Source organism: Tetrao urogallus (genome assembly GCF_951394365.1).
Source record: "Tetrao urogallus genome assembly, chromosome: 1".
NCBI classification, from domain to species: Eukaryota; Metazoa; Chordata; class Aves; order Galliformes; family Phasianidae; genus Tetrao; species Tetrao urogallus.
The window spans coordinates 114,008,585-114,070,343 of NC_136813.1; the positions used below are offsets into that span (position 1 = coordinate 114,008,585).

The window sequence follows — 61,759 nt, forward strand, 5'->3', positions numbered from 1 at the left end:
GCTGTAAAAAGTGATAAGGGACTATTTCTCCTACGGCTGTTGTATGTAGTGTATTGTTCTCTGCTTATATCTGTAGCGTGCATTAGGCAGCAGTGCTGGGCTCCCTGCAGGGGTGACTACTTGGCTCCCTAAAGGCCCAGCTGTGACCACAGCAGCAGCAATGCTGTTCATGAGGGTGAGCCTGTGTGAAGGCTGCCTCTAATGCTGGCTAAGCCCAAGTGGCAGCAATGGATCGAACTGCCTAGTCCTCCTTGCACTGTGGGGATGCAGGCCTCACTGAGAGGCTTTGCGCGCTACTTGGGCCCCTCCTGTCACCATTTTGCTCAGCCAAGCAGCCCATGGAGACCGTGAGGATGACCTTCGCTTTCTCCCTCCTGTTGCCTTCCACCTCCCAGCACCCTTCTCCCAGCCCAAACCCACACAAAGGTAAAAAGGAAGGAGGCACCGATGACTTGCCTCGATCTGCCAGCTTCCCTCTCCACCTCGGACATGAATGAGGCCCTTCATGTGCTCCTCGTGAACAAACACAGATGCTTTTGTTTTATGGGCTGGTGGGATGAGATGGAATTAACAAATCAGAGCGCCAGTGCTGTGCTGCCACATTCCTGCAACTTTAAAGCAGGATCACACACACAAAAAAGCAAACTAGGCAGTCTTCTGAGAGAGGGCTCTAATGCTCTGACCGTGCCTCTTGCTTGCTGTCAGGTATGAAGTTCAGTGGCCCAACCACAAGCCCAAGAGCACCTCAGCTCTTACACCTTGGATCAAAGTGACTCCTTTTATACCCACTTCTCCCTCCTCATAAGGAGCGTGGTGCTGCCTCACAGTATCAACGAAAGACTGGAGATAAAAAGCACCAAATACTCCTCTCAAAGAAAACTTTTACCAGTGTTCCTGTGAGCTTACAGCCCCTGACCCTCTTTGCTCCTTGAAAATTTGACCAGAAAAAAAAACTTGCCAGGCTTTGCAAGCCTTGAAAGCATGCTGTAAAAGGTGATAAGGGACTATCACTAAAATTGTTTTCTTTTTGGAGCCAGATAACAAGATTTTAACACCTCTACATGGCTACTGTCAGGTGTTGAGAGGCTAGGAGAACATCTTTGTTCTCTCTGCAATTAGCTAACCACATTATGCCTCAGGAAGGAGCACTACACATACTGTGTGGTCAGTATAAGCTGCAGCCCTAAGGGCTTAAACACTTTTCATTCACTGCAAGGGGTTTTGTTTTGTGTTTGTTTTGCTTGTTTTGCTTTGTTTTGTTTTGCTTTGCTCTGTTTGTAATGACCTTTGGCACTTGAGAGCCATTTATTCCAATGTACTTAAATGTTGTTGTGCTTATCTTACCTGTGAGGAAACTGAGGCACTGAAGAAGGTGAAATGATTTGCCCAGAACCACATACATGCACATAGCTGAAGATGCTACGCAAAGAACTGAGAAATCTTGTTTCACAGTTGAGTGCTTTATCCTCTGGCCTCAGAGGAGGCCAGTAAAGACCTTCATCTTGTTTAGATGAGCGGATAGTCATTCCAAGAGGACATGGGGGCAAGGCTATCTTTCTGCACTAATACATGTCCTAATGAGTCCTGTTGCTAAGCGGCTGCAATGATAGATCATGCATCTTCTTCACTAAGCATTGAAATAATTTTTTAATCATTAAGGCTAATATAGAATCCTCGGAAACATCCAAATCTCACAGCAGGGTCTCAAATTAGCAAGCAAACAGAAAACAAATCCTGATTATCCCAGTACACCTCTACAAAGCCCATAAACAGCATCTGCTGAAGTCAAATACAAGCCTAGCCAAGCTGGATCATGGGCCCGGGCAGCATCAAAGTCAAGTTGGCAAATCCTCCTGTTCCAGGGCCCACAGCAAGTTTTCTTCCTCCTCCAGGCACGTGTGCCTGCTCCTTGTAGCAGGAGCTCTCTTTACAGCAAAAGTGACATTTCTAGCTTTTATGTTAGAATAGAATTCCTGGACCATTAAGGAAAACACAGCAAATCTCTTATTACTTGATACGCATCAACAGACCCATTACAAGAGAAGGCACAGGGCTTCATTAAGGTTGCTTCATTAAAATCTGCTCATCACTGCTGACCTCTGCACTGAGAAGACTTCTACGGGTGAATATAGGGTACCCCCAAGGATTCTTTGGGAAAAGGTAATTAAAAGTTGCTTCTAAAAGTAGACCTCAAAAAGCCCAAGGGGGTGGCACTCTCTTCTCTTGTCCCCCATTTTGATAACAAACTCCTTACTGCTCACATGTGAGAACCAGTCTCCCCAGTTGCATTCCCAGTTGCATTCCCAGTTGCAATGTTACCCTACTAGACAAGGGTAGCATCCCATCAAAAGCCTCTTCTGGGAATGCTGCAGAGGACCCCCGTAACCCTCCTGCTGATGTCTACTCAGGGGATCCCACTCAGCATTAGATAAGCTGCCATCAGCAAGTTTTGTTCACAGCCCAGCAAGCCAAGACACACTGGGATTGTATCTCTCTAGGAGCCAAACCAAGCCCTGTAGCTGTTAAGCCCTGGTGCAGAATAGTTTCTAGATGTGATTTCTGCTCTTTTGTAATCCCTTGTGCACACCACTTAGCAAACAGCTAAAATCTGATACTAGCTAGTTCTCTCCTGAGCCCAGCATGGGTCCTGACCTAAGCATCACATGACAAACACACTTGGCCTAGAAATTAGTTACAGCAGCAGAACCAGGAAGCCAGTTCCTTGGGTTGGCTCAGTTTGGGTAACACCCAGCATCCCTCTGTGGGGAGAGAGTTAGTAAAGTGGAGCGAAGTCTCTTCACTGCAGGAAGAAAAGACTGTTCTCCAGTCAAATCCAGTTGAGGAAGGCAATTGTGAAAAGCAACCAGAAATATGCTCTGGGAACATAAGTGTATAGTCCAGCAAAGACAGTTGCCACCCCTGTTTCAAGCCATTCCCGAGCTTCTGGAGATCCAGTTTCTGGTGGTGCAGTGCCATAGCTAGCAGCACAGCTCTCCACAGGGAGCCTGCTCACTGACCCGATGCTCAATAAGCTTTTAGATAACTAGAGGGCAGTTCCTCCTCCAGCACAAAGAGAGGCAGATTCACCCACAGAGAGATTCGACTCCACCTCTGAGACGTACAGCAGCAGCCCACTTCTGTCAGTGAAAGGCTGCTTTTTATCTGGCCTGATGTTTCAGGGCAGCCTGATCTGCCTTTGAAGTGAGCTCCAAGAAAGGCTCCAAAAATGCCAAGTTCACCTCTCCCTGCTGGCCAGAAGTATCTGCTCCTCAGATTTTCTGCCCAAGGCCAGCTGGTACCCCATGTGGAAGGGAGCTGGGAAGGAGGGTGTTCCACCAGCTTCCAAGTGTAGAGATGTAAGAGCTGAGGAGAGGCACTTCCTAGTGTTTTCTTGCTGGTATTTGTGCAAAGATTGAGCTCCAAGCTGAAGGGACAGGAAGAGCAAACAACTTACCATCTCAGAGGGTGGTGCTATCCCCTCATTGCATCCAGGCCTGAAGCATACAGGTACACAGATAAACTCAGAGGTACACATAGCATAGGCTGACCTCCCTCCCGAGAAGGTTTGGAGGTAGCACATGCTGACATCACCTCCAAACCAGGTTGCTTTCACTTGTCAGCGCAGAACACAACACAAAGAGAGCGCAAGCTCTATGTGCTCTAAGAGAGAGCAGAGTTTGTCTCTTGTGCTGTGAGATTGTCACTCCTCAGTTCCCTAGTAGCCTTCTTTGCCTTCCCAACCGACTAATCTCTTTCGTTTCATTGATGCACAACATGGGAAAACATAAACCAAAACCTGCACCTTTTTTTTTTTCTGGAAGGATTGGATTTCTGTCAGATGGGGTATTCAGCTTTTGCTGTTATTCAGCTCCATCTGCTCATCAGCGTGCATAGCTGCTCTGCACAAAGAAAAACTTCTTTACATCAAGACATGAGGTGACTTTCTGGCAGCTGGTGCATAATTTAGATATTTTGACTGTTGTCCTGACTGCTCCGCTGGCATTCACCAAAGTAGAAAGTATCAATCATATATGGATCCCTTGATCTCATATGTCCTGGCACGCAATTATGGACCTGTGGCAATAGCCCCCCTGTGAGGACAGTGAAGGACAGCAGAACACCTCAGCAGGATGCCAGCCATCACCTTTGTGCCACTTCTTCCCTTCATTCCCTTTCTTCCTTTTTTTTTTTCACCCACAAAAGGTAGAGGACAAACACTGCAATTTTCTCTCGATTTTTCATCCTGGTCTTTCTTTTAATCGAACCCAAGCTGTACAGATCAGCCATGACATTTAAAGTACAAAACAAGCAGTGGACCATAACGTATATCTATTGCAAAAGAATTCTCTAGGTGCCACTTTATTTCTTCATTCTCCATTTGTTTTTAAAAGCATTGGCACAACACTTGGATACCACACAGCAAGTGGCAGATCTAATGACTGTTGAAGATTTATTCGGAGGAAAATACCAAAATTAGCATTTGGGGCCATCTCCGCTAGTTATGGAGCTGGAATATTTCACGTGGCTCAGAGAGCCGCAACAGCAGAAATGTCCATCAAGAAGACCAAAGCCCTGTTCTTCTTGTTCCACCCCTAATTTCAGCAGTGCTCACATGTTCTGGTGGTAATGCAAAAGTGCTGGTTCGCATCCGTTCCGTATTATCCTGTGGGAAGGGACTTGGGGTTCTGGTGGACAAGAAGCTTGATGTGAGCCAGCACTGGCCGGGAAGGCTAACTGTATCCTGTGTTGCAACAAAAGAAGGGTGGTCAGCAGGGAGAAGGAATGGATTGTCCCTCTCTACTCTGCTCTCATGAGTCTCCATTTTGTGTACTGCATCTAGGTCTGGGGCCCCAGCGTAAGAAAGATGTGGAGCTGTTGGAGTGGGTACAGAGGGGGGTCACAAAGGTGATCAGAGGGCTGGAGCACCTCTCCTATGAAGAATGGTTGAGAGAACAGGGCTTGTTTAGCTTGGAGAATGTTCAGGGGAGACCTCATTGAAGCCTTCCAGTACTTGAAGGGAGCTTACAAATGGGAAAGAGACTGACTTTGTACATAGTCTGATGGCGATGGGGCAAAGGGGAGTGGTTTTAAGCTAAAAGAAGGGAGATTCAGATTAGATGTTAGGAAGAAATCCTTTACTCAAAGGGTGATGAGGCACTGGAACAGATTGCCCAGAGAGGTTGTAGATGCCCTATCCCTGGAAGCATTCAGCACCAAGCTGGATGGGGCCCTGGACAGCTTGCTCTGGTGGGTGGCAGCCCTGATCATGGCAGGGAGTCGGAACTGAAAGGGCTTTAAGGTCCCTTCCAACCCAAGCCATTGTGTGATTATGATTCTATGATCTACAGGGTGACCAGCACAGCAGCACACTGTTTTCATGATGATTTCACTGGTTGTGTAATCCAGCCAGCAATCCCAAATAAAAACAAGGGGATTGCTGCAGGTGCACTGCGCGCATCATCTGCCTGCAGTTGTTTCTAAGCACAAAGGAAAACTGCTGATTCTTCAGGGTGCACACATGCAAGCACTAAAATGAATCACAGAATCACACAGAATGGCTCGGGTTGGAAGGGACCTGAAGGATCATGAATCTCCAAACCCCCTGCCACAGGCAGGGCCTCCATTTAATACTAGACCAGGCTGCCCAGGCCCCATCCAACTTGGCCTTGAACACCTCCAGGGACGGGGCATCCACAACCTCTCTGGGCAGCCTGTTCCAGCACCTCACCACTCTCACAGTAAAGAACTTCCCCCTGACATCCAACCTAAATCTTTCCTCCCTCAACTTAAAACCATTTCCCTTTGTCCTGCTGTTATCTACCCTTTCAAAGAGTTGATTCCCCTCCTGTTTGTAGGCTCCCTTTAGGTACTGAAAGGCTGCAGTGAGGTCACCCCACAGCCTTCTTTTCTCCAGGCTGAACTGAAGGCTTGTTCAGCTTGGAGAAAAGAAGGCTGCAAGGGAAAGGGAAAGAAACCCCAGTCTTCAGCCCAACTCGGCACTTCCTTCCTCATGAAAATGTCAGTATTCCAACCAGTTTGAGGAAGACAGCAGACATCTCCAGCATGTTTTAAGTGGCACAAAGCCTGTTCCACTCATTTGCAGTACAACTTTAGCCAGAGCAGCTTCTCCTCTGGTTTCCTTTGCCCTACCTAGGAGCAGCTGGGAAGTCCGGCAGGGAAGAGCATTTTGACGTTACCTTTGAAAGCAGAGGGGGAAAACAAGCTGTCTAAATCAATTGAGAGCATGCATTAGTGATTGTGCGTTCCTCTGGAGGTCCACGTTTGATGTTGTATTGACACACAGCTAAGATCAAAGCCCGTCTGCATCCTGGCTGCTACCAGAGGAATTGTGCTGGCCTTTGGGCCTCCTCTCCTTACAAGGAGCTTGTGATTAAGGCGATTTTTTTTTTTTCTCTCCAAACAAACACCTGTGAAATGTAATTATCTTTCAAATATGCCCTTTTCTCTGAAAAAAATAATTCCTTTCCATCTTTGAAAAAGCTCTGAAAGCAAACACCATGGGTTTTTCCTTTCTGCTTTTGTAAGAAACCTGTAAAATGACAGCTCCCACTCCTGCCGAACAGGCATCAGTTGTTAACGCAGTAGGGAAAGCTCTGGATGAAATGCACACTTTCAAACAATTCACTACTGGTTTTACTCCCCTAGAATTATTTTGCCTCATTGGAAAAGAAAGCTTTTTTCTTTTTTTTTTTTTTTTCCTCTTGGTTTTTTTTTTTTATAATGTAGATATTGGCATAAATGATGCCAATACATTGGAAATTGTTTTTCTATGACAGTCATCAGTGTCTAAAAAAGAGGTTGGTTCTGCCAGTGCTTGGCAGCAGGGGAGAGAAGTCTCAGTGTAAATACACGAGCTCCTTTCAGGAAAGGATAACTCCATGCAGATAGGTCTCTCAGGAAGGAGCTGGCTTCCCCAGGAGACATCTGGTCTTTCTGCTTCTGTTTGAGCCCAAGCTGCCAATCTTTCCCTGGGTATTTCTAGCACCCCTGGATTATGGTTCTGCTTAGGAACAAGTGGTACAGACACAGGGAAATCAGAATTAGGTTGATTTCCCTCGCTGACACTCGGGGAAGGCAGCTGAGGGTTGTATGGGTTGGTTGTGAAGGACACTTGGGTCCAGGCTGATTAAAAATAACCTGTTTTAGACCTCCTTTCTTAGGCATTTTAAGGCTCCCTGCATAGCTGAACTTAGCAGACAAGTTCAAGGTCTAGTCTATATCAGAACTGGGTTATCTCCTTTCCTGCTGATAGCCCAGATAGTGCCTGGATACCCTTCATCTACCTGGAGACAACAGAGTGAGCTATCTCCAGTGTCTTGGCTCCCATGGGACCTCTCCAGCAGATTTAATTATCTTCCCCAGTGGTTCTTTTTTGTTGTTATTGCTTTCTGCTTTTCTTAAATTTGGAACAAAAGCCAATATGACCTCTTGACTTAGAGACAAGCCCTAGGGTAAGGGACAAGGGCAATGCTCTGTGCCCTGTGCTGTCTGCAGACCTGATGGCTCCAGGGCAGGAAGGAGATGCTTGATTTGGATTCATGCAGGCAGTGGAGGGAAAGGGGGACACACATTATGTTCCTCAAGTATGAGTCTGGCTTCTGGGCTGAATTAACAGCAGTCCCATACAGCAAGGGGATTGGAATTGGCAAGGGCAAGACAAAGCTTTGTGCTGCATCTGAGAAAGATGTGGGGGCTCGAGAAGGGCTGCTATTTCACCAGGAGTGACTCACTTTCCCTGGGAAGTTGTCCCTGCATGAGCCTGCATGCTGAGAGACGAGCTCAAGCTTCGAAATCCCACAGCTGCTGGTAGCTTTGGTCATCCTGCCTTGGGAAAGGACCTGGCCATCCTTCCCTGTGTTGTTTCTTACCCACAGTTCTCGGGGGTTTGTCTCTCCTTTGTTTTTTTTCTCTTTTTTGCTTTTCAGTCACGCAGTTCCAGTGAAGGTTAGGGGAGAAAACACCACTTCCTGAGCGGAAGCCAAACCTCCCTTCTCCCCTTGTTTCCACAAGAAATGCTGCTGGTGTGAGCCCATAGATGCTGTCCTTCAGATCTGTCCTTTCTGCCCAGCACCGATGCCGTGCCTGCAGACCTCTTTCAGGGCTGGAGTCCCACTGCTGAGAAATGTCCTTTGGTGGCTGTGCTTGTGCAGTAATTACCCCTTCTTATCCCAGAGCAATAACCTATTCACCCACCTCCGTGCTTCCCTGGATCCATCCTCACACTTTATTGAGCTCATCTGTAATGGGCAGGTGGCTGCCCGGTGCAGCATCCTTGCTTGTCGCGATTTTAAGCAGTATTGAAGTTTCAGCTGAAGGCTCTGATGGACCCGAGGGACTGCGGGAGAGGGGACAGCAGCTTCCTGTGGATTACAGCAAAGCACAGACAGAGCCATTGCTGATCACCACAAATACTGGCCCTGCCATGAATTATGCATTCCTTGTTTAAAGAGAGGTCGCTCTCATTAATAATTGAAAGCTCCCCGCTCTGCCTTCAGCATCACATCTCCCACACCGGGAGTTAGGGAACTCATGAAATCTGCATGGACTTCCTCAAGGTGGCTAGGGGCTGATGGGGAGAGGCAGCAAAATGCAGGCAAAACAAACTCAAAACCCTGTTGACAGTTTTGGCTCATGAAATGAAGAGGCATCTGTACCCTGCGGGCAGCTCTGCTCCAGTTCTGCCCCTCTCTGCTCCCCACATCCCCATCCTTTTTCGTTCATTCCTCCTGGGATAAGCAGGAAGGGCTGCAAACAGCTGCAGCTAGTTTGCTTTGGGTGCTTGCCTAAAAAAGACTCTAGGCTCGTTTGCTGGATGTTCCTACGGACAGTTGGAGCTGTGAAGTTTGTCTCTTTTGGAAAATAGTGTAGAGTGCAGAGCGTCTGACACTGCAGCCAGATAAGCCCTGGAGCTCTAGCATTCAGAGGCTGCAAACCCGGGTCATACAGACTGGCTACCCTGAACTAGAGGCTGCAGAAATCATCTTTCTTGGGCAGAGAACTCTTTGAAGGGTGTAATTCTAATGCAGAATCAGACAGGCAGGGAGCAGAACTGAAATCTCAGACTTCCCAAGCTCCATGTGATACTAACAGACATAGACACCGGTCATGTGCGATGCTTCGAGCCTCAGCCAGATCATGCTCTTCACACCAGGCTGGGGAATCTGAGCTAGGGCTGGGCTCTTCAGTGTGCTTCTCTCTTTACTCTCTCCCCAATCCTTTCAGATAATTCCACCTCCATCAGCACGTCAGCTTAAACAGAGATTGGATGCTGTTGTGTCTCAGGAATTGAGAAATCTGACAAAACAGCAGGAGCCAAGAGTAGCACCAGAAACATTTTGTCCCTATCATGCTCAGCTTTGTACTCTGTGTGTATGTGTTTATTTTTATCGGAGAATGAAAGATTGATGGATGAAATTAAGAAGAGAGATGTGTAATTGGAAAACATCTCAAGAAGGCTACAAGCAGAATATTGAAGGCATCCATCAAACATCCAGCTAACGTTATTACAGGTGTGTAACACAAACAAGGGCTGAGGGAGACACTAGTTAAAAAATAAGAGGGAAAAGAAAGGGGAATAGGCAGGACAGAGGAAATAGCAAGGGAGGAGAAGAGTGCAGTCAATAATATTTGTACTGCAGGCACATCGGAAGGCTCCTGTTGGGATCAGTGCAGGACTGTGTGATCACATTAAGAGACAGTCCCTGCCCTCTACAGCTTAAAGCCGGGAATTACGAGATGATTGCTGGAGGTTGGTTTAGGTGATCACAGATTTTTCTTGTGATCTTGAGCCTCATTTAATGGGATCTGCTCTGAATGGGTTTAAAGGCAGAAGGAAAGTAGCTAGTTGTGCCAAGAAAACACAGGGTAATGCCTGCCAGCCAGGCAGGCAATTAATCTGAGCCACTTAGGGGACTTTGTTTTTAATTATAAAATGTAGGTAAAAATATGTGCAGTAAACCTTCAGAAGCCCCACTGGGGCCATCAACAAGCTACCCAGAGGCATTGGCATGTGGCTGTGTTTTGATGCTGTGTTTTCAAGAGGATGGGCTGATGCTTTAATGGACACTTTGAGGGAAATATTCCTTGTGGGGCAAACAAATGCAAAAGATCTTTGTGTGGGGATGGAGAGAAGGCAAAGGCTAAAAGTATCAGTAGGCAGGGCATTCTTGTAGTCCTGGAAACAGGGAAGAAGAAAAACTTAAAGACTTAAAAAAGGAAGATGAAAAACATAGAAAGGAACAAAAGAGCATAAGCATGATGGATGCAGGGGGCAGCAGGAGGGGAGAGGAGATAAGATCTTTAAGAGAAAATATCATATCCCAAGGTGGATTTTCTGAAAACGCGATTAAGTCAGACTCCCCTGTGAGGTTCACAAGGGACCTGGTGCTTTGTGTGAGGCTTACCTTCTTCAGCACTGCATGCTGCAGAAAGGCAATTGAGAGATGGTGCACGTAGAAATAAATAAGAGCACCAGGGGAATTGCACACACAGGCAGCATCTCTGCTTGTTTGCAGCATTTGGGAAGCATGAAAGGGGCTGGATGTGAGGAGGAGGGGAAAGAATTAGAAAGGGAGTCTGCGCTCCTCTGTGCTTTTTGGTAATACAGCTGCCATAGCCGCTTCCTCTTCTTCCCTCCAGCAGTGACCTGAGCTGCACAGAAACTGTGCCTATTTAATTAAGGCCTTTTATCAAAGGGAAGAAGCGGTGGCTGCATGATCTAATGCAGGGCCATCTGTAATTGTAGGCATCCCGGAGGAAGTGAGGAGCCAGGGTGGACCTAACACATCTGCTGCCATTCTGAGGTAGTCCAGAGTCCTCCTTCTCTGTTAGGGCCTGGATTTCTTTGGTGGCACATTTGTGCACCCCAGTCTGCTTTCCATAGCTTGAAAATAGATGACGAGCCAGCACAGTGTTCCCTGAATGCACAGTAAGGAGCATTAAGGATTATCACCGGTAGTTGTGTTTCTTCTCACACAGTTCTTTAAGTGCAGTCCTTCCCTAGGCTGAGCCTAGATTCAGGGCAAGGAATTTCCTTTGCATTCCATGTAATTTGTCTCTTAAAAGAGTTTGGTTTTAGATAACTGGGCCTCAGTACACCTTGGAAGCCCACTACAGAACTGGAATTTAAAGCCAACCCTTTTGAACCTCCTTCCCTTGCTTTGCATGAACATGATGCCATAGCCCTTCTCCCTTGAATTGCGTTTGGCCTAGGAGAGCGAGAGGGCCTGGTGGGCTGTGCCATACAGTAGCTCTCCAGTTCACAGGGTATGTGGCTGCTGTTTCTCAAAAGAAATCTCTCTGCAGGAGACAAATGGAGGTTTTATACTCCCTTCAGCCTCTTAGTGAACATCGCTGTGACAGGGAGGAAGTCCACCAGGAGGAGTATTTGGCATTAGAAAGGAGTCCTAGAGGAAAATGATTACAGATGTTACCAAGAAGGAGAGAGGAAGAAAATCTAGCAATAGCGTATCTCAATCAAACATCAGGCAACCAGCTTAGAGAGAAAACAAAAAGTCTTCAGATGACAACACGTGACTTTGCTCTGTGCTGTTCAGTGCTTCCACTGTTTTGCAGCAGTACAAGTGGATCCCTCTTTCTGAAACACTGCTCTGGTTTCTGGTGTGTGGGAGATTTTGTACTGATAGAGAGACTAAAGCAGAAGCTAGAAGTTGGAGGAGAGTGTTCCTTCCTGGCTGTGCCAGAGTCATACAGAAGGCACCATATGCACTAAGTAAGCACATTTGATGCTGGCCTTCCAGAAATCATCTCTGGGATCTCATGCTCTTATGACTGTACACAAGCTGTTAAGGCTTTTGCAAACAGGAGAGCTAGGACTGGGTTCTCATCACCTCCTGGCTTTACACAGCACTGAGTTATGTCCCTGAACAAATAGCTTGTAGAAGTACTTCAGTCTGTATTTTTCAAACTAATCATTAATGTTATGTATTTTGTTGAAGGCATGCCTATGTCAAGCAGCCACAGATCTCATTTCCAGGCAGACTGACTTCTTACAGTGAGAGCAGAAAGTGCTCAACAACTGTGAACAATCAAGTGAACAATCAAGCACAGGGCTACTGTAGCTCAGGCCATCTATAAATAAGCCACCTCTTGTTACTTATTCCTGGTATTTTTGTCCTTAATTTCTCTTTATTTCCCTTTAGTTTTTCTCACTTTATAGAAGTAGCTTTGAAAACAAATGTTAGCCGTTTCAATTCCTCAGATCTCTTAGTCATGTGCATTACAGAAATACTAAGACAGAAATTATTCTGTCTGTAGTGGCCAAATATAGCAATCCAGGGGTAGAAAGGGATATGGAATAATTAAACTTGCAGCAAGCATCACCAGCACTGTGAAATGACTGGGGCAAAACTTAGCATGCAGTAATGTGCATCACTGATTGCAGCAATGCATCTGTATAAGGAGGACGAAATAGAACCGCAGGTCTGAAGGAGATGCTGGGCATCTTGACATTTTCTGGTTTTGCACACTTGCTTACGTAGGAATGCAAGTCTTGCATGTAGTTTTTAAAAAGCCTACAGGACAAGCATATTAAATGCTCACCTCTAAGCTCAGGAATGAATATTCCCCCTGGGAAGGGAGCAAGTGACAGTCCTTTCTGGCCTCAGATTCTGCAAGGTGAACTCTAAGTCAAGGACAGTGGGTTCATTGTGGGGTTACAGGAGGTGCTTTACAGCAACATAAACAGATAAATAACTACTGTTCAGTAGCACAGGAATTGGCCAGGGCAACTGGATGATGGTTTAGGCCTGTAACTTTAATGGGGCTCTTTATGAACCTAACCTTAGATGAATACTTTGCTGGATCAGAACCCAACATTTATCATGCTTCCCTCCAAGCAAACTGATCGTTGTTATTTGGCCTGTAGACTTAACTCTCCTACTGTTTTTTTTTATTACTGATAATTCAGAGTTCTTACTCTTTCCTCTGTTCTGAAAGGTAGAGAGATGCCTGGGTATTGGAAGCTCTCTGCAGCATGCTGAGGAGACGAAACCTTCTTACTACGCTCCTCATTGTCTTGCCATGGGCTCTTCTCCTAACCTTGTGGCACCAGTACCCAACCACCCGCTACCTCAGCCTGCTGAGAAGTAAGTGCAAGAGCTCTGCTGTCAATGTGCTTGTGGTTGTGACAATTATTGGCGTGAGCCTTCCATAGAAGACTCACTCTTGTGGGACCAAACTTGCCTGCAGTACACACCCAATTTTTTCCTAAGAATATGTTAAACATGCTCCTTAGCTTAGCTTTAGAGAGAGAAAGCTGATGTGCTCAGCACTGAGTTCAGAAAGATAAGTCCTCAGCATCCCCTGGAGAGGTGGCAGCTCTGCAGCGCTCAGTTCTCTAACGTCTTTCTTCTTCCTTCCTTCCTTTGTCTCAGAAGACACAGATGAGAACGTGACCTCTAAAGCTCTCCTCAATGGTACATCTGCACTGAGAGAAGAAGGCTTCCCGTCATGCATTCGCCAGCAGCAGAGCATAGGGGCGACACCTAAAGTCATCCAGAATTATGTGTACTCCAGGCCTCCCCCATGGTCAGACACCCTGCCGACCATATTCGTTATCACCCCTACCTACACGCGGCCAGTGCAAAAAGCTGAGCTGACCCGGCTGGCCAACACCTTCCTGCATGTACAGAACCTGCACTGGGTGGTGGTGGAGGACTCACCCCGAAGGACCAACCTAGTGTCCAATCTACTGGAGAAGGCAGGCCTCAATTTCACCCACCTCAATGTGGAGACGCCCAAGAGCCTGAAGCTGGGGCTGTCCTGGATCCCATCCCACACCCCACGGGGGACACTGCAGAGGAACCTGGGGCTTCACTGGCTGAGGGACAGCTTCAGCAACACAGCACCACCAGAAGGGGTAGTGTATTTTGCTGATGATGATAACACTTACAGCCTGGAGCTGTTTGAAGAGGTAAGAGCCATAAAGTTATATGGGACAGAAAAACAGAATACAAATGCAAAAGCCTCTTAAGGACAGAACTTAGAGGCTGTAGGCCTCTAAGACCTGTAAGACAGGGCTGCCGTGTGGACTTTAGTCATTAACTGGGAGGTATGAGCTGTGGCAAGCTGCCTGGAGCCCTTCTATCTTGGCTCTCTGTGGGAGCTGGGTATAGGGCAGATATAAGCCCTACAAACCCACAGTTATGCTGAACCAGTAGCCACCCTCTGAAGGGCTGAAAGAGCAAATGCTACCATGCTCCGCCATGGTAGAGGCTGCAGACGTGAGTAGCCGCTCACATAACATTGTTCCAACTGCAGCTTCATTTTGCCAGGTTTGTTTCCATAGAGATCAGAGTATATATACCCCAGAATATGTACCTCTCCTCAGGGGGAACTGACTTGATTTAAATAAGCACTATTGATAAACTTCTGGCAAAGCATAAATCTGTGCTCTGGTAGGAGTGTGATGAACAGGGGGTAGTAGAACCGTTTACTGACTTCCTAATAGACTTTTTGTCCTTTCCTGTCCTCCCGAGTTCCAGCCACCACAGCAGAGCTGTGCCCCTGGGATCATAGAACCTTGCCCAGACTTTTGTTGGAAATCTGGCTTTTGTGAGATGCCAAGTCTATCACAAACTTGCAAAAATGATTATTCAGTAAACTCCCTTGTCACCAAATTAAGCCAGGCTGTTATACGCCAGTCAAAATACCATGTTATGCCTCAGAACACATTTCCAGTTTTCAGAATTTTTTAGGTGGCTGCTAAGCTCATCCTTTTTTAAAAGGACTTATTTCCAAGTCCTTTTTATGACAATTTCAGTAATTTCAGTTGCTCTTCTAAGAAGTAGCTGTGGATGGAAGAGTAAGGATGAGGGAAGGCTGCAGTAAAGGAGGACAAAGGTGCATCAGTCAGGGAGGGAGATTACTTGAATGAGGGTGGAGTGAGTGGAGTTATTAACAAAAAATGATAAAAGTTCGGATGAAATCAGCAAACCACAGGTTTTCCCAGAATCATAGAGTCATTTCAGGATGGACCTTTAAAGGTCATTTGGTCCAACTCCTTGCAGTGAGCAGATCGGATTGCTCAGAGCCACTTTCAGCCTGTGCTGCCTAGAGCCATGTAATTGCAGACGAAGTCAACAAGGAAGGACGGGTGCCAATAAAAACAGAGGATGGCATACTAATGGGCTGGGAAAAGCATCGTAGAGTTACATTCTCACAGCACTGTTTCCTTCTGCCACACAGATGCGCTACACAAGGAGGGTGTCAGTCTGGCCGGTGGCGTTTGTTGGGGGGCTGCGGTATGAATCCCCAAAATTAAGCCCAGCTGGGAAGGTGGTGGGATGGAAAACCGTCTTTGACCCTAATCGGCCCTTTGCTATTGACATGGCTGGATTTGCTATCAGCATCAAGCTGATCTTGGAGAAGCCTCAAGCCAGTTTCAAGCTGGAGGGAGTTAAAGGAGGTTACCAGGAAACCAGTCTGCTGAAGGATTTAGTGACTATGGATGGGCTGGAGCCCAAAGCAGCCAACTGCACAAAGGTGAGTAGGACAAGAGACCTGGAAAATATATCTCCCTTTCTAAATCCCGGCGGCTTTCATGGCCTCCTGCCATGCCCTATTCATCTTTCCCTGTGCCTGCTTTCCGCCAGCACACCTCAGCTCCAAACCGTGCCAGACAGGCATGGCCTGCCAAATGCTATGCAGATGAGAGGCTCAGGGAGTGCTGAGGAGCATCTAGTGCCATGCACTCTAATATAAAGAGCCTCTTCCATGCAATTCATACTGAGGAGACCCAGGAGAGGGTGGAGTGGAGTTTTGGTCCAAAATGCTATCTTTTGCCTGTCATTTTTTCATACACCTGTAAAGCCTCCCCCAGACCCTGTCTTGATTCCTGTTCTCACGCATCAGAGCCCTGAACAATTTTTGGTTCTCTATAGGTGTTGGTCTGGCACACAAGAACTGAGAGGCCAACTCTGGTTAACGAAGGCAAGCGTGGATTTACAGACCCCAGGGTAGAGGTGTAAGCAGAGAGACAGCTCCCCAGTGTGAGTACCCTTGTCTTTATTGGTTTTGGCAAGGCAAATAGTCTGTGCATGTTTCTTTATTTTTGTTATTATTTCTTTCAAGAAATAATACAGCATATACGGTAGCCCTGATATCTCCCTTATTGTGTCACCCTTTGCACAAGAAGTGGATCCTCATCTTTACTGCCTGTCTGCATTCTGTGTGCATTTATGCCTCCATGCAGTCTCCACGGAAGCTTTGCTTGCATACAGGCAGAGAAAAACAACAGAAGAATCTCACGGTTTACCGCAGCAATGGTAGGCCACATTCCTTGCTCCCCAGTTTCTGACCGGTTTAAAAACTTCCTTTCATGGGAAATTATTCTGCAATGAGTGGAAAGAGATCATTGCCTCACCAGCCTCACCACCTCTGCAGTGCTCCATCTATCCACATTCAGCTTCTACCTCACATGAACTTTCATGGTGTGGGTGCTGCTGGAAGGATTGGTAGACACTGAGACCATCTCAAAACAGGAACCTATGCAGACTGTCACGACCTGAGGAACTCGTTATCTGCATTACCAGAGCTAGGAATACATCTGCTGATGAGGGAAAACAGTAAAGGCACTAAAATTGCCTACACAGTCCACAGAGCAAAGTTCAGCAGGAGGAGGGATTATAGCATCTTCTATAGGTGAGGGTATGAATATATAAGAATTCAGTGATATGTTCTTAGAAAGTGATGATGGACAGGCTTCATAGGAGCCATGACCTCCTCTGTCAGCTGTCATGCTTTCTGATCTTAATGTCTGCTGTTGGCAGATTGCTACCCCAAATGTTCCAAAAGAATGAAAGTTGCTAACTTAGGAGGACCAAGCTCTTTCTGTAATGATTTCTACTTGTGGTCAGACAGAGGATGCTGAATGATTTATTCCTACTTTGGAAGATATTCTAGGGCTGCTTTCAGTCCTGACCCCAGTATTTATCTGAGCTGTCCTGGGGAGGCAAAACTGACTGCCCAGTATGTGGACATATGCGCATGTTTCAATTTCTGCACTAATCTGGTGTGCATTGTTTGTAGCTGCATTCAGCATTTCCACATTATCCCATCGTCTTCCAAGTGACAGCCATACGAGGGGCAAAGCAATCCCAGGACTGTGCATCCAACAGCTGACAGCAGACATGGGAGACAGCTGCCTAAATGCAGAACCTGCTCCCACCCAGGGACTCTGGAGCATCCTACCTGACCTTCCTGTAGGGCACAAACTCTATCACACCTGCTAGTTTTTCATAAAAATCTCAAATATACTAGCAAATGTAAGATCATGCTAGACCTGTGCTTAGGCAGCAGCACCTCTCTTAACCTTACTTCTGTGTGATCCATTACCAGTAATGGGTTCATATTACAGATCCAGCCATGCTGGGTCTGCTCTAAACTAAAGCTGCAATTGTCCAAGTTCAGCTCATAAGGACTCCAGTTAACTCTGTAAAGGATGAGCAAGCTTAACAGCATTCAGACAGGTGAGGCTACTTTCCAGTTCTTGCCTAATCACTAGAGGAGGGGGTAACTGCTTCATAACAGGTGCAGAGAGTAGATATGATGTTTTAATGAATGCAGCATTTATGTATCTCTCTTTCATCCTCATCCCATTTCCACGGCCAAACACTCAGCCATCCTCCATAAAAAATGCCAAGCACCTACTCTAGATGCTCATGAGAATGGCTCTCTGTAGATCATTTGTTGTGGGAAAGGGAACCAACTGATCTGGGAGATGGAGACACAGCCACTTATTTACTAACACCCTTTTCCAGAGCCATTCTCTCCTATGTCTTCAAGCCAGAATCTGCATTCAGTCAACTCTGTGTATTTTAAAGGAGCTTTTCCAGTCGCGTTAGTGGAAAACATGCCCACAACCCTTCCTCCACCATCATTCGCCCTGTGGGGCAGCTGCTTCGACCCCGGTGAGCAGGAGGCATCCACTCCAGGAGGCACCTTCAAATTAGATATGCTGCCCTGAGAAGCTTAGTGGATGCAGCTGGGAGCAGTCAAGCAAAATCATCAGCTTCCACACCCACACCCCCTGTGAAGTTTTAAATTGATACCTCTGCTGATAGCTATACTGAATTTTGGAGGCTCTTACTATTGAGGCTGCTGAGCTTCAGAAGCCTGACAGACACAATCTAGATGAGCTAGTGCTGAGAAAAGAGGTATAATTCATCCCCTGAGAATGTTCTGTTGTTAGATGCAGTGGGGAGAATGTTTCTGTCTTTTTCTCTTGGGAGCTTGTCCTCACTGAGGATCAGATCAGGCTAGGTGAGTCCTAGACCTTCAGAAATCCCTTTCCCCTTCAGCACCTGCAGACGTGAGCCAGGCTTTGGTGCTTGTGGGTTTTGGTGCTCTATTAATCATCAGTTAGACCACATACATTGTTTCTTGGCATGTGTTTCTGCTCTCTGGGTTGCCACAGATGCATTGTGAAGGGATCCGCTGATTGTGTAAACTGCAAAGATCAGGCTTCAGCAGGTACTGCATAAATAGTGGTTATTTTGTCCCAGCTGGAGCCTGCTTTCTTTTTTGCCAGCATTCCCGCTGCCCTTGGCTGTGTCTAGCTGAACCACAGCAGTATTCATGAGTCATGGGGAGAATACTCCATCAGAGCAGACCTACAGAGAGGGGAAAATAAGGCATGTGGCACAGTTTGCCTTTTCATAAGAACAAAATGAAAAAGGAGCGCTCAATGTTTTTTAACAAAGATTCTTTTCCTTACACTAGAGTTCTGATTTTTCCACCCTGAGAGCCATTAGGGCTGATCTTGGATGTGTTGGGATTGAGGATCTTGGGTGAGATCTAAAACCTTTCCCAGTCTACGTCTTTGAAAACTCTTTTGAAACCACACTCCCTAGAAAGACAGACCGTGGCTCCTGAGAGCAGAGGTGGGGATTAATTTTGCTCTCTATCTTTTCTTTGCTAAAGCCCTGAAAACTGTCGTTCAAGCCTGGTGTTATAAAACTTACTTGTTCTTTTTGCTACCGTGTGTTTACAGCTATTGGAGAGAGATGAGCTCACTTAGGACTTCTGCTGCCTTGAGATTTTTGGAAATAGGAAAAGAAACTCACCTCCATTTCAGAGCTTCTAAACAGATTGAACTGGATTCTTCAAATCTTATCTTCTTTCTTTAGAAACAAACAAAAAAGGCAACAAAAAAAAAAGAGGTTGAGATAATGATTTTACTGGGGGAAAAAAATCCTTCAAAACCTTTTACTAATTAATAAATAGAACATCCCTGCTAGGACCCTGCAGTGCAAATAGAACAAACAGCATTTTGGCTGCATCCCCAGCCTGCGGCTGTAAGGTTGAGAAACCTGGTTAGTGATGCTACCTAGTGTATACCTGAGCCAGGGGACAACTCTCTTTGAATGCCTCTCCTGCCCTGATCTACTTGACATGATGTTGAGATTTCTATCTCTTTCTTACCTCACCTTGTGTTTGTTTTAACAGAGGCAGCGGGCAGTGATTGTTCTGAAGCTTGCTGGCAGCCACAGCAACTGTGCACCCTGTCTGTTCTACCACTGGAGGATGCTAAATACCCCCGAATGTAGCCACATCGATCAGCTCCTGCTCCCCAGAAGGTGGCAATGAGCAGGGACAGAGTGGATACATTCCCTGTGATCCTACAGCTCTCCACTTTGACTCCATACACTGGCTGAGAGGTGTGCCTCCCTTCCCTTGTGGGCACTGTGCTTTTAACTATTCATGAAACAGGAAACGTCTTAGATATGATCTCCATTCCCTGCTGTGCCAGCACAGAGGCTGAAATCCACCACGGGTGCGGGTGCCTCTGAAGATCCCTCTTGGCATACTGTGAAACCTGAACTTTGGGACAACAGCTGTGAGCTGCTGTGGTTCAAGGACAGGAGTTGTTGCAAAAGCACAGATGTGGATCTGTTAGTCTGAGGTATGCTCTCAGTGAGAATAGCTTAAAAGCAAAGCTAGCCTGAGAGAGGCTCCCCCTCAGATACACGCATGGATCAGCTTTTGGTACTGGGGAAACAGCTGTGCTGGAAGCCCTCATTTTGGGTTTAGGAGTTCAGAAGTGCCTCAGCTGAGAATTTGAACTGCCCTAACTGCAGGTTGTGTTGGAAAATGCTGTCCCAGTTCCCAGGCCCGGTGCCCTCTGGATGAAGTTTGTCTCCTGCTCAGGGTGACCTGGCAGGTACTGCACCTCAGAGGCCATGCCTCCATGTCTCAGTGTGGAGAGCGTCAAGCAGGGGCAGAGATGAGTGGACCTGAAAATTTTGTTCCTTCTGCAGTACCATTAGGCACTTTAGTAGCCTCAATTCATGAATACAGATTTGTTCTCTAAACCTCCAGGGAGAAAGACACCTTTCTGGAGTGGAGGTGGGTGAGAAGTGCTTAGGAAAAGAACGCTGAGCTTGCAGTCGTCTCCTATGTGAACATCGAGAAACTTCGAAAAGGGATCATCATCGGGAAACATATCTTGAGCACACAGATGTCATCATTTGCAATTTCACTTGTCAAGTTTCCAGTTGAATTCTGATAGCACGTTTGGCCCTGTGAAGAGGGAGAAAAGGCAGCGTTATCTAGAACGGTTTTCCTTTCCTTTGATAAAACATAAGGCAGCCTATGGACCAGTAGGTGGCAAATGAGGACCAAAGGAAGAATGCACTGGGTTAAAAGCACAAGTGTTTGTACCATGTGTGCATGGGGAGAAATGTCTCTCTGACTTTTTGCAGGAAGATTTCCTGACTGACCCGAAAACCTCTCTGAGCACACCTTGCCAACCATCTTCACTCAGGCTGTGAGGAACAAGGCTTCAAGCATTCAAAATGCATCAAGGATTTGATAGCCTGAGAAAAATCATGAGCAATCAAGCCACCCCCTGCCCAAGAAACTCTGGGCTGGCAGGATACGTTTATTTGTTGATTTATTTATACTGCAATCTTTTCTGCCTGTTCTTTGCTTCACTTTGTTTTTTAACTTAGGTCATCTGACATACTCATGAGGAAAGAACAATTCCTCTCTCACCCCAGACGCTCACAGAATAACAGAGCTTGGCATTCACTTCTGAATGTCTTTATGCTTCTTGCTGTCTGGGGTTTCTTTACAATGGCATCCTAAGCTGGCAAAATAATCAAAAACACAGCAAGGAGGGAAGTACAGCAAAAGGAACTGTTATTCCTTTATGCAAAAGATGTGGGTGGCACTAAGTTTCTGGCTCCTGAGCAGTCATGGTGAGGTAAAAACATGTGCGAAGGAGTGCCTCAATCAAGTAGATAGTCCCCATGGGATCTTGGGAGGCATTCGTGAAGGGGGGCTCTTGGAAGGATATCTGATTGTTGATCTGTGTTCCCTTAGTGGGGAACTAGCATGCAGACATCCTGCTGTGGGAGTGAGATTAGAGTGCATGAGAGGGCAAAGGGAGTGAGATGTCTCCCGCTGGGGAGGAAGGCATGAGGAAACAAGGAGGAGGCTGAGAGCAGAGAGAGGGTGGTTGTGCTCAGTGTGGCCTGGCCTCCCTGCAAGCTGTCTCAGCACTGAAGTAGTACTGAATGGGCCATAAAAACTGTGCCTTCTTGTGACCCCAGAAAGGTCTTTACACAGCAAGTGTAAAGTCTGGCATATATGTGACCTGGGTAGCATGGAGGAAGCCTGGCTCCTGACAAGCACTTTTCATTCTCTGTTTGTCAGAGCTTCGTGCCCTGGCCTCTTTGCATGAGGTAATGGGCCTTGTGCTCCAGTGGGTGTTGCTGACCCATCCCTGCCACTGAGCGGAAAGACTGGCTTAATGATCCCACTCACCATTAATAGAAGACTGTCCCCTTCTTTGTGGTTTTAGTCCGTGAGCAAAGAGCAAGAGAATAAAGGAGTCCATTTATGATCTTCCATTTTCTCCTCCCAGATGGGTAGGGATTCTACCCGTATGAAAAGGAGGGGATATGGTAATTAATTCCCTGGCCTTCAGTATCAAGGATATCCTACTTGGGATTTTGATGCTACAGGTGGATGTTTGTAGCGAGGGTATGCTCCCATTGCAAAGGACGTGCATATGTGCTTTTAGAGATGATGTCTCTCTGCATCCCTATATAAAAGCAAAATAATTGTTCCTATTTTTCCCCCTGGGGCCCCGGATTGCAGTGATAGGAGCACACTGTCGCTCAATGCTCTGAGCTGCTCACAAGACCAGCCCTGTCACACACCATTCTCACAGCAGCCTGACCCTATGGAGGAGGGATTCTGTGAATCAGGAAATTCTGCCAGATGCTAAATTGTATAGGACTGAGACCTTGTATGGACTGCGTGGTGCACACAGCTGTTGTTTCAGGCTAACAGATGTTCTGAACACTCCAGCACAAATACTCTTTTTACAAATACCCTGTAGAGCAGACTAAAGACAGCGAGGACTGCTGCCAGGCAGGGTGCAGCAGCAAAGGGTAGGTGAGGACAGACAGCACAAATTCAGAGGGCTCTTTGCTAGCAGAGCTCAGCAGAAGTTACAAGCTTTGAGGAAAGTGAACAAGGGATACAATAAAGGAGGGATGCTGCACATCAAGCCTGAAATGTTTAAAGAGCAGGCATCCCAGTACCTGTTTTTTTACTAGCGTATTAGTATCTGATATTCATGTTCTCTGACATCCATCCAATTCACCAACCAATAAATATTCCTAACATTTCCTGTTGCAGAAAATACTATTGAAAGAGGAAGGAGAATGTCAAGGAAGTAATTTTTAATGGTTATTTATTTATATTGAATGGTACAAGAGCGTTATTAAATATGATGTGAATATTGCACCATTTTCTGTCTTGCAACATAAGGCCTTGCTTCTTTTCCAGGAAAACACAGTGCACTCTATAATGGAAAATGTGTCTGCTGTAGTTCTTCTCATTCCAACAGTACTCCCTTCAGTCTTCACCTACCCAGGTGCTGCAAGAGAAATTCAAGCAAAACCATTTCATATCCCTGAGACTGATGTCTGCATTATGGAGGTGAAGGTGGTCCTGTGCACTGCAGCCTATTGCATCTCCTAGAGATGTGCAGGAGCAACACCAGCAGGGTGAAGAAGGGCACTACAAGGTCTGGACACCTTAACCTGAGCTATGTGCTTCCTAACTGAAGCACATTGCTTCAGTTCCTTGTGCCAGTCCCTATAGGGTGCAATTCATTGGGAAGAATGTCTTGCAGGCATTATGTGTCAGACCAGTGGGACCAGACAGGGAAACTACTCCAGTCTCCTGGTTTTCCCTTCTCTTCTCTGAAAGGCTGAGAAACAACTGCAGTGGCCAGAGGCATCTGAAATGTTCACCCTACCAGAAAAAAAACTGCCACCCCCACAAAAAGAGGAATGGCACTGCTTGTTCAGTGGTGGCTGAAATCCTCTGCAATGTCTTTACTAAATGTAATGCTGCTTTCCTCTTTCCTTGATTAAAAACCCTGGGGGTCAGGCAGAGCAGTGGGCAGGACACACTGACTCTGGCTCTACCTGAGCACCCTGCTTGGTGTCACCCCAACATGCTGTTCTCCCCCTCCTGGGGCCTTACATTTTCAAAGCTAAGCTTGCTAGGCACTCTGCTGCATTTTCAACAGGGAAGTGATGCAGGTCCCAAGGCATAACGGGCAGAAGGAGGGGAAAGAGCAAAAGAGAATGAATTGTATTAAATGGTGAAGTACTTCTCTGTCTCTCATCACATTTGGGGCTGATTGGAGGTGAAATTACACTTAAAGGGAGGGGAAGCGCCCCTCCCCTGGGACATCCGGAGCCTCCTGCACAAACTTAATTTCAAGCTCTGTTGAAGATGGTATTTGCCTTTTTTTCCCTATGCATTCATTTAATTTCTCGGGTGGACATGTGAAAATGAGAAAGGTAGACCTTTGGCTGTCAAGACAGCCCTGTTCCTGTGCCTTACTGATCCAGTCCAACATTGTTTTCCTCCATCACTGCCCTCAATACATCTGTGCACAGGGGTTGCTAAAATGCCTGCCAACTATCCTCCATGCTTCAGTGAAGACAGTTATTTTTTTCATTTAAGCAACCCAATTCATTTTTAATTCAAATCTCTCCCAGCCTTTCACGTCAGGGGAAAAAATAGGAGTGCAGTGACCTTGAAGAGACTTGGCCTTGCTGGTACCATGAAGTTCTGATCTGCATTCAGATCTCCTGCATGACGTTGTTTGCACTTTGTAGACTTGTGGTGGGTTCTGATTCACCAATTTTGGTGACCATAGGAGAAGGGGAATGAGAGGAATGATAATTCTCACATTTGGTTTTTGAAGTGCCTTGAAAGAGACATTCATGGAGATTCAGCTCCCCAGCCAGCACAGAATTAAGCTATGCATTAGTTTTCCAGTCATGAGAGCATATATATAACATAGGCTGAACTAAAGATTGGGTGAAGCTGTTGTTTTTCCAGCTGACATGCTCATTGCGCCCCAGAAAGACACAAGATGGCAATTTTTGCACCACCAGTAAAGTTATCAGAGCTGCTAGTGCAGATCTGTTCCAAAATGACCTGCTTCTCTCTGCCTCAGAAATTGATGGAGACAGACAGGCCTTGCCCAAGCTCAAAGAATCATAGAATCGTGAAGGTTAAAAAAGAGCGCTAAGATGATCTAGTCCAACCAGCAATCCCCACCATGCCCACTAAGCCATATCCCTCAGTGCCATATCTACAAGGTTCTTGAACACTTCCAGGCACAGAGACTGCACCACCTCCTTGGGCAGCTGTGCCACTGCCTCAATACCCAACCTGAACCCCCCCTTGGTGCAATTTGAGGCCATCCTATTTCATCCTATTGCTGGTACCTGGGAGAAGCGGCCAACCCCCACCTCATCACCACCACCTCCTTTTCTCAGTGTGTTTTCTTTATTTACCATCACACTAACTTCCCCAATGAATTTTAAGTAATGAAAACAAGTACTACAGCTGCTGCAGCTCCTCACAGGGAGCGGAGGGGCAGCGCTGAGCTCTGCTCTGTGTGACAGCGACAGGGCCCGAGGGAACGGCGTGGAGCTGTCAGGGGAGGGCAGCTGGGGGTGAGGGACAGGGGCTGCAGCACAGGGCGCTGGGCATGGAACGGGCGGACCAGCACCTGAGGGCGATGACTACAGCTCCCAGCATGCCCCGCGGCAGCCCCGCCCATCCCGCTGTGCTGGGAGCTGTAGTCTCTGCGGAAGGAGCGGGCGGGCCGTGAGGGACGGTTACCGCGGGGGGAGGGTGTCCGCGTTCTAATCTCGAGCTGGGACGGAGCGGGGGAAAGGTCGGGTGTCTACAAGGGCCGGCGTAGGGGAGGCGGGCGAGCCCGGGTCCCCTTGCATGCTGACGGGCGCGCGCGGCGCCGCGTCTTCCCGCCCTTTCCTCCTTTCCTCAGGGCGCTCCTTGGGTGGGCAGAGGGAGCGGGGCCGTGCCGCTGCCGGGGCGCCGAGCTGCTCCTCCTTCCCTCGGCGGAATCGGGAAGGGCGGATCTGAGCTGGCGGAGGGGAGCTCTGCCGCCTCCCGAAGTCGGTGCCGGGAGTGGCGGAGGTGCTCGGCCGCAGCCATGTAGCCCCGAGCAGGCGGCGGCTCTCGGCGGTCACCCGGTGCGAGAGCCATGTCCCTATCCCGCGTGGAGAACCCCTGCTTCCTGCTGTTCCTGCTCGTCTTCCAAGCCGTGTTCATCCTGATACTGTACCGAGGTGGAGCCTCGAGCGTGTTCCGAGGGTTTTTGGAGTCGCAGCGCGTTTTGGATTACTCCAAAAGCCACGACGTGTATACGAACCTCAGCCTGCTGGTCCCGGCTGGCGGCGGGGCGGCGCTGCCCTACTGCTCGGCGCACTCGCCCATCGCCGGTACGTACCGACCTCTGGCTCGTCCCAACTCCGGCTGTTGCTCTTCTGGGCTCCTGTTAGGCTTTCAGTGTTTAAAATGTGGTGTCTACGAGAGTGCATCTCCGCACCTCGCTATTCTCGGTGATTGTGTCGGCCTGGGATTGTTATGTGTCTTTAACGATGTTCCCCACGCACTTAGGAGTTAGGTCGCAGGCTGTACCTCATTTACGGAGGGTCACGGCCACTTCTTGAAGCGGCGTTAATTCGGCTGTTGTGCTGCTAAAACTCCTAAGCGAAGTAAATGCCAAGTTAGAACCATAGAGCAAGTTTGGCAGCTGTGATGCACAGGTGTTAGTGAATCCCTTCCACTCAGGTAGCCCAGACTGGAAAAGTTCTGTAAGTATGCACGTGTAGTTGTTGTGGCTGTTCCACTGCTGAACGTATAGCACAGTAAATTACTCTGGTCTGTTTTTCAGTTTACAGCACAAGTTTCTGTACGCCTAGTTTTTCACATTAGTAGTCTTGATATGCACTCCTTAGTCATGCTGCTCTTCTAGGAAAGTGGTTCTGTGCAAATGGAACATGGAGAGAGCAGCCTGACCTTAACTCACAGGTAGAAGTGTTGAAGACAGTGGCTTTGCTTCCTCTTGTGCTGAGCTGCTTGCTTAGCTTACTGAGCTGTGCGCAACCTCCAGCTGTGAGAGCTTTTTGAGGTTGTAATGCAGCTTGTTGTGTGGAGTTTTCTTCCTACCTCTTGCTGAAGTTAAAATGAAATACAGTATGTGTGGTAATGTTTGGTATAAGCTTCAGCACTTCTCCTGGAAACAGCTTTATTAAGTGTTACTAAAATAGCACAGTTTCTTTGTACAAGTGTCAGTTATAATGGCCTTAGTATAGCCTCTTGTTCATCATTAACCAGAGCCCATTAATTGTTTTGGGAAGCTATGATTCTGTGGCTCGACTGCACTTGTTTTGCTGGGAAATGCAGTAGAAATTGACTTGTAGCTTGTAGCCACTACTGACAAGTATCTGCTGTCCTGAACAAATGAGTAAGCTTTGCTCTTAAATTTTAAAAAGTAGATGTAATTCTTGCAGCTTGCCTGCCAACAATCAGATAAGCAAGAGCAGTGATGATGTACATGGAGGAGACAGATGCAGAGTGAAACTGCATAAAAGTAATGGATAGTGTCAGAGCTAGAAAATCTACATTAAGATCTTTTCTGCTCCCCATTCCTGGCAGCACTAAGAAGAGAGGGGTTGGCCTGCATGTCATACTCCAGCAATAACATGAAAACGGTGTAGTTAGAGGCAGAAGCAAGCAGTATGGCTGAGTAGGTAAAAGAAAAATAGTGAAGCAAAGAGGCTGTGGGAGTTCTGCTGTACTAAAAAGTTAGAATGGAGAATATGAAGCATTGTTGCTGTGAAATGATGTTTTAGATCACTGATACAGATTGAGCTTAGGAGAAAAAAAGATATTTTGTTCTAGTTTCTACTCAGTGATGTTTCCTCTTAAATGTAAGAAATAAGGTATTCATTCTGGTATTCTTATATGCCAGCCTCTTGAGTGGTTTTGTTTTGTTTTTTTGTGGTTTTCTTTTTTGCTGGTAAAGATGCATGCTGCTCTGCGAGGTGCTTGCCCTTAATTTCTCTACGTCCATCACATATAGAACACGTATAAATACTCTTTTTTTTCCAACCTTAACATCCTATAAAACTATGAAACTTTGTAAATGTCTTGATTGGTTGTTATCATCTCTTATGGAGCCGATCTCTCTTGGAAGCACTACATCAGAGAGAATGATGCCTCTTAATACTAATTTCATAAACCCATTAAATAAGGTTTGAAATCAATTCTGTAGACTCCAGTCTCCTGTTCAGAGCTGGTAATAATTCACTGTGTCCACTCCAAAACACGTAAAAGGAACTGGAAGCATGCCAAGCAGCATAAATGGTTTCTGGATTGGGGCTGTCATGGAGTGCAGTGCTTTCTTCACTTATGTGTACAGTAGATCATTTAACTAATTCTGTGAATGTAGTCTCAGATTGAAGCTTCATCTGCCTTTTACTCAACTACCTGAAACCACTTCCAGGGCAGCTGCATAAGAACTAACTGCATAAATCTGCCTGCCTTGGAAGAACTGGCCTTGCATTTTTAACCCTCAGTGATGTTTGTTGACCCTCTTGTGGCCCCGAACTTGAGAAGCAACGTGTGCAATATGACTGCAGTAATGTGCTTTGTGCTGCTGTACTTTTGCTGAGGTATCAATCTATGCTGCTCTTCCTGTTTGTTTAGCTTGTGTGAGTTTCACTTTTTCCTATTGAACTCCGTTATTAGAGCTGTTTATTCTGAACTAAGAAAGTCTTTAGAAGTAATGCAGTTCCTCAAGCTAGAATAGATTTGTTTAAAATTAATAGATCCCTTGATATTTGGATGTTGACTGGAACATGTCACAGGCAGGGAGTGTGCTGTCACAGGCAGCTGCTAGCAATATGGACAGGGAATTGTGGGGTTTAATTCTGTGCACTGAAGTTTCCTATTAATTAAACGCTCTTCAGGGATAGAAGGAGCTCAGGAGCCAGACTGTGGAGGGAACTAATTGGTCATGTCAAGGTGTTGATTATCATAGAACCATCATGGAATCGCCAAGGTTGGAAAAGACCTCCAAGATCATCTAGTCTGACTACCATTGCCCCGTGAACCCACATCCCTCAGTACAACATCCAAACATTTCTTGAACACGTCCAGGTTTGCTGACTCCTCCACCTCTCTGGGCAGCCTGTGCCAGCACCTTACCACTCTTTCTTCAGAAATTTTCCCTAATATCCAACCAGAAACTCACCTGGTACAACTTGAGGTCATTCCCACTCATCCTGTTGCTGGTTATGCTAAGAGGCCAGCCCCTACTTCACCATAACCTCCTCTTAGGGAGTTTTAGAGTGCAGTGAGGTCTCCCCTGAACTTCCTTTTCTCCAGACTAAACAATCCCAGCTCCCTCAGCTGCTCCATGTAAGACTTGTGCTGCAGACCCCTCATAGCTTCATTGCCATTTTCTGGACACGCTCCAGGGCCTCAATGTTCAGATCCCTCTGTAGGGCTTTCCCATCTCCATACAGATCAACACTTTCTCCCAACTTGGTGTTATCTGCAAACTTACTGAGGGTTTGATACCATCTGCTGATACTGCTTCAAGAAAACGCAACTTCTGATGGAGTAGAAGTTCTCTATCTGACCCTCTCATTGTCAGATCCCTAAGTTATTTGACATTAAACTCCCAGGATATATTTCAGATCACTCAAGAAGCACAAATTTTCATTTTAAATTATGCTTTTCTAGGAGAAAAAAGGGAAAAAAGAGCACAGTCATTGTTAATTCTCTTTCTCTCTGAACTACTGCCCATTTGAAAGGCAGTGAAATAGCAGGAAAGTGTTTAAAAGAAATTAGAGTTAAAAGACTTTAATACACGTAATGTATCAGGCTTAGAGCTTTCCCTGAAGGGGACAGCCCCTCTTTCTTATTCCTGGATGCAGACCACCACGCAGCCCCCATTCCTGGGCCATATGTTGGTAGGTGCATAGCTCCACAGGAGGCCTCCTTGGCTGATGCTTTGGAAGATCAACCTCTTGTCTTGCACAGATTTTCCACTGTGTCACACAGTTGAACTGTCTTCCCAATCCACCTAACTGTGGCTGCACAGCATTTTGTACCTTGTCTGAATGGGGATCCTGTGCTTTCTAACATGGCCGAGATGGTTGAGCTTTTTTTTTTTTTTCTTCCTTCCCTTTTTCTCTTTGTTCTGTCCTTTCCCAAAGACCTTTTATTTTTTCCTGTCTGGGCCAGCTTGCAGCTTCTCTGCCCACATCTGGGATTTAATCGGATTACAGTGCATTAGCTGTTTGTTAGCTGGATGGGAAGGAGAGCATAGAGCTGGAACTGAGTTTATAGCCAAGGGGTGTAGGGCAGACAGAGGTCTAGGGATGCATCACAGGCTTTAACGACTCTTTTCTGTGCTTCCTTAGCATGTAAAAATGAGTTTCAGGGCCAAATTGTTTGAGGTGAGGAGCCAGGCAGCTCAGGAGAATTTGGTGCCTTGAAAAGCCTCAGTACTGTCAGTATTACCCTCATGTATTGGATGTCTGGGTATGGAAGGAGAGAACACAAGCCCGTGTTATTTCTGTCCCTTATGTCCAAATTCAGATCTGATTTTTGGAATTTAAGGATTACCGCTGCGGAACCTTAACTCCAATAGAAAGAGCTGGCATTGTATTAGGGAAAACAAAAATGCCTTTGTGAGAGAACAGAAAAGAATTAACTCCATTTCTTACGTCATCTTGGGAGCTGTGATCTGTACATGAAATCCATTCTGCAGATAGTGTTTCTTCAGCAAGCTCCAGATGTCATCACATTGGTGGTTAATGATGCTGTAGTTAGAGGACCTTAAAAGAACGGCTAATCAGGAGAGTTCATAAATCTGAACAGCAGTGTAAAATACAAGCTTAAAAAAAATGTTGGCCTGCTGCTCTTAAAGATGGAGCAGGAAACAGTCTGCATAAAAGTAGGTAATAACATCGTAAAATCCTTACAGTGGATTTGTGGGCCTGCTGCACAGTTCTGTGCAGATCTTCTCTTCTGTTTCAGATATGCAACTACAACAGCAGTGTACTCCAGTTTCCAATCTAATGTATTTAGGGTGACATCATTAAAATCAAATCTCTCCTGTGTTTTAGGTACCGAAGGAAGGGTTTATAAGTGATGCTTCAGAGTCAGCAATCACAAAATCTTGTTGGCAAAATTGTCTTGGTTTTTGTTTTTTCTTTTTTTTTTTTTTTTTTTTTTTTAAAGTCGAACTACAAAGTGGGATTCACTGGGGCTGGTCTTCTAGTTCTTTTTTAGTTGTGCAGGGGATGGGGTCAGTGGCTGTTTTGACAGACCTTGGAGGAATGCTGTTGTTTACGTTCCTAGAAGAAGAAGCTGTTACTGCCTTTACGTTTGCCCCTCAGAAATGAGATGTATACAGTTTCTGTGTGCTAGCCAAGTGTTTCCCAGCATGGACAGCTTGAATCTTATTCCAAAGCTAATCCTTGAACCTTCCTCATGCTCTTCTGAAACAAGCAAGGAGGGATGTCACTTCCTTTGTGTCAGTTAAACAGGATGTAGGTGAACACAGACCCTGTTTATTTGTGTGCTTTGTTAAGTTTGTACCAGAGATTTTGAATGTGAGATAGGCTGGAAGAAGTACCTTCTGGACTCACCTCCTTTAATATGTATTAGACCTGGGGCAAACCAAGCCTAAACACTTATTCTCTTTCTCCCAGGCTTCATTATCAGAAATTTAATGAGAGGATAATTTATTTCAGTGCTTTACAGGGAGTGTGACTTAGAAGATACTGAAAGCTCACTTCAGAACAGCCACAGGATTAGCTATGAGCTTGGAAGAGGAAAAAAAAAAATCTCATTTATGACAGCAAAAATAAATAAAGTAGCTCCCAGGCTTCTGGTACAAAAATATTTTGTCCTTGGGTAATGTGACCTGCAGATAATTGGACCTTCTTGAAACCATAATATGAGGTGATCACATTGTTGGATTTTAATTGTAGTTTAGGTGAAGGTTTCTTCCTAGCTTGTGTGAAGAAGATATTTTAATATATTTTTATTAAAATTATTGTATTTTATTGTTCTGTATTTATGCTTTATTTTCTTAGAGAAAAGTAACTGGAAAGCCACTATGATACACTGATAAGTGTGCAAATGTCACTCTTTTGCTAGTTCTGGTCCTCCTTTCACAACCCACAAACTCACACACAGGAGGGGTGTCAACTCTTTGAAAGGGTAGATGATGGCAGTGTGAGGGGAAATGGTTTTAAGTTGAAGGAGGGAAGATTTAGGTTGGATGCCAGGGGGAAGTTCTTTACAGAGAGAGTGGTGAGGTGCTGGAAAGAGAGGCTGTGGATGCCCCGTCCCCTGGAGGTGTTCAAGGCCAGGTTGGATGGGGGCCCCGGGCAGCCTGGTCTGGTATTAAATGGGGAGGTTGGTGGCCTTGCATGTGGTGGGGGGTTGGAGACTTGTGATCCTTGAGGTCCCTTCCAACCCTGGCCATTCTGTGATTCTGTGAACCCAGAAGAGATAGTAAAATAATCAGTCTTTGCACTTTCAGATTGTCACAATGCAGGACTTGTGTTAAAATCGTGATTGATACTTTGCACTGCTTTTTTTCTTTTCAAGATTTTCCCATCTGAAGAAGATAGCTTTATTTTAATTAGGTAAAAACTGCTGTACCCACTGGGTATGTTTTGTGTTTAAAATTGATCTATGTAGTAGAGCTGCTGTCATATGTAGCTGCTTTTGCTGCCCCATGCCTATTCTTGCCAATACAAAATACTGAGCTCCTTCCTCAGCTCTGCTATCTGTTGCTCCTAGAACTTTAATAGCAAAATGCTACCTGCATAGCACTGTGTATAGAATTAAATGGTACAGCAAATACAGCCCTGGTGGCACGTGATTAAACTTTGAACTTCTTTTCGGATAAAGTTAACGCTTTCTAAAGCATTTATGTTTCCCAAATCATTTGTGTTCATCTGGGCTTTAATCTGTTTCCCCCCAACCTGCTGAGTGTTCTTATGGACATCTTTGTCCTTGAATCCAATCTGAAAGAGCCTTACAGACGTTTTCCATGTGGGTTGCCAAAAAAAAAAAAAAGTGTCACATAGATATGTTTTCCTCTGTACTTCTACAGTGGATATACTTATTGAAGGATGCACGGAAGACAGGTTTGTGTGCTGTGGAGCCAGTACCAAGAAAAAGGAAAGTACACAGGCCTGCAGTGCATTGTTGGCTGTAATGTTTCTATGATGCCTCTCTGGCAAGTGCCTGCTGGCCTGGTGCTGGGCCTGGCAGTGCTGTACAGAGCTGTGATGGGGTGACTGGCAGGTAGCAGTGGAATTTGTCACAGGGGCACATCTGTGTGGTGTTATTACCTGTTCTGGGTTAGGGGAGATCTGGTGTCTCCTGTAGTAACCGTGTGGAGCTGCTCTAGTGTTCTTAAATGCAAGTTGAGAAACATTCCTAATGTTGCTTATCAATTTTTTTTTCTCTGCCTCTCCTTACAGTTGGTCTGTTAACCATCACTTTTGACGTGCTCCCCAGTGAAAGAATGATCATCCAAAAAAATCCTTTTGTTCAGTCTGGAGGCCAGTACAGACCACCTCACTGCTTGGCCCGCTACAAGTCGGCCATCCTTGTAGCATACAGTAACCAGGAGAAATACCTTCACCATCTTCTCTACTACATTCATCCCTTCTTGCAGCGCCAGCAGCTCAGCTATAGGATCTACTTGATTCAGCAGGTAAATCTAAATTGAATATACCTGGTGGAGTTTGCCACATGAAGGTTAGGTTCTGAACAAGATATGTGGATCTTCTAATGGAAGTACCGTTTGATGCCTGGGTCGAGCTGTGAAGTTACATGCCATCATACCTCCGTGGCTGCCACTGATTGAAATATCTTACCACTTGTCAAGATCATTGTCCTGCTATTGATTTGTTGTGTTGGGCTGGGTTTTTTTTTTCCTCCCAAGAGGGATAAAGCTGTCATTAAGTGGTAACTTGTATTTTCAGCTCTTCAGGAGTTGAATGTGAGTTGTCTGTCAGTGGCTTGTCAGTACAGCTGCTGACTAAAACTGTTGAGACTAAATGTTAAGATGAAGTTGGATATTTTTAGACTATATCAAGTGAAAACATCTGCCTTGGCCTTGCTGTTTGCCACAGGCCATGCAGGTTAAACAGCCATTAGTAACTGATGATGGAGTGATGTTGCAAAAGATAATGAAGAGAGGGAAAGTGGGGGTTCATTGATTAAATAGCTGATTGAGAAGGAGGAAGCTTCTTGTTTGTGACAGATCTTTTTTTCTCCTTTCTAAGCTTTAGTAAGCAGTAATCAGGACAGAAGTGTTGATGTGCTTAAATATGTCAACCCGAAGGCTTAATGTTCTGGTGTCTTAAAAATCTGCCTTCTTCATATGCCAGCAATAAACAGCACCTGATATATCACTGATTTACAGTTGCAAACAATATTTTGAAGAGAGCAGATAATCTAGGGGATGAAATTCACAGGCAGTAGTAATTCACTCCAGTGTCATTCACGTATGTAAGCTTTTTGCTCTACCATCCGTTGTAATTGAGTTCTCCTGTTTGTTTTTTTTGATGGGGAAACGTAAATCTTATTTTCCAGGTGGGGAATGGCACGTTTAACCGAGCAAAGTTACTTAATGTTGGTGTCCGGGAAGCCTTGAAGGATGAAGACTGGGACTGCCTCCTTCTGCATGATGTGGACTTGGTACCTGAGAATGATTATAATCTCTACGTCTGTGATGAATACTATCCCAAACATATGGCTAGTGCCATGGATAAATTTCAGTACAAGTAAGTGCTTCCATTTGCTTTGGGACTTATGTATCCTACTCTTTTCTTTCTAGACGGATAGTATGAATGTGGATAGGGAAAGATCCAACCTCCAAGAAGTGGGAGTTTTCATTTTTTGTTCTAGCACTAGAGGCTTCTCCAGTAAGAGGAGTTGCTGACCTAGACATGCAATCTCAAACGATTCCATGCACGTGTTTCCCTGCTCCATTATTAGCTCAGCTTGGAAATAACTGGCAGATTTGTTTTTGTGTCCACAATAAGGAGTATGGAATGGCAGATACTGTATGTGGAAGATTCTGGGAGGTGGTTGAGTCACCATCCATGGATGTGTTTAAAAACCATTTGGACGTGGTGCACAGGGACATGATTTAGCAGAGGGTTGTTAGAGTTAGGGTAGTATGGTTAGGCTGTGGTTGGACTTGGTGGTCTTGAAGCTTTTTGCCAACCTGAGCAATTCTATGATTCTATACGCAGTACAATGTTGGTGTTTGGATCTAATTGGAGATGTTAATTTTCAAGCAACCTTCACTTAGACCTTCTGAGATGGGACACAGGAATTGCATGATTCTGCTGTTTTGGGTTTCGGTAAATAATATCTCCTAATTCTGGGCTTAAAACTTTCTTTGGGAGTACATCTAAACTTACCACTTTGCATCCATCTGCCTCTGCAGAAAAACTGTAAGGAATGAGATTAACATCTGTGACCTGGCTGCCCTTGCTTGTTTCTGAAGGACTGTTATTAGCCCTCACAATGATGTTTTTTGTTTTTTCTCCCCTGCTATTTTAGCCTTCCGTATAAGTCCTTTTTTGGAGGTGTATCTGCTTTGACTCCAGAGCACTACATGAAGATGAACGGGTTTCCAAACACTTACTGGGGTGATGGTGGTGAAACTGATGACATCGCTGCAAGGTACTGATTCACAGCTTCCTAGTGAAACACAGAGCATTACTGCAAGAGAGGAACTAAGAGACTCCGTTTCTTAATGTGCTTGCAGTAGCACTGTAATCTAGATGTTGTTGGCAGTGGGCATGATTGCTGTCAGAAAATGCTCAGAATCTATGACTAATCATTGTGTGCTGGGAGAACAAAGCTTTCTTCAGATACTGGGGGACAATGTGGAACTTTGCATCCTTGTGCCTGCACTTGCACTGGAGCGCTTCCAAGGGGTTATAACCAGCAGTAGTTGACATGCTGTGACTCCACTGACATTAATAGCCCCAAAGAAGAGAATCTGTAAACTTGATAAACAAGAAAATCAAGAAGTATTTATTAATTCCCAAACAGTTCTGAATTTACATTAGGCACATGGGTTGCTCCAAATGCTACCTAGTCACTAATACTCAGAGTTCAGTTACTAATGGCTGTTTAACCTGCATGGTCTGTTCCTTCGTTCCAACTTCTGCCCTCCGTGCTGAGTGATGGAGAAGTCTGTGAACTATTGTGAGTGACAGCACAAGCTGACTGAATATTTTTTTTTTTCTTGTATGTTGGTTGCTATGGCAGCAGCATGCTATAGAAGTGAACAAAATGAGTTGTTTCAGGTACTTAGCCTAATGCAGATTCTTCAAGTACAAAATCACAGCTGTGTCTTTATTCACCTTTGCAGTTGCACTGTGTACCATCCTGCACCGAGCCAAGCTAATAGGGTAGTTAAAAAAGCTAAACTGACAATAAAGGCCTTATGCTTTTTTGGTCTTGCACAGCATTACGGTTATGGTGAAATGTTCTGATTTAAAAGCTGCTAGAGTTCTCAACAGCAGCATTCTTCTGGGAATTGAAATCAAGTTAACATAGAAATCCTTCTCTGCCTTTCAGAGCAAGCTAGCTAAAATAGTACATAGCTTGCTCTGAAAGTAATGCCTCCTATTTATTTCCCTGGAAACTACAACAGTTACAAAGAGCACAGTAATGCTATTTGATAGGGCAAATTCTCAGCTATAAAACACTGTTTTTCAACATAGTCACCACAACTAGGAATGCATTTTTTGTTGTTTTTTTTTTTTTTTTTTTGCCAGTGAAGAACAAGAGCCTGTGTGCTGCACATTGGAGGTGATGCACTGTTTCATGTTTGTTGTGATAGTGCTGTTAGTAGGAAAATGTTGCCCAGGTAGTCAATTTTTCATTGTCCAAAATAGGGAAGTCAAAAGTTGCCAAATCTGGACTGTGTGGTGGGTGTGATAGGACAGTCCAGGCAAGACTGGCATTGTCCACAATGGTCTTTGATGTTCTGATGTAGCGGTCAGAGCTGATGGTTTCTCTGAGTTCCAGGAAATCTGAAAAGATCACCCCTTTCCTATCCCAAAAGAACCTGTACGACTGTGTCTTACATTTCTTTGATGGCAAATTCACCCATCACCATGCTGGGTTGCTGTTTGGACTCTGGCATGTAGTGATGACACCACATCGTGTCACTGGTAATGATGTGATGACAGGAAACTGTCACCTGCAGCCTTGGATTGGTGCAACATGTCCTATCAAGCATGTGCATGGTGTTCTTTCTGTTCCTTTGTGAGTAAGACCCACCTGGTGCAAATCTTGTGAAATTCCAATGCAACAAGGTGCCTTGTGTAAAACTGAAATATGTATTAGTATGTCATTACTGTCACTGAAACGTTGAAATCATTTTCTATTTGTAGATAAATATTTTCAGTTCTGTAGCTTCTTCCAGCTTTAGAGCATTCCCACTTCAGTGCAGCTTGCTGTTGCACCAGGTCACAACAGAAGGCAATTAAATGCTGCAGACATGCCAGTTAGATAACCTAAATTGAGCACAATTTCATTCTTCTACAAAGAAAATTCCTGTGAATATGAAGGGTCCTGTGTGATAAACAAAGACTTGCTGGGTCTAACAGTATTACTGTCAAGTTCTGTTGGTAAGCTAACATAGATGCCATCATTCAGTAATTAATTGCTTAAGGTAAGTTATACAAAGTCCAATTGTTAGCTGGCAATGACATCTTTATACCTAAGTACACATTTTGTTCTTCATTTTAAAGGATCCAGTTAGCAGGCATGAGAATTGTGCGGAACCCACCACACCTTGGACGCTACAAAGTAATGGATTACAACCGAGAGACAGAAGAGCCTTGGAGAAGGTAATTGTACCAGAGAGAGCAGCTCAGAGACTGCTCCTTGTGGCAGGCTGTTACCTCATCATCCTTAAGAAAGGTGGGAAGTAAACCTCATGCCACTGCTTATTTTTCTGTTTCAATGCTGCTATTTAAAGAAAGCTCCCAGTTAGCTTCACTTGAGCAGTGCTGCTCTTATCTCTGCGTTGGAAGTGTAGGCGCACTTCTAGTTTCCTACTTCTTACCTAGTAAGAAGTTAAGAATATTTGCTAGCCACGCAGCTTGCAAGTATCAAACTTCAGCATCAAATTATTCGGGGAAAATGCCATCTCAGTCTGTCTTGTAAACCAGCAGGTTTCTGTTTGAAGAGGCTCTTTGTGCAGATTTACAGTGTGTCATTAAAATAGTGGAAAGCGGTATTGTAGCTTGAGGAGGTGACTAATGTGCAGGACAGACCTTAGCAAAGGCACACTTCTGTATAAAAGCAATGGAAGAGATTGTTGGGGCAAGTGTGAGGGCTTTCATAGTGACAGCACAGATTTCCCTCCCTCCTCTTAACCTGAGGTTTCCATAACAACTCTGTCTTAAACCTACTTATTGCTGTCTGTGTTCAGTGCTCTTGCAAGCCTCTCTGTTGTGCTCCGAAGTCTCTCTGCTTGCTACCAGGTTCTTTTTTTTTTTTTTTCTTGTTTTTTTTTTTTCAGAATCCAATCACCACCCCCTTTCTGATCAGGATCCAGACCATGCTGTCCTCCTTGTTTGTAATACTCTGCACAAAGTTCAACCCAACCCTGTTAAGCATTCTCTCCTTCTCATTTGTAATTATAGGGAGAGGATTTTCTTGAGGCTTTGCTGACAGCTTTCACATGCTAAGCCTTTGCCCTCCAGAATACCTTTTCTTCTGTTACCTCTATTCAAAGCATCAGTTGTTATCATCACTTTTGTTCTTTTCTCTAATGGCAACTGTTCTCCTTTCTTCAGGCCTGCTTCCCACCACAACACTGGAAAAACTTGGAAGGATGATGGGATGAATTCTTTAGAGTTCAAGCTCCTTTCCAGAACAAAGCATCCTCTTTATACCAACATTACTGTGGACATTGGATATGTCCCTCCCTTTTCTTAAGATAATGAAAACTGAAGTGGAGTTTGAATTCACTGTGACAGCACAGTTATGGGTATTCAGCCTCTACCTCCAGCTGTGGTGCAGAGTCTGCAGCACCTGAGACTAATCCTGTTGTCTTTCACACATTGAACTTTTCTTCGGATTATGGGAGACTTTGAAGAAAAGGCTTCAGGAATGAGGCATGATAGCTACAAACAGGATCTGGCTTATTACAAAAGTCCTTTGAAAGCACTGCAAAACTACTGAACCAAATCTACCTGTCATCCCTCAGGCTGGAGAGAGGCTGTCTCCTTGACAGTAAGTTGACCCAAGTTTTCTGGAACCTTTGTTACATAATGGGATGGCTCTGTTCTGCTGCTTACTGAACTGGTAAGTGGGATTCAGGCCATTCTGTCAGTCCTCTGAAATGCTGTATTTTGAGAGAGAACTTGCTTGGTGTTGAAACTCATTACAGTTCTGTGAATATTCTTTGTGAATTTGAAAGTTGAGATGTTTGTTTGGATTAAGATTTTTACTAGAGTATTTAATAAGATTTTAATAAAGGAGAAAGTTGCCCTGAAGTTAGATGAAACTATAGCTTAAATTCCTGCTTGTCTGGCCAGATTATGAATGTGTGAGTTCTTACTGCAGCCGTGAGTAATTCACATCTAAGGAGGCCTCAGACTGTCAGCTATACTCAGCAGATGGAAATTAATCTACCATTTCAGCCATTGCTCAAATGTTAATTACCTCTCAAGGTTGATCTGCATTCAATTAAAACACTTTTGAGAAATGAAATACTAGAGGAAAAAATAAGTCAAATATGTCGACAGTAGAGCTGTGACCCTGGCAAGAGTGCATGTGTACTTACCTGACAGTGAGGCTGATGGTCTGCCCTACATCTTGCCCTTTTTGTCATCTCTCTCTATGGCAGTCAATCAGTAGCACTGCCTACAAGCCCCAACTATTTTGCAAGTGTAAGGTAGGATTTTTTACCTTGCTACCTGTATAAACTAGAGTCAAATTCCTGTTCTCTGTTCACTGAAAAGCTGCATCTCTCACTCTAATACCCAAGAATCTATTAAAGGCTTCATTTTTCTCAACAGTTAAAGTGATACATGTCAACCAGAGACAGAGAAATTCTATAATATAGGTTGGTTTTTTTTTTTGTTGTTGTTGTGTAATTCTTAATACAGTTTCCTAAAAGAAAATCCCCCAGCTTTGCAGCTGCCTGCAAGGGCTGTGTATCCAACAGGCATGGATAAAGGACAGATCAGGTGCAATAAGGAATTTTTCTAATCAGAGTTTTAGCAGAAATCCCTGAGCATACTGGAACAGCTATCCATACCACTCCTATAAAAACAAGAATCAGAAACAGCAACAGCTTCGTTGGGTACACAGATACGCATGCTGCTAACAGTATGGCCTAAGCCATGAAAGAACAAAGAGGGGCTGAAGTTTTTCTCCATCTCACACAGCCTGTGCACTTCCTTCTAGCTCTCTCCTGAATAATGTATAACCTGCAGGCTAATGCAGAATTGAGACTTCCATTTTGCTGTGTGACACTTAAGTACTCCTACTACATGGTGAGCTGAGCTTACGAAAGACAGATGCCTTCTGAATTAAGCAGATTATATTTTATTGAAAGATCTTTAACATTTCTCCCCTATTTTCATCATGGCTGTTTCCACCCCTAAAGCAGTTTTTCTTCAGGTTGGAATAAATGAGCTTTTCTCAACAAGTTTATAGATGGTAGAAAACTCTTGTGCTTTTAAGGGGAAAAGACTGGCCTCCTCCTTTTAAAGTCTTGGTAGTGTCACCTTCCTACTTCAAACTGGAAGTTTAGGAATAGCTTTAAGAAATATTTTTTTCAGGAGACTTAAGACCTTCTACTGGACCAGCCCAAACACAGAAGCTTACAAACATCTCAGCAGAAAGTGCATAGAAGAACACCAGGACCTGCCTGTGGGTCAGTTCAACCTTCTCCAGTCCTCAGAAAATGAGCTTCTCTGCTGATCAATTAGATGCCATGCAGAAAAACATTCTTCTGTGCTGCTGAGGTGCTCCTTTGAGCAGAGTGCTGCAAGTCATCTGCTGCACCACCAACCACAAACAGTATCCGTTGCCATTTCCTAAAACCTGTGTGGTGCTCACCCCTTTGAGGTCTTTGTCTGCACGCTGAAATCTACCGTGATGTTGATGTATAAAGGGTTATGTTCCACTGACAGCAGTCTATAGGAACAGGAATTCAACCCATCTGTTTTCCACGTTTTATATACCTGGTGCAGAAGCTTCATCCTGAGGACAGAGTAGAGGAGAAAGTTGTTACAGCAGCACAAAACCAAACTCCGTAAGAGAGGAGTTCTAAGCTCTCTCCCATGTCCAATAATCTTAGAGATAGAGCTATAGCCATTTTGCATCTTCTGGGAATATAAATTCATGCTTTTCTTATCCTCAGCATGGACAGAGGGAAACAGTCTTTCAGCACAGCATAGGGAAGAGGGGTTTAAGCCAATTAATCTCTGAAATGGTATTCTAAAAATCATAGGGCCACCTGCTGCCTGGCTCCTACAACAACAATGTAAGATGGAAGGAACACTGCTCTTACCTCTGTCTGTTCTCCTCATTGCCAAGGTCACGGTTGTGGGAGATCATAGTGTACCTGGCTACATCAGCAGCTGGCCTCATCACTCGCATCTTCTGCATCTCAACCCTGCAAGAAACAGCTGTGCCATATGCAAGATACCACCTATAAGTCAGCTCTTAAGAAATGACGTTCTGAGACTTCAACTCTGTTAGGTGCCATGGAAGCAAGTTTATAGAACTGTAGGCAACTCATCATCATCGTCTTCCACACTCTCTTTTGCTGCAGAAAGAGAGCTCACAGAGTTGGGTTTTTGTACAGCAGGTCCAGGAGGGTGACAGATATCCTTGTCTTTTGAAGAGAAACACGTAGAGTTTGCTTTAAATACATTTTACAACAGAGTCCATTTAAATTAGACCAGACAATACTAGTTTTACTTCCATACGTTAACCTAGGTAGTCTGTACAAACACTGCATGTTTTGCAACAAGTCTCTTTCAACTAATGTAATGAAGCCCCTACCCTAGTTCTCCACTAAGAAGAGGAAAGGAGCTTGTTTTCCTGTGGTCTGCAGGCAGCTCTGCAATTTTGAACTTTTTTTTTCTTCATGTGAATAACCTCTTTATGAAAAAAGGGCCAGAAATGTTAACTTGCATGCATGGATTTTAGTGTCTAGCATCAGGCACTTGATTGGAACTTTTGGCCTTAAACATCATCTGTGGAGCCCAACAATTTTGCTCTGTTAGCAGCAGAAAGGGAATTAAGGAATAGCCCAGGTCTTTGCCAGTCGTACCAGCAGCTGAGAGAGCAGCAGCAGGAAACCAAGACTGAAGAAGCAGGCCCTATAGCTTTCCAATAACTGTAGCAGTAAATTATCAAAAACAACAGATGATATGAAAATCTTTCTAATGCTCACTGTAGGGAGGAGCTAGGAAGAAAGCACAGCATTAGCACAAAAACTAATCAGTGGAAAGTAGCAGCACCGCAGCCCTCAGTTCTTGAAAATACTGCAGGGGCTGCTGCCATCTGCTGCTTTTGCAGAGGTAGGCTGCAGTGATCTCTGTACTACGAGACCTGCTGAGAAAGGAAGCTTCCTATTCAGTACCACTACAAATACTGCAACTACCACAGTCCAAGATCTACTCAGGAAGAAAGACATGAGCTAAGGCCAACTGCACACTGTGTCATAGAATTTGGTTTCCATACCAAAGACCACAACATCCAGGAAGCTGTCAGGTGCCAGCACAAGAGAACATCGCTTTTGATTACAAGCACTTGCAAACACCTCCAAGTTCCACCCATCTACTGCACAGCTTGTTCTATAATGTGCACGCAGCAAACATTTGAAAGAATACCAGTAGCATGTTTGTTTGCTCATTAAGAAGCTGGGGAGTAAGATGGTTACTAACCATCCCCTGCCACTAAAAAAGCCAGCCTCTGAGTTGCCACAGAGAAGTAGGTGTCTCTAGATAGAGACTAGGGGGTGGGAAGGGAGTAGTTACAGAGACAGGACAGAAACCCACATCACTGAGTAACGCTCTTAGATTTCTTGAGACACAGCTGACTGTTCTGCTTGAGTAACAAAAACTTGCACTGGAAGTTCCTAACTTTAACACACTTGATTTAATCAGTATAATTATTTAACATCACCAGGAGCATGACTTGTACACCTCCAAAATGTTTTGCATATTTAAACAACTGAAAAGGGTAAACATGTAAGGATGAGAGAGTATATCCAAGTTACAAACTGACAGTTTGTAAGAGCAAAAGGTACGTGGATATATGCACAGTCTTCCTAAAATGCAAACTGTCTTAACTACAGCCAATACCACCCACAAACTAAGCTCTGCTCAGATAAAGTTAGGGTAGTCAATGAGTGAATTTAAAAAATAAAGCCAAAACCCAAGAACTCCCACACTCTTGCAAAAGGAGTAGATCTTGGTACATTTGTATCTCAAGCAAACACTATTCCAGACTTGGAATCTTATTTTGGTTACAGCCAATTTCCAAAGTGGAATAGAAATGCTCTGGAGCTGAAACAAAAATCAATGAACAAAAACCTACCAGCAATTCTCTCAGGTTGTGGATTTGCCTAATGTTTTTGAAGAGGAAGACGTATACAGAACTACTCCAAATCTCCATACAGCAATACTGTTTCAGAGTTCAAGAATTCTGTAGCATTTCACCTTTGAAGGCTAGGTTGAAGTCTCTCAGCTTTTATTTATTTTTTTAACCCAGCTCCTCCCCTTCTCACACCCATTTCCATGTAGCCTTCTTTTTACCTGATTCGAAGGTCGTCATCTTCTCCACCCCAACCCCAATAGTTGTTAGAGAATCCATTCACCTTGGAAAACTGGTCTCTTGTTAGAGCTGTTACACCTCCAAAATATCCCTGGTAACGTAACCTAGAAGTACACAGGAAGAGAAAATGAAGAATTTAAAGGTTGAGTTACACCAACAATGAAAATACCACATAAAAACTCTTGATCTAGACCTGTCTTTTGCAGAGTTCACGATGCACAAGTCTACGATGTAGCTCCTGTTTTCTCACACTTCTCACAAAAAGATAATGATTTGCTTTAGGCCAGAAGAGCTCTCCAACTGAAAGAATGAAGCTTTCCTAATTAAATAGTTTCCTTATACACCTCCCCTTGCTAATCAAAAAGGCTCTGCTCCTCAAGGACCCCGATATGTAGGAAAGGAACAAAGCAGAGCACTGTAGCAGATGGAACAAGAGCTGCTCCTTCGAGGTAACGACAGCAAGCCACTGACTACCTTAGAGCTGAATCTCACAACCTTTAAATGAAAACAGAGCACATGCTACGAGAATTCAGCTCAAGGCAAGAGCAGTTCCAAGGTGAGGTACAGTGCAAGTTGCTTTACAACCTAAATGTCACAGAGCTCAACTGTCCTTGTCCAGGAAACTGTATCTACTTTAAAAAGGTAATTACATACCATGTTTATCTTACACCATTTTAATAATTACTTTTTTTATGACACCCTCCACTTTCTTGGCCCTAAAGATAAGCATTACGAGACAACTTCTGCTAAATTGCCACTGCCAGCCTCAGAGGAATTGTGCAAGTGGCTGCAGATTGCACTTTGATTCCCAAACGTACATAAATCTAAACAGATGAACCAACTGTGGCAGCACTGGCAGAGGAGCAGTGCTTAGCACTATTTCTGGTTTACCATGAATCTGTTAAAAACAAAACAAAAAAAAAAGACACTTTTTTCTCGGAGGCTGGCTGACTCCTACTCCCATCACTGAAGCAGCTTCCTACAGGGTAAGTTGCTGAGAACCTCGTCCACTTGGGTTTTGAGCATCTCCAGGAACAGAGATACCACAACCACTCTGGGTGGCTGGTTCCAGCATCTGATCACCTTCTAAAGTAAAAATGCTTTGTCTTCCATTTAAATTTCCTGTATTTCAGTTTGCATCCATCATCTCCTGCCTTTTGCTAAGAAGAGTCTGGCTCCACCTACCACCGAATGTTTAAATACACTGGCAGGATCTCTCTTGAGCTGCCACAGCACCAACTCTGTCTCTCTACCTGTCAGATGCTCCAGTTCCTTAATTTTCTTCATGGCCCTTCTCTGGTCTCACTCTTGTAGTCCAATCTTTCTTATACCAGGGAGCACAGGGCTAGTTAGAACACTGCAGTATCTTCTCACCAGCGTTGAATAGAGGGCAACGACTGCCGCCTCAGTCTGCAGAGGATACCCCCTCCTTAACAGCCCACAGTGCTATCTGCTGTCATTGCCACAAGGGCACAGTGCTGGCTGATGTTCCACTCTGCAGAAATGGACCTAAGAGGAGGTATTGGTGGGCACAAAGCTGCTTTCCAGTCTCCAGCATGTGCTTCCTCCTTGGGTGCAGGACTTCACACTCCCCTTTGCTGAACTTCTTGAGATTCCTGCGGTGTACCGACTACCCCTCCAAGCTTTGTATCTTCTTTGAACTTGCTGAGGGTGCTTTTTGCCCCACTGTCCAGGCCAACGATGAAGACATTAAGCAGTATCATTCCCCATATTGGCCTCAGGGTACATACACCACTAGTGACTGACATCCAACTGGAAAGCGAGTATTATTTTGTAGAGAGAGAATGTACAAGTTCTCCTTTCTCACGCATTTAGTTCACCAGAGGTGAAGCAGACCTTTACTTCAAAGCGCTTGCAATCAGCTTCTGTAAAACCCACATCTAATTAATATTTAGACTGACATAACACAAGAGGTTGAATCTTGAAAGAAGCCCATTAAATGAATGAAACCACTCTAGTCATTAAATTCACCACAATCAGGAGCCTTTTTTCCTCTAAGGTGAACTGAACTTGACTTTTTGTTTTTAATTATTTACATCACAGTAACATTTAAGAGGTCAATTTAAAACCAGAACAATGCTGTATTAGATGCTGTACAGGCAGCTAATTAAATGACAGCCCTATTGCTCAGTAGATTCTCATGCTTGTGCAGATCTCAGTATCAGAAGTTACCTCTCCAACAACAAAAGGTAAGCACCAATTTTTATTAGCACAATCCTAAGATCATACTGTCAAGCCACAAGAACCAAGAGAATGCGATTTCTAGCTTAGACATAAGGTCTGTGGTTGTGGTATGTTGCTTTCCTCTCACAACACCCCCGGAAACCAGAATGACCATTCTTACAGGTGATCACAGGGCCAACTTCAAAGATATCTGCGTGAAGATCTTCTGTTAGAAAGTGCTCCAGAGAGGTGGAGCATTACCATCAGAAACATGGTGTCACATGGAAGGAAGCACTCAAGTACACAGCTTGACAAGAAGAGGGACATTATCAGAAACCTGGCACTTTCAGATCGTTCTTCTTTTCATGGTTTCTTACCTGTATCCAGTACTGTTCCGGCCAACTACAAGGTGCTTTGGTTGTCTGTCACACATGTAAATATTGAAATCGTTCTCTGGCACCAGATCCACATCATGGAAAATGAAACAGTCCCAGTTCGCTTCTTTTAGAGCCTCTAAGTATCCCACATTCAGCAGTTTTGCTCGATTAAATGTGGTGCTGCCAGCCTGAGGAGACGAACAGAAAAAAAACTCTGGAAATGTGTTAACTAGAACTGTTCCCAGGCTTTTCTTCTAATCACAGAGTTGACAAGCACATTTGTGTTCCACAGTCTTTGGGTCAATAACTGTACAAAGAACAACTCTATAACATTAGGTACAGCACCAGAGCCAATGACGCAAGGCGTTTCTTAAGCCTCTACATGGGTAGGGACAGGAAAGTCTACAGCCACCAGAAGTATGCGTGTTGCACAATGCAATCCCACTACTATTGCTGCTCCTGCCCTGTTACTTCATCAAACTACGTAACAGGTACCTGTAAACAATCCATGCGACTGTGTAAGACTTTTGGAAGCTTAAAAAAAATTATTCCTATAGTTATTGGTTTATAGATGTCAGAGCACTCAACACAGGTGCTTCATGCTTGCCCCCTTAGTTTAGATAATAGCAGTGCTTAAGTTCTAACAAGTTCTGTATTTCCTTAAGCTACACAGTAGGTGGCAGAGTGGGAAATAAAATGCAGGTCTCTTCCTTTTTTTTTTTTTTTTTTGTTAAACTCCAGCCTATAACCTAATTATTAGGCCACACAGGGATTCCTCCTAGCACAGAGCTTCACTTCACTTTTACTAATCTTCAGCAAAGCAGTGCATCTTCACTTTTCAAAAATATCATTTTCCACCTTTTAGATACATGCATTCATATGTTTACCTGGCAGTTTTGTAAGCTTACCATGACCCCACTGATTCTGAAACAACAGGGCTGCTTATATGGCTACATATTTTTTTCTGGACTGTACAGACTAATCTGTCTGTAGAACACTTCATGCACCTGAGGACTCGGTGTTAAATTGCCTCTGAAACGGTGGTGAGGCATTGGAACAGGCTGCTCAGAGAAGTGATGGATTATCCCTGGAGATAATCAACAAACACGTAGATGTGGCACTGTGGGACACAGTTTAGCAGGCATGGTGGGGATGGGCTGATGGTTGGACTAGGTGACCTTAGAGGTCGTCTCCAACCTTAATGATTCTGCGACTCTCAGTTGGCACTCAGAATCAAAAGGCCCAGCTATACACTCCTAGAAAGCAAGAGGTCAGTCATTCTCTATCATTGGCAACTTGATGCATTCTTAGAAAACTGAAAAACTAACTTTTGAGAGACAGGGTTCCTTTGCTAGAAGCCATCTGGACAGAAGGAGGTTCCACTGAAAATAGAAGCTGGCCTCCCCAAGCTGAGGGAAGGTTAGTTGCAGGGAAAAGCAGTTGCATATAAAGTGTGTTTTAACATTCTAGTAACACTTTGTTGCAGAAGTAATTTGCTCACCATTACCAACAGCCATTTTCTCCTTGCACAAAGGTAAATTATGAGCTTTATGGCTCACCATAGCATCCACTTTGGGAAATACAGCCCGTGCTGAGAAATTGAGAGGGGGGGGGATCATCAGTTGCCTCCATTCTGAGTCAAGGAAAAAAAAAAAAATGTACTTTCAAAGATGCAACTAATCCAAAAATCTATGATGTCAAAGTCCTGAGTAGTTTCAAGTGCAGAAGAGTAAAAAAAGAAATCTATCAGAACATTTTCTCCTGATAATGGAATCATAGATTACTGAGCAAGCAACAGAACAATTCAGGTGACTGGTATAGTACATACAGAGAACTTCACTTGTGCATCAAATCCAGACTAGTTCAGCAGCAACATCTACCACTGGTTGGCTGTGTCTCAGTCACCAGCACAGTCAGCCACCACAGCCCCCTCCTGCATCAAGGTAGTCAAACAACAGTGAGACAGCCTTCTAGGAGAGGCCATTTCAGTGCTGACCATATGCTAAACATAGCAAAGTCTACTCTCGTCTGCTACGTTCTCCTACTTAGTTTCAAGAGAAGAATTCTGATTAAGTGATAAACTTACTTTGGAAAAGACATCACTCACACTATAGAGATTACAAACTCACATTATTTTCAGTACCATGCTCCTTCACATATGGACGTTTGTACAGCGAAATATGATTTCTGAAATGTTAAAGTAACATTTGGAGATAAATATAAAAGGACCATTACTTAATCTTTCTCCAAAGCAAGCTCTGTTTATTTTCGTAGTTAAATCCTGGTTTTATCTGTTTCTTTTCCACAAGATGTGTAAAGCAACTACAGACATCACAAACAGAGGGTAAAAAAGATTTGCCATAGGAATGTTTTGGCTAGACTCACCTTCCAGCATTGGGGCGTGCCTACCCACAGTGAAAGACAAGCAAGAGATAACACTCATCCAAGTAAAACTCTGATAGAGTAAATCTAGACTCAACATTGTGCTCCCATCAGACAAAACCTTCAGGCTTTTCTATTACTTTCTGCTAACATGATAACAGTCTGCCTTCACCTCATGTATGCTGCTTGCCTGGTGGTGGGTTCAAGGGGAGCAAGGCTCTGGCATGAAGCTGGAGGATCATGAGGCCTCCTGAGCTGTTGGCCAATAGGATGTGTGTAGAAGGACATCTGTAGGACCGTATGATAAGTGACACTTGCCACCAAGCAATGAATGACCCAGGAGGACACTTGAGGCATTACTGCATGCCTGCTCCAGGACAGGCACAGCATCCTCATCCAGCTTAACGTCTCCCCACCCAGCCTTGCTAATTGCTGAAGTGTTCAGGAGTTGAACTTGATGATCCTTATAGGTCCCTTCCAACTCAGGATATGCTATGATCCTACAGTTTCAATAAATGAAGAAAGTATGCCCATTCTCCTAATTGTTTTCCATACTGCTTGTGAACTGCAGCCACTCTTGGTACAACTGCAGTATGCACTAATGCAGAAAAAAACCTCACTTTTCCACTCTACAGGCAGCTACATGACAACTCTAAGTAATGAAGGAATAGAATAGTACATTCCTACTGAAAGTAGATCCTGCCACACCATCGAGCAAAAACGTAAGCTTTCACCTAGAATGGACTTGAGTCCATCCTCTTTAAGTAGAGAAGAAGGGAAGCTATATTAGTTTATCCCTCCCCCCTCTTTTGTTTCCTGCTGCCTGCAAAATCTGTTTAGAATCAAAGTAGATATAAAACACAATTAAAAAGAAATCAAGAAGATGACAACACATTACAAAAGAGAAACCTGTATTGCTTTTAGCTAATGTGATGAGAACATAAGCACGTAAACAAAAGTCAACTTGGCACAGGTCTGTAAGCTCAGATTTTAGCCACCGACTCTGCAGAGCTTAAAAGAATACTAAATAGGAAATTATTAAGTCTTTCAGGAACTGAACACTCTGCCATGACTGTTTCTTCCCACAAGCAAAGCACATGTAAGTAGTAACTGGTGTGTTTAGTTTGAAACAGAAGTACAACTGCACAACATGTGCTGCTTGCTAAGCATGACAACCAGTAAGCAGATGGGAGAGAAGAGCTAGATATGAACAGCTCCAGGTTTAAAGACAGAAAGCACGTCAGCCTAGCTGCATGCATGACAGTTGCAAGATGCTTACCTTGAAATACTAACTCTGAAAACAGTAAGCTTAGACTTAGAGAAATGAACATTAGCTAGACATTGCTTCTTAATATTTCCCTGCTTTTTTAACAGCAGCTGAGATTCTGTAGTGCTACAAGCAATGGCTGCAAGCTGCCACTGTGTCCGTCAACCAGCAGACGCATGCCAAGCAGCCTCAGGAGTGGTGCTAGATGGTGGAGGTGGCAGCACACAGCTCTAAGCATCACTGAGTAGAGACACCCTTCCCACCTGGTGGATAACGTAGATGCCATAATCCAGCTGCTGCCTCTGCAGGAATGGGTGCAGGTGCTCCAGGAGGTAGACCAGATGCCTCTCACGCTTGCGGTGCGGGATGAGGATGGCCACACGCTGCAATGCTGAACACTCTGCAGGGTGATATCGGCCCTCGGCCACCTGAGGGTTCTCCTTTTGTACTTCTTCTAGTGTGAGAGATGGACTGAAGGTCAGTTTGCTGGTACCTCCTGTAGGAAAAGTACAATAAGCTTTCCTAATTTGTTTCTGGTTGTGGCTATAGACCACTCTCTATAAACAGCATAAGAAACCCAGATTTAAGTCACAGTTTCCCTGGCTGTTCAAGAGAAAGACAGTACAAGAAAACCATTATGTGGGCAGCAGAACGAGACTGTACTGAGTGTTTAGTTAAACTGATGACAGTAGTGATTAAAAAACATGCATAAATACCAAGACAGATTTCATCCTGCTGCAGGAGAATTGGCCAAAAACAGCCACCAGGACAAAGCAGAGGAGAAGAGCAAAGTGGAAAGAGACACAGGACTGCTTGTGAGAAGTCATCTCTGCTTAAAGCATGAACAAAAGTATCACGGGCTTACTATTACAAATATATAAGAAAACGTGCAAAGGCTCTCTGTAAGCAAATTAAATTATCATCGCTTCTCTTGTAAGGAGCCCCTCCAGACTCAGCAAAGCAGCGAAGGAAGTAGGTAAGCTCCACGCCAGTTCTGCAGGTGTAAGCAGTGAAGAGAACTGTCCGCACACTTTTAATTAGCTGCTCAGCAGCCCAGATAATACCTAATACGCAGATATTAGATTGTTGCAATATTTTTTAAGCATCATCCATGGTCTTTGTACTCTCTCAGCATCACTCCAGAGAATATCAAATCTAACTTGCAAGCAGGAACATCCTCCCCTTCATCTTATCATTAGAGCAATAGGATGGAGAGGTTTGCTCCGAACACATGCCAGGTGATGACAGAGATAAATACTATCATTGCACAAAAGGGCTGGAATGCTGTGAGTTATCAGCATTAACATGGCTCACACTGCTGGGTTTCCAATCCCTTCAGCCTAGAAGTGCCTATTTGGTCAAGCTTTCTCATGCTAAAAGCTATATTCTGACATTCTTCCACAGCAAAGAGCAAAGCCCTGTACATCTCCACACTTCATAATCTCAGCTGCATGATATATCCTTGCTGGCTGTGTCCCCTCCCAAGGTCTCACCCACCCTTGGCCTGCTGGCTTTTGTAGGAAAAGGGATGCAAGACAGCAAGCCATCAAAGAATCAAAGAATGGCCCAGATTGGAAGGGGCCTCAAAGATCATGAATCTCCAACCCCCTGCCACAGGCAGGGCCACCAACGTCCCCATTTAATACTAGACCAGGTTGCCTTGGCACTGCTCAACAGTAGCCAGAACTGTTTTCAGTACCATTCTAGCTGCAAATGCAATGCTCAGCACCATAGCAGCTGGCAGCCCAGCCAGACACAGCACAGTCACTCAATGCCACGAGCCACCCACCCAAAAGCACTCACTGTAACCGGTATGGTTGTATTTTTTCCAGAGAAAAGCATGTTGTTAAACAGCTGCTTACTGGCTGTTTTAGCTGTCAAACAGCTAATAGGAAAACAAGCAGACAATACCAAAGAGGATGTAACTTTTTAGAAGGGAGAGGAAATCCACATCACTTACGCAGATATGGAGACAGAGCTGGACAGGGACCCTGAGGTGGCTTTGTTGCAGGAACTTCTTCAGTTAACTTCATCTTTTCTTCCTTCTGACTGTCCTCTTCCTCCTCCAGGCTGATGATTTTTCCAAAATGCTTCCCCACACTCTTAAGTTTAGGAATAGTCTGTCCAGAATCCACAAAGCAACTGAACACAGCCCATAGCACCATCAAACACAAAGTGACAAGCAGGAGCACTCTGAACTTATTGAAGAAGGGAAATACATACAAGCTTAAGGCCATTGCTCCCCGATCAGCAAAATGCTTCCTCCCCCAAATCCCACAGTGGGTCCCCCCCACTGTTCACTCGGTAGGGAAGAAGCCAAAGGTCCTAGGAAGATTATAGTAAAGAAGGGAAACTGGAAGTAGGGAGGGCAGCTGCACTTCTTGTGGTTCTGCGATTCATGGAATTGCAGTGCTGATTGTTCTTTGAGTATCAGAAAACATCACTTAACCTGAACCAAAGAGAAGAAAAAAGGAAGAGGAGTGTTAATTTCTACGCCCTCCATTGCTGTACCTTTGAACTTCATGAAAAGAGCTTATGTCAAGATAGGGAATGATATCAGAAATACAAGCCAAATATGACACCACCAAAATATGGAAGGAACAGCTACTATGTACAAAGTGATTAAAAACTGAGCTTTGGTCCAAGCTCAGCCACAACCAGCTGCATGACTTCAGATAAATCACTCTTCTGCACTGTTCCCCGCTCCCACTCTGTCTGGTTTTTATTGTTGGTGGGTGTTTGTAAGATCAGAAAGTGCTACAGCTACCCCATGTTATGTCTGTGTGCAGTTCTTGGCAATACACAGGCTTTATTCTATTTTTACCAAAACTAACAGCAGCTGCAAGGCAGGGGATGCTGCTGGTTATGAATAAAGCTATATTCCACCACCAAAATAATAAACACAAGATCACTCTCTTTTGGAAGAAAACAGTTAAATTCTTCAGAGATATCATCTGTGTTACACTGCCATACACAACGCAGCACGAAAAATAAAATACTTGATCAGCACCAAAAACCTTCCTCCATGTCTGCTGCCTGACAGTATCACCTTCTTTCTGCATCTTCATCCAGAATTTATCACGTACGTTCTTCTCCTTTAGTAGTGACAGGACAAGAGGGAAGGGTTTTAAACCAAAAGGCAGATTTAGGTGAGATGTTAGGAGGAAACTCTTTACTCAGAGAGCAGTGTGGTACTGGCACAGCTGCCCAGAGAGCTGTTGGGCGCCCCATTCCTGGAGACATTCAAGGCCAGGCTGGATGGGGCCCTGGGCAGCCTGAGCTGGTGGGGGCAGCCCTGCCAACAGTAGAGGTAGATATGGATGGGCTTTAAGGTTCCTTCCGACCCCAAGCCATCCTATAATAAGAAAGCAACCAGACAACGAAATCCTCCTGCTTTTCAAGGGAAAGGTTTGGTTTTTCAGTGTTTGATTTATGAGGATCTAATCCTTTATTCTGCTTCCTCACCTTTTTAAGAACTTGGTTTTCATACAGGCTTTCATTGCCATCATACTATAAAGTTACAATGCTAATACTTATGCCCAGTGGAACACAGCAGAGAAGGAATGAAATTTTAGTAAAAGAGCACCTTGATATGGAAAGCACGAGGAAACTGCCACATGTAAAAAGAACAAGGACTGAGGAGAAACAAAGCAAAGGCACTGATGAAAGCCAAAGCACCTGAATCAGGCTGCATCACAACAGTAGCACAAAAAAACATGGTTATCTTGCACTAGCTCTCAGAATACATAAGAACCTCTGGAGAGGTACCACAGGCAGAAGGAATACAGTAATACTACATTCCTACTAGTTTAACTCTGATATTTTCTGGAAGAGTTTGCTCATCTGCACAGATCACAGAATCCCAGCATATCCCAAGTTGGAAGGGACCCACAAGGATCATCAAGTCCAACCGCCAAGCCTGCATGGGAGCACCCAAAATTCAAACCCTATGTCCAAGATGTACATGGGAGCCAAACCTGGGGCTGATGAGATGAATTGCACTACGCATTGCCTGAGCGTCTCAGTTTGCTGGGAACTGACAGACAGCACAGTGCCCAGGAGGCAAGATACTTAACGGCAAACCTTCTTTCTCTATGAACAGCTCTGATGCAGAATGTACGATGCAGTGAATCCTTACTACAGAATTACTTAGCACAGGTCCTGCACATACTTACCCCAACATACTGTGCTCCAGCAAACTATCAATCTTCCTTTCACCACAGCCCTAGGGCAAGCAGCATTCAGCCATAATACAGCCCAGTATTAAAAACACAGGTACAAAATGCTGGTTGTAACTCAGAATCACAACAAAAGCCTCAAAGGAAGCCGATCACATTCTGCAGCATGCTGACAACACGCTCCAGATAACACTGACCCTGACAGAGTACACAGGAGTTGCTCAGCACCAACCCACCCAGCAGCCCACCTCTCCTTCTGGTACCTGCCCAGTGCTTTTGCTATCTATGGCACAGGGTACAACACATTCTGAGGGGTAGCACTTTTGACACTCTTGTTCTTTTTGTGATTATAACATCTTAATATCCATTGATTATACAGTACCCCATCCCATCTCAAGAAGAGAGCGTTCATTTTCCAGCAAGCACGATATTCCATTTCAGCCTGGAAAAATCAGTAAGAAAGCAGTTGCTGCTTTACAGTTAAGAAAAAAAACCAAGTTTGATAAGGGCTCAAACAGAACGTGGATGAAAAAGCTCCATAAGAGCCTCGACTCAATCAATTTATTTAACAGAGATTTGGGAAAATACTCCCTAACCAGAGAATGAGCTGCAGATAGAGCTACTATGTATCAAATACCACAGGGAAAAAGTATGAGATAGGGAAGGAACAGCTGACTGGAATGAAAGTAACAGGAAAACTACAGGAAAGGAATGGAAGACAAAGATGCTGAGACTTGCAAAGAACTTATTTTATTTCAGTAATGAGATTTACTTCCTATATCTTACTAAGCCTTGCTGGCATATGCGCTGTAGTAAAATAAGCTGCAGCCATGAAGCCCTGAGAGGTGACAGCAGAAATACTGTATTCATACACATTAAGTAATTCCAGTTTCAAGCTTGACTAATGAGCAGAAAAACAGTAATATTTGCTTTCAAATACTGCTCACTGAAACACCAGTGCATTTCTTTCACCCAATCATCATTTCCTCATTAGCTTTCATTAGCTGTCACACCAGAGAAAGGCTGCTGCATGGCAGAAGTGATTGTGAACCACAGCTTCATTCTGATTTCAGCTGGGTCATTTCAATCTGCGCCACTGCAGTGACTGAGGAAGTAACAGCTCCTTACCCTGCTGTCCTGTCCCACTGTGTGCCACCACCGAAACAACAGGTGTGCAAATAAAAGGAAGACTGCCCACGTCATTGTTGGCTTGTACTTAAATATGTGGGAAATCAGTGATAAGCAGTATGACTGACCTGACAACAGTGCATGCCGAACTCCATAACCAACAGTTATTGACCCAAACTTTGTATCTTGCTCATCTCAACACTACCTGCAAGTTTCCAGGCAGTAATGCTGATTTACTGCCTTTCACAAACCCACTTTTCCAGTGCACCATTTAGCAGCTGGAACACTCCCAAGGCAGTAACTTCCACAAATCAAAAGTATCACCCCATAAAGTTGTGTCTGCAAGGGAGATTTTCTCCTCCCATGACCAACCCAACCGCGTTCTAGACCAACATGAGCTCAAAAGGGTACCAAGATCAGATACTGAAATTAACAAGCAGAAGTGACTCTACCAACAGATAGACTACAAAAGACAATTAACAATTATGAAAAAAAATATCAAGATGGAAGGAAAGACAATATCAGGAGGCAATCAGCAGCATCAGCCAGAACACTCTGCCGAAGCCTCACTCTTTTCAATACCAGGAATAGCATGTAGATGACAAATCATGAAAATAAACCCCAAACTGTAATGCACCAAGCTTATTTTTACCCTCCTCCTCTACCATTCAGCTAGGTGGAAGCTCACATGTACCAATTTTCTTTGTCAGCTGTATGAATTTCCTTCACAAGCAGACGTTATTAAAATTCACAATACCTAACCAACATCCAAACTATACTACTGGCAATGTAAGTTACTCTGTATGATAACTAAAATCACATCTTACTGTGCTCTGTGGCATCAATTGGTCGTTGCTCTTGCTTAAAATACACTCGAGCACTTCTGGCAGTGGCACACATGTGCATGTACAATTACAAACAATTAGTCAGCTTCAGCTCATCACAACAGGGCACAATTCCTGTTTCATAAACTTACAAGTTGATATTCTGATGTTTTCTGTGGAGAACATCACACTCAAAGAGTGGCAAGCATGGAGATACTGTATTTTATACAGAAAAGCCACCAGTGAATCAGTTAGCCACCCTTCCTTATATTACTACTTCAAGAATAACTGATGCCTTTTAACCTAGGTTTTGGGTTCATTTTTTCATGAGTGGTGCAGACAGACATGTCTGAGCTTACTGGCAGAGAACACTATCCACAAGAAGGAAGGTGACTGAGAAACACAGCAAAGAGCCGGCATTTTTATGACACCCACTGGACCTTAAATTCAAATAAAAGGACAAGCAAAAAGCTGGGTAATAAAACATTGTCTTTCAGGCCAGGTCTTTCATGTACGTAAAATTTAACCGCTGCCTCTCTAATGTATATTGTTTTACTACTTTGCACTATGGGCTTTTCACGTTTTGTTGTCCTTAGTAAAACAGTGCTTGCTTTGAAAAAGCAATCTTTCACCAGCAAACCTGATAGACTGGTGTGCCTGGGTTGCTGAGTACAGCAGCTAATCCAGCCTTGAGAACACTCAAGGTGTGGTTCTTGTAAGAAAGAGTTAGTCCAGTGTTAAAAGACCATGTGCAGAGAAGTGGTATGAAAGCCCAAAGCTGTAACACAGCCATCAAGTCATTGCTAATGGGACAGCCTTAATAAAAAAAAAGCTACCTCTGACCTTCATTAAAGGAACCCAAAAACTTTCACAGAAATCTGAAGTGCAACTCTCCTCTTCTGAAATAACATCTTTCAGTGAAGCAGAACCAAACTTAGCCTGAGAGCATTACAGCTGACTACAGGTGCACAGCACTGCAAGACACAAGGTTAAAAAGCATTCAGGATTTCAAAGCCCACTGAAAAAAGAAATTAAACTAATAACAAAGTTATCCGGTATCAGCCAGGATTCCAAAAAGCAAGGACTAAACAATTAAAAAGGTCAGACACCAAGAAAATAACTATATCCACAATCATCCTAATGCCAAAATTAAAAGCAACAGTGGGTAAGCAGAGCAACCTTCTTACCCAAGTCTGCTGAGAAGTAATTAAATCCTCTACAGCTGACAAGCTAGAAAAATCACTGTACAGCACACAGAATCAGCTTCTCTATGCAAAACAGATCAAGTCCTCATGTTCTTAAGAGCATAAAACCGTTCCTTACGCAGGCATCTCTCTCATTTTAGCAGTTGAGCTTTTCAGTTTGGCTTTAAGCTAATAGATTTTTAACACCTCTTTTATACAGTACTTGTTTAATCCTATTCCTCTTCTTACTGAGGAAGCACTGACAGCTCTGAATAATGGTAAAGGCACGGGCTAGTTTTCCCCACTGCACACACAGCCCTCAGTCGAACACCTATTCCACAGTTTTCCACTTTCCAGGACTTCAAGCCAAAGGAAGCAAGCACATTAAACACTCACTGTTGCAGCTGCTGCCACATCTCTCGTCCTGTAGAGCAGTCACTGCTAGAAGTATGGAGAGCCCTGAGCAAGCGGCAGGCGCTTTCCAGCCAGGAAACCCCACACCATAAAGAGAGCTCTGTTACCTTTCACATGCTGCAGGAAAGAGTGAACTCAAAAGTCTCAGAATGACTTTAAAAAACAAAAAGCCAACACATCCAGCTTGTCCCTGGCTGTACAGAGGTCCCACAGGCCCCTCCCTCCGCTCACATGTCAGGAAGGAAAGGCAGCCAGCCTCTCTGCTGGCCCCAAGGCATGGCAGAACAATATGGGGGGTACTCAGGCACATCTGAACTGAGCAGCAGGCCAGGAGCAGTGCTGCAATATAAATAACTACTATAATAAACAATCCTATTAAAAACTACAGCTCAGGCCTTTGCTCCTAAAAGCATACCGTGATTTCTATCAGAGCCTTTCTGGTACCTGTTTTATTTGGAGATTTTCGGAGTAGGAGATGCCATTTTTCTTGGACAGATCAAGCTGCCTGTCCTTTTGATTATACCCATGGAGATGAGCGTAACAGGATAGGGTATGCCTGTTCTTCCAGCAGAGTCAACAGGACAAAAGTGACAGTGGCATCTCTTCACCATCACAGCACTAGAGCTGTTTGTTGGCCAAGCGATGCTTTGCCCCACTGTTGCTGGGACAAGTCCTGCCACTGGGCTCCCCAGCAGCCATACATCAAGCAGGCAAACCCTTCCTTCAGTGGAGTTGCACCTGTGTGAGGGTGTGACTTTCTCATACTCAGAGAACACACGGATGAGGCTTAAGTCACGCTGGGTACACAGCTAGGATTGATTGCATTCAAGGTGGGGAGAGAAAGGACAAATGTAATCCAAACCTGTATGCACTCTTTGTGCAACCCTGTTCCAATGAAGTACATGTTTGACAGCTTTCTGTAAGCCTTCTCTATGCCACAAATACTTATTATCAGGACTATATCAGAATTTTTGGGAAAACTTTGTTTCAATCACCTAGTATAGTGGGAAAAAATACCTTCAGTATTGCAGTACAGTAATACTGAAGTAATATAGTAATACTACCAGCTGTTACAGCCTCACCTTCCTCTCTGCTCCGCAGAGCAGAGTGTAGAGCTAATCCCCAAACTGTACTTACATCGCACCACCACTGACTCACACAGATGCGGGGTTTGCCAGATCAGGAAGCAAGCAGTATTTCCAACACTCTTCTTCTGCGATCCTCCGACAAGCCTTCCCACGACGAAGGTCAGAAAGCAGCTTTTTGTTAAATAGAACAGTTACTTTAGGAGGATGATTATATACAAACAAATGATGACAAACAAAGGGGGACCAAAATGATACAATGAATGGTAACTGACCGTGAACTTCCTCACATTAGTGTTATGCCTGAAATCTAGTCTGTGAAAGGGATGCTTCTAGCAGTAAACATAGCATATCCAAACACAGGCTTCTAATACCTGCATTTCATTTTACTCATGGTATTCTCTTACTCTTGATAGTCAGGAAAACACATATAGAAGAAAACAGAAAACGTGAAATTTATGATTACATCAACTCAAACATTCCCACTCTAAAATGGAACAAAGATCACAGTGTCAAAAAACATCTGCTAGTTTAGCTTCCCATAACTGCAAATATCTGAATGCTAAAAGTTAGCTACAGAAGTTAATGTTAAATGCCCTCATTACTTCAGCAAACAAAGGAAAACAAGGCTTTGAGCTCTGATATCCGCATACCTCATTTTGTTATAGCAGTTTCACATCAGGTTCAACCATGATAGGTTCCCCAATGGCCAGCACAACTACCATGGATGCACTATACACAATTTCAGTTCATCAGGGCTTTGAAATAAGGGAACAGGCACCAGAAAGCAGTAAGCAGAACTCAAGAAAGCAGTCTTGAAAACATCCACCTGCCCAAAATTGCTACTCACCCACTGACTTCTCTCCATGTTCTCATTCTACTACTATTGCAGAAAGCTCTGATTAGTAAGACATGAAAAGCTTGTGGGTCCAATAAGGACAGGAAGTGACTTACCCAAGTACTATAGCAGGTAAACCAGACTTAGAGAAAATTAGTTTATTGCCAATGAAAAATAGAGTAGAATGGCGAGAAACTATGAGAAGAAAAAAAAACAAATATCTTCCCCACATCCTCTTCTTCTAAGGCTCAACTTCACTCCTTCACTTCCAGCTCCTACAGCTCCCCTCCACCAGCAGCACAGGGAGAAGGGCTGTGATCAGCCTGAGGCAATTCCTCTCTGTTGCTCCTTCCTTACACTTCTTCCTGTTCTTGGCTAGGTTCTTCCCATGGACAGCAGCCTTCAGGATGAATCCGCTTCTGCACAGCTCTCCACAGCTGCAGCTTCTTCAGGAAACATCCATTTTCCAACATCCAGGAAAGCTCCACTGTAGGATCCTTCACAGGCTGTAGTGGTGCTTGGCGCTGGTTTTCTCCATCAGATGCCAGAACACAGCCACAGCTCCACCAGGCTCTCCTCCTCCACACGCTGCAGGGCAGTCTTTGCTCTGGCAGCTAGAACAACTCCTCTCACTCCTTCTTCACTGCCACTGCTGTTTACTGGGCCATTTCACACTCTTACTTCTGCTTCTTGCCTCATTCCTTTCTCTCACAACTACCATGCAGCATTTTGCCCTTCCTTAAATGTTTTCCCAGGGTGTCTGACTGACTCACCATTGCTCCAGCAACAGATCTGTGTCAGTCAGCGACAGCAGGTATACAACTGCATTAGTACAGTTTTATCAGTTGAATCAATCTGCCTCTGGTTAACTGAGGTTTTTTGCCTGTTCATCTACAGTCACAACTACACAGCATAACTGTTCTGCCATCCCTACACCAACCTATCTTCAGCAGACAAACCTGAAGCAACCATTTCAATGATGCACAAGAAATTTCAACTCACACTTCCATTGAATTTAGCCTCAAAAGGCATCTTGGCTTCAGCATTGTTCTCGCTTTAGATCTTTACCTCTTAAACATTACAAAGTGGATATACAGTCGCTTCCAATGTTTCAGTGATCCAGCGAGAAGCAAACATTTTTTTTTTATGATTCCTTAAAAAAAGAGAGGCCAAGATCTTGGCAAATACTCAGTGCCTGTAACATCACATCAAGATTTCAGAGATGGCCTGATCCTTTACTGTGAGTGACCCAACGTTACTGCTAAGCACGGGCCGGGTGATTCAGTGCTATCAAATACTTAAGTGCGGTTTTCACTTTCCTAAAACATAATGAGCTCTGATTTTACTCTAGAAAATGCACTCTGACTTCTCCATGCCAAGAAACACACTTATGAATCGCTTTCTTCGTTACACCACTCCACCTGAACCACTGACCCCAGTCATAGTGCAAAGAGATGAAGCACACAGAAATCAGAACTGGTACACCCTATAACTACCTACTTATAACTACCTACCCTATAACTGCTTACCACAAACACATCTTTCTAAAAATACAGCATGGCTTAAAAGCACCTTTCCCTTACCATCAGTGGAATATTCTAAAAATGCACATGCCAAAACAGATCTCTGCTAACACGGGGATCTCGTAACAGGAAGGTAAAGATACGATTCAGCTTAGCAACCCCCTACTTTTTGGCAGCTGCTGGCTTCCTGGAAACAATATGGGACAGAAGTTGTAACAAGATATGCAGATGTGTCTAATACTTGTAAACTGAAAATCATATATCTATCACTCTGTAAGAAAGTTGTAAAAAACAAGAACTTAAAAGTGGTGCGTGCTATTACAAATAGCTACCCTAGAAGCTGAACCTCACTCCTTCTTACAGAAGTACTTCAAGCATAAGAACTGCAGAGACATTCCAAATGAAGCTTCACAGTATTCATGGAATCATAGAATGCCCTGGGTTGAAAAAGACCACAATGACTATAAAGTTTTAACCCCCCTGCTATGTGCTGGGCTGCCAACCACCAGACCAGGCTGCCCATTTTCCCCTTTTACAGTCCTATCTCATCAAGCATGACAAACTGCCAGTGCCTAGTGCTAAGAGAGCCATGAAGTAACTGCACGCACGGTATGATTTTGTTAAGCAATCAAACATACAGGATGTATTTCATGTTAGAACACCACTGAGAGCTACACAGATTTCCAGCCCATTTGCAAAAGGATTTTTTTTTTTTTTATATAGAAGATAAAGTTTCAGATGTACAATGTAAGAGCTCCAATTCATATCCTCCTGAAGTGCTGTGAACTAGGACAGCATTCAAGAGAATTCAGAACTGCTTCAGCAGTTCTATTTTAAGTTATGAAAGCCACTGTATTCCAACTGCTTGCATGAGTAATTCTAAACCCTTATAACAGTATTCCTATAAATCAAGACACTATCACACCTTCAGGACAAGCAGCCCAGTAAAATTTCAGGCAGTTAGAGAGTGCATTGCTATTCCACCCAGTACAGAGTCACAGAATGGCCCAGGTTGGAAGAGATCTCAAGGATCAAACTCCAACCCCCCTGCCACATGCATGTCATGCCACCAACCTCCCCTTTTAATACTAGAC

At 44.4% G+C, this 61,759-nt stretch overlaps 3 protein-coding genes across 3 annotated transcripts; 2 read left to right on the forward strand and 1 right to left on the reverse strand.

The window, feature by feature from the left end:
* Positions 1–13,015: 13,015 nt before the first annotated feature.
* Positions 13,016–16,010, forward strand: LOC306955859 (galactosylgalactosylxylosylprotein 3-beta-glucuronosyltransferase 1-like; the record flags this gene model as incomplete). Its single annotated transcript, XM_079547219.1, has 4 exons — positions 13,016–13,127; positions 13,416–13,954; positions 15,229–15,525; positions 15,924–16,010. 4 exons carry the CDS (start codon positions 13,016–13,018, stop codon positions 16,008–16,010), a joined length of 1,035 nt encoding a protein of 344 aa, XP_079403345.1.
* Positions 16,011–25,594: 9,584 nt separating this feature from the next.
* Positions 25,595–38,418, forward strand: B4GALT3 (beta-1,4-galactosyltransferase 3; the record flags this gene model as incomplete). Its single annotated transcript, XM_079544757.1, has 6 exons — positions 25,595–25,832; positions 32,916–33,151; positions 34,036–34,226; positions 35,014–35,136; positions 37,224–37,322; positions 38,277–38,418. 6 exons carry the CDS (start codon positions 25,595–25,597, stop codon positions 38,416–38,418), a joined length of 1,029 nt encoding a protein of 342 aa, XP_079400883.1.
* Positions 38,419–40,547: 2,129 nt separating this feature from the next.
* B4GALT4 (beta-1,4-galactosyltransferase 4) lies at positions 40,548–51,728 on the reverse strand (the record flags this gene model as incomplete). Its single annotated transcript, XM_079547617.1, has 6 exons — positions 40,548–40,695; positions 41,006–41,110; positions 43,263–43,385; positions 45,843–46,030; positions 49,755–49,987; positions 51,452–51,728. 6 exons carry the CDS (start codon positions 51,726–51,728, stop codon positions 40,548–40,550), a joined length of 1,074 nt encoding a protein of 357 aa, XP_079403743.1.
* Between the last annotated feature and the right edge of the window lie 10,031 nt (positions 51,729–61,759).